Genomic DNA, 72,089 nt, shown 5'->3' with positions numbered 1-72,089 from the left:
GTTTTGTCAGTTTAGTGGCTAATTCGTACGAATTTGTACGAGTTCAGTCGAACGAAATTGTACGATTTTAAAAAAGAGGCGTGGCACCTAACCCCACCCCTAAACCCAACCATCATTGGGGGATGAGCAAATCATACTAAATTGTGCGAATTAGATCGTACGAATACATACGAATTAGCCACTAAATCAAAAAGTTACAAATTGCCGTGAGATTGTGTTGAGCAATCGGTTTCCTCAAACGGTTTGAGTTGCCTAACTTATTGGGTTTTACAGTACTCAGCTGGTTTGAGTTCTCTTCATTTATTGGGTTTCACTGTGCTCAAATTGCTTAGTTTACTCAAATGTATTGAGTTCACAGTACTCATTAGGATTAGTTTTTAAACTTAAATGGTTTGTTGCAATCGGTTTCCTCAAATGGTTTGAGTTACCTTAACTTTTTGGGTTTTACAGTGCACCATGATGTCAAATTTACATCAATATGACATCTAAAATTGGCATCAAAAACATGTCAAAAATCAATTATGGGACAGTAACCTATAATCAGTTTTTTAAGTGTTTATTGATGACACTGTTCGATGTCAATTTGATGTCCTTTTGACATTAGTGTAGCAATTGACATCAAATTGATTTGCAATTTTGACATTTTTTTGGCGGGGTCACCTTTAAGTAGAGATTGTTTACAGGAAATAAGGGGAGCAGAGAGAGAGGGAAAGGATCAGCATAGGAACACAAGGCGGGAATCAGACTCGGGTCACCGTGAGCACATGTGTCGACGCACTAACCACTACACTACTGGTGCTGACGACATTTTGTTTTTAATGTTTTGACATCAGGGTGCCTGCTGGGTAAGTTCCCAGGCGAGCATGTTTGTTTAAGTTGACTTTATTTACGGTTTTGGAGGAGTTTTGTACACTTAAATAAACTTTGACTTTGACTTGAAAGCACTAAGGTGCTTCAAACTTTACTTACTCCCAGGGCCGATTATCCAAGTTGATATTTAGCCGCACCATGTTTGTGTTTCATAACATCTCATTTTTACGAGGTGGAACGTTAGCCCAATGCTCAACCCCCAACCTGGAGGACCAGGAGACACACACATACACCACGAACAATTTAATTGCACCACGTGCAACTTAGCTAAGCCAATTCACCTATAGCGCATGTCTTTGGACTTGTGGGGGAAACCAGAGCACCAAGAGCAAACCCACGCCAACACAGGGAGAACAAGAAAACTCCACACAGCAACCTTCTTGCTGTGAGGTGACAGCGCTATCCACTGTGCCACCGTGGCGCCACCTTTTTGCTGGTCACTTACTAAAACAGTACTTAAACTGGCTTTAGAAGGTCGCTCCCAATCTGTTTATTTGACTTGACCATATTTATGGTCTTAGAAGGAGGTTGTGGCCTTGAAAACAAGCGTAACCTATATGAGTTTCAAAAGTTCACACTTAGCTGATGATTTATTATAAGCTTGTTTGGCATGCTGTCGCAGGAGAGAGCCCTGAGCTCAAGGTATCCTCGAGCCCAGGGCTCCCTCCTGTTCGAAGAGCGAGAGGGGAGATTGAGTTCAGGTAGATTACAAAAACTCCCTGGCTGAAGTGGCTAAGGTAAACTACTTTGAGAAGGAAGGGAGCTCGACAAAGTGGCCGTTTTGCTTAGTCTGTTACGTATGATACATATCTTTGGACGGTGGAAGGCAACTGGAGAACCGGAGAAACCCACGTGGACATGGGAAGAACCTACAAACTCCGCACAGAAACACCCACCGCCCCGGCGAGGTCCAGAGCCGGCTATGTTTTTGCTGTGGGGGGAGCAGTGCTTACCACTGGGCCGCCGTGCCACCCAATCTATGAAAAAAAAGGAGGAGAAGGGATAAATGTGGAATGAAGAGTGCGGTTATTTAGAGTAACTCAGGAATCATATGATTGAAGGAACATGATTAGCTAATGTGTGACCGACTGTGGTCAGATTTCAGAGGTTTACAAATTTAGCCCTGGCCCCCTCCCCCTGGACACCCTTACCTATAGGTTTCAAAACTCACCGGCCACTTTATTAGGTTCACCTGTCCAACTGCTTGTTTATGCAGATTTCTGATCAGCCAATCACACGGCAGCAGCTCAACACATTTAGGCATGTAGACATGGTCAAGATGATCTGCTGCAGGTCAAACTGAGCATCAGAATGGGGAAGAAAGGGGATTTAAGTGACTTTGAACGTGGCATGGTTGTTGGTGCCAGACGGTGCTGGTCTGAGTATTTCAGAAACTGCTGATCTACTGGGATTTTCACACACAACCATCTCTAGGGTTTACAGAGAATGGTCCGAAAAAGAGAAAATATCCAGTGAGCGGCAGTTCTGTGGGCGCAAATGCCTTGATGAATGATGAATGGATTGACGGCTTCATAAAGTGTTGGATTTTTACCAGTTTTGCAGGCGGCTTCAGGACACTTGGCAGGGTTTATTCACATGTTGCTGAACAGACACAAAGCCGGCTCTCTAAACACGCTTTGCAGTGGCATCAACATCTGGCCGCCCTGACAGATAGAGAGGAATAAGGTGTTAGTGCAACATCAGCACTAATGGAAATACAGGGAATGTCGTACCTGAAGGGCCTCAAACTGCTGTAGCTCTTCCTGTTTTTCTTCAGCAACCACATACTGAGGTTAAACATAAGGTGTGTGAATGTCTCTGTTGAAGCGGTTTCCACAAGAAATAATAATATAGATGTATAATATAATATAATATAATATAATATAATATAATATAATATAATATGATATAATATGATATAATATAATATAATATAATATAATATAATAATGATATGATATGATATGATATAATATATTATAATATAATATAATATAACATAATATAATATAATATAATATAATATAATATAACATGATATAATATAATATGATATGATATAATAATAATATAATAATATAATATAATATAATATAACATAATATAATATAATATAATATAATATAATATAACATGATATAATATGATATGATATAATAATAATATAATAATATAATATAATATAATATAACATAATATAATATAATATAATATAATATAATATAACATGATATAATATAATATGATATGATATAATATAATATAATATAACATAATATAATATAATATAATATAATATAATATAATATAATATAACATGATATAATATAATATGATATGATATAATAATAATATAATAATATAATATAATATAATATAACATAATATAATATAATATAATATAATATAATATAATATAATATAATATAACATGATATAATATAATATGATATGATATAATAATAATATAATAATATAATATAATATAATATAACATAATATAATATAATATAATATAATATAATATAACATGATATAATATAATATGATATGATATAATATAATATAATATAATATAACATAATATAATATAATATAATATAATATAATATAATATAATATAATATAATATAACATGATATAATATAATATGATATGATATAATAATAATATAATAATATAATATAATATAATATAATATGATATGATATGATATGATATAATATAATATAATATGATATAATATAATATAATATAATATAATATAATATAATATAATATAATATAATATAATATAACATGATATAATATAATATGATATGATATGATATAATAATAATATAATATAATAATATAATATGATATGATATGATATGATATAATATGATATATAATATAATGATATGATATGATATGATATAATATGATATGATATGATATGATATGATATAATATGATATGATATAATATAATATAATATAATATAATATAATATAATAATGATATGATATGATATGATATGATATGATATAATATGATATGATATGATATAATATAATATAATATAATATAATATAATATAATATAATATAATATAATATAATATAACATGATATAATATAATATGATATGATATGATATAATAATAATATAATATAATAATATAATATGATATGATATGATATGATATAATATGATATATAATATAATGATATGATATGATATGATATGATATAATATGATATGATATGATATGATATGATATGATATAATATGATATGATATAATATAATATAATATAATATAATAATGATATGATATGATATGATATAATATGATATGATATGATATAATATAATATAATATAATATAATATAATATAATATAATATAATATAATATAATATAATATAATATAACATGATATAATATAATATGATATGATATGATATAATAATAATATAATATAATAATATAATATGATATGATATGATATGATATAATATGATATATAATATAATGATATGATATGATATGATATAATATGATATGATATGATATGATATAATATGATATGATATAATATAATATAATATAATATAATATAATATAATATAATAATGATATGATATGATATGATATAATATAATATAATATAATATAATATAATATAATATAATATAATATAATATAATATAATATAATATAATACAATATAATATATCAGGGGCGTAGTGGACATTTTACAAAGTGGGGGGACAGCTGTATGAGATTATACGTCCATGTAATTATTAATCACCTGTTTCTAAATGGTCCCCCCCCCCCACACACACCAGTTGCTACGCCCCTGTATAATATAATACATCCCCTCAGAATTCTGAGTTTACTGTTCATCCTGCAATTGACCTATATATTTACATTTATAGCTATATTGATATTTTTTTTATAGAATTATAAGATTTTATTTCTAAATGCAGATTTTACATATCACAGTTCTGACTTTTTAATCTTCTGATTTCTGGCTTTATATCTACTACTTGCAATTTTTCTAGGAATTTAAATAGTTTTCATCTATTAAAAAAATTATTCTCTTTTTTTTCTATGATTTTTTAGTTAAAATTTCACAAACGCGCCTTTTTTGTTGGAATTCTGAGCTTACATTTAACATTTTTTTTCTTGGAATTTTTCAGATTTTTTTCACAATTCTAAGAGTTTATATCTTTAAAATGTATATATTTCAAAAATAAAATTACAAATTGCCACATCTGCTAAATTCCCTTTACTCTCTGTCTCTCTTGGAATTCTGAGCTTATATTTTTTGCTTGACTATTTACACTTACAAAGTGTTTTGTGTGACATGTATAGATATACGCTACCTGACAAAAGTCTTGTGGCCTAGCCAAGTTTTAGGAACAACAAATAATAACTTGAGTTCTAGTTGATCATTTGGTATCAGAAGTGTCTTATATGGCTTTCATCTCATAATTTTGACATCATTTTCTCCCTTTTTTTTCTCGTTTTGTTCTTAATAATGTTGAGTTTACAATTTTTTAATTCAAAGTTTACATTAAGGTTAAAGTAATTTAACATTTCCCCTTTTTTTCCTTCTGAATCTTGAATTTACATCTTCCGATTTAGATTTCCCCCCACTATTCTATATTCACTTTCTCCTAAATAGTTAGACTTGATATACTTTCACACGTTTCCTTTTTTTCTTGATCTTAGCGTTTCAACTTCTGAGTTTTCTTGTTTGGAATTTGCCTCTCTCTTTTTTTTCCAGCTATTCTGAGTTTACACATCAAAATTAGTCTTATTTTCACAATTTCCCCTCTTTCTTTCTTTAGTTTACATTTGGCAATTAGTGAATTCTGACTTTACATGCCGGAATTTTTCTTGTTTTCTGACTTTACATTGCACAATTTTTACTATTTTTGGCATCACGGTGGTACAGTGGCTTGCACGATCGCCTCACAGCAAGAAGATTGCTGGTTTAAGCCTCGGCTGGGTCAGTTGGCATTTTTGTGTGGAGTTTGCATGTTCTCTCCATGTTCGCGTGGGTTTCCTCCAACCGGCAGTCCAAAGACTCAAAAGTGAATTGGGTAGACTAAATTGTCCATAGTGAATGAGTGATTGGGTGTTTCCCAGTGATGGGTTGCAGCTGGAAGGGCATCCGCTGTGTAAAACATATGCTGGATAAGTTGGCGGTTCATTCCACTGTGGGGAGCCCAGATTAATAAAGAGACAGCCAAAAAGAAATTGAATAAATGAATGAAATTGGCCATAGTTTATGAGTGTGTGAATGCAGGAGTGTATGGGTGTTTCCCAGTACTGAGTTGCAGCTGGAAGGGCATCCGCTGCTTAAACTTATGCTGAATAAATTGGCGGTTCATTCCGCGGTGGCGACCCCCGACGTATAAAGGGACTAAGCCGAAGGAGAATGAATGAATGTGGCAATTTTATAGCCTGATGAAAGAAAGAAAAAGCTTGAGACCAATTGGGCAAAATAAAATTAGCCCAACTTTTTTTTGGCTAATTAGTTACACATGGGGGGAGGCAGCTTGAAAAAAAGAGCGGGTTGTGGGAGAGAAACTTGAAAAGGTGATGACATTCCCAACATCTTGCAGCAGTTTGTGGTGTGGGAAAACTTACTGCAAACAATTCAGCCCTGGACACGAACGCTGCGGCGAAATCCTCCAGCGCAGAATCCACGCAACTGCTGAAGAAGAAAGGCAGGATGAGCTCTAGGCTAATAAGCGCTGGGTGATTGATTGCTCTGATCCTAATATTTAGAGGGGGACGAGGCTTACGATAATTAGCTGCAAATTTGTGCGCCATCGGTCCGGCCCTTCCTGCCGTTGGCCTCAAATCCGCCGCAGATTTATTTAGATGGCTCTCGGTTTAAAGATGTAAATGTTTTATTAAAGCAGCTTTATCGTGTTTATGCCGGCATTACAAAAAAATGTGCGCAAGAGGGCAGATTTAGATTTTTTTTTGTGTGAGGAATCAAGAAATAAAAGACGGTGCCTAATTTGGAAGAAATAGGTGACACTGGATTTTTTTTTTGCTTGACTATTTACATTATTTGCAGGACTCCCAGAGTTCATCAAGAGTCTTTGGATTCATCTTCAATGCCTCCTCCTTCATCTTACCCCAGACGTGCTCAATAATATTCATCTCTGGTGACTGGGCTGGCCAATCCTGGAGCACCTAGGCCTTCTTTGCTATCAGGAGCTTTGATGTGGAGGCTGAAGTATGAGAAGGAGCGCTATCCTGCTGGAGAATTTGCCCTCTCCTGTGGTTTGTAATGTAATGGGCAGCACAAATGTCTTGATACCTCAGGCTGTTGATGTTGATCATCCACTCTGCAGATCTCTCGAACACCCCCATACTGAATCTAACCCCGAACCATGATTTTTTTTTTCACCAAACTTGACTAATTTCCATGAGAATCTTGGGTCCATGCTGGTTCCAATAGGTCTTCTGCAGTATTTGTGATGATTGGGATGCAGTTTAATTCATCGGAAAAATCTATCTTCTGCCACTTTTCTAAATGATTAACTAGAAGTCAAGTTATTATTTGTTATTCTTACAGATGGAATCGATGACAAGACTTTTGTCAGGTAGTGTGTATATATATTAGAGGTTGAACGACTTTAGATTTTTGATAGTCGACTTTTATGTTTTCAAAGTCGAGTCGACGTCGAGTAGTCGCTGTTGACGTCTTCAATTAAACACAAGACGCAAATGTTTTACAACACGCCACAATTTGTGATTTATTTGCAAGAAGAATATATTGACATGCTCTTTTACAGCTCATAAAACATTACCAATTACTGATTTTAGTGCAAAACAAATGCATGGTCAACACATTCATTTTGTTAATAATGCAGCATTAGCACCTGGGCTAATTTTACTGCTAAATTAATGCAGTCAACACATTGATCACTGCACGTTCTAGAAAGAATTTAACAGTAACAGATATTTTAGTGCAGAACTAAAGCATACGTCATCAGTGCACAGATTCATGTGAAGTTATTCATAACATGACGTATGAAAGACAAACGCTATAATGTTACGTTAAGCCATATACTGCCGGAGACTTGCTCGGATGCATATTTACCGCTATGATCGTGCATGCTAGAAAGCTGCTCAAAATCCTGTTCAAGTCGGGCATTTTCGCGGTTACTGACTCATCTTGGTCATTAGACGTCTCCTCGCTGCACATCTTCACCGCGTTTACCCGATGATGTTTACAGACGCTGTGAAATTTGTTACAGCTCCATGACTGCGCACTTCACAGTTTCTGCGTGCTTCAAGGTTTATTCACAAAATATGTCCGCGTCTACACTTTGCAAAGGGCAACAGCCAATCACATTACTTTTCAAGGGTTCCGTAAACGTGATTGGCTAGCATCTGCTCTAGGGTATTAGCATGAAGCGATATAACTTGGATCTGTTTGACGATTTAAAGTTCACTCAAAGTTCACGTGAATCTTTGACGCTGACATAAGAAAAATAACATTTAAAAAATTACTGTAAATAATCTGAGGGCAGTTTTATTCAGTGAGCTGTGTGTAAAGCTGCCATGTGTTTCAGGTCAAACCATGTGATCTGCGCAGCGCGACTAGTTGACGTCAATCAAAAAGCGTCACGGCAGAGCATTAAAGTCGACTAGTCGGTGCAACCTCTAATATATATAGATGATTACATTAAATATTTGTAATCACCAATAAAATTAAACAATATTCGTCTTTTACGTTTCATTTCTAAATGTTCGAATCAAACAAAATCAACATGTTTTCAGGTTCCCCAAGCTACTGCGCACTTAAAAGAAATGAAATCACGACACCAACCTCATTTATGGCCATCTTAATCATGATCATCCTCTGAATAATGCTTCGTCAGATCGCTCTGGTCTTCTGAAGTAATTCACAACTTTGTCTTGATGGCGAATCTCCTCCAGAAATGACAGCAACTCTTTGTTTACAAGTTTGTAGGCGTTTGAGTAGTGGCTGTCGTGATGTGCGTTTGACAGGATGGACTACCTTACGTTCATTTCATACAGATTAACTTTTTTTGAAGTGTATTTGGTTCATTTAAAAGCAGAGATATCAAGCTTCATGTGGTTATATTTCTTATGTCTGTGAAGCAAGTATTCGCTGAGATTCCAGTGTTGACCACCAAACTGTCGTAAAAGCACACGTCTGGTCCGAGCTTCTCCCGCTGAGAGACATTCGTCTATAGCGATCAATGATTGGCTCTTGTACTAGTAGGCGGGGCTTCATTCACCATATTGACGTTACACTTTTTCCTATTGAAAACTATACGAGTGACATGTCTTGTGTATTCTAAAGTCTGGAGTTTTTAGTTGGTTGAGGGCGTGGTCTATTTCAGTTCCTCAAAATAGCAGTGCGCCAACGGTGTGCCTTAACACACCTCCTTTCTAGACTGACACACCCATGAGTCCACAAAGTGGTGCAAATGGATTTGCTATTTAAACAATGTGGTGCAAAACAGGAAAATTACTGCTGCGCTGGTCTGAAAATAGCCACAAATCGTGCCATGCACATCTTGCACCATATTATGTCAGGGGTATAATAAGCCCATTGATTGCTCCAGTTGAACTCCAGTTTTTAATATGCTAGCCAAATGCTTTTTATCTTCTTTCACTACTGTTTTTCAAGTGCCTTGATGATTTGTTAGCAAACTCAAACAGCTTTTGAACAAGTGAAGGGTGAGCAAATGATGACAGAACGTTCAGTTTTTTGGGTGAACCTTCGCTTTAAATCTGGCTTGTTTGTTGTCTCTTTGGTGCCCGAGTGGAGCTCTGGGGCTCCAGTCAGATTTGCTGAGGTGTTTTTCACCGAATGCTGTCCTACCAAACGCAGAACTGGAGTTTAAAGTGGCCACTCGGGGATCCACGAGTCTGGAAACAAACAGACAGAGGCATTCTGTCCAGAAATCTGCAGAGTATTAATTTCATTAAGCAGCTCCACATGTGAAGGCAGTGAGAGCGAGGGGGAGCTGGTGGACTGCGCAGGATCACTTCAACACTGTTTTACAGAGACATTTCAGACAAAACATGCAGATTACATTAATGTTCATTGTTTCTTATGGAGGATAAATAGATAGGTATAAAATAAAGAGACTAAATCCACAAATTCCAGCATAAATAATGTAATAAATAAATATACAAAATCCACAAATCCTGTACAAAAATATATAGAAATAATTAATAGTGCGGGCAGATAAATAATAAATAATAATAAATAACACAAATGTTGGGGGAATAAGAAAATGAATGTTGATTTTTTTTTTAACGTTTTCAAACGTTTATTTACTTTTGTACTGTACTTTTGTTCCATATTTACTTTTCCTCAGCTCAACATGCTAATGAGAGGATGTCTATCAATCATCAGAAGGTGGTAAGAAAAAGAAAAAATCGAATAAGAAATTATTATTTATTTATTTATTTGCTTATTTGTTGTTTTTATTTATTTATTGTTTTATTTATTTATTTGCTTATTTGTTGTTTTTATTTATTTATTGTTTTATTTATTTATTTGCTTATTTGTTGTTTTTATTTATTTATTGTTTTATTTATTTATTTGCTTGCTTATTTATCTATTGTTTTATTTATTTGCTTATTTGTTGTTTTTATTTATTTATTGTTTTATTTCTTTATTTGCTTATTTGTTGTTTTTATTCATTTATTGTTTTATTTATTTATTTGCTTATTTGTTGTTTTATTTATTGATTGTTTTATTTATTTATTTGCTTATTTGTTGTTTTTATTTATTTATTGTTTTATTTATTTATTTGCTTGCTTATTTATCTATTGTTTTATTTATTTGCTTATTTGTTGTTTTTATTTATTTATTGTTTTATTTCTTTATTTGCTTATTTGTTGTTTTTATTCATTTATTGTTTTATTTATTTATTTGCTTATTTGTTGTTTTTATTTATTTATTGTTTTATTTATTTATTTGCTTATTTGTTGTTTTTATTTATTTATTGTTTTATTTATTTATTTGCTTGCTTATTTATCTATTGTTTTATTTATTTGCTTATTTGTTGTTTTTATTTATTTATTGTTTTATTTATTTATTTGCTTATTTGTTGTTTTTATTTATTTATTGTTTTATTTATTTATTTGCTTATTTTTTGTTTTTATTTATTTATTGTTTTATTTATTTATTTGCTTATTTGATGTTTTTATTTATTTATTGTTTTATTTATTTATTTGCTTATTTGTTGTTTTTATTTATTTATTGTTTATTTATTTATTTGCTTGCTTATTTATTTATTGTTTTATTTATTTGCTTATTTAATGTTTTTTTTATTTATTTGCTTATTTGTTTTTTATTTTTATATTTGCTTATTTATTTATTGTTTTATTTATTTGCTTATTTATTTATTGCTTTATTTATTTGCTTATTTATTTATTGTTTTATTTATTTATTGTTTTATTTGTTTATTTGCTAACTTATCTATTGTTTTATTTAGTTATTTGCTAATTGATTTGTTGTTTTATTTATTTATTTGTTTATTCATTTATTGTTATTTATTTATTTGCTCATTTATTTATTGTTTTATTTATTTATTTGCTTATTTATTTATTGTTTTATTTATTTATTTGCTTGTTTATTTATTATTTTATTTATTTGCTCATTTATTTATTGTTTTATTTATTTGCTCATTTATGTATTGTTTTTATTTATTTGCTTTTTATTTGTTTTATCTATTTATTGTTTTTATTTGTTTACTTGCTTATTTATTTATTGTTTTATTTATGCAGGAATTTGTAGACTAATCAACTAATTAATTGATTTGTCTCTTTATTTATTTAATTATTTATTTATTTATTTATTTATTTATTTATTTATTGTTTTTGTAAGTTTTGTCCTCAATAGATTTCTGGAGTCAACGTTAAAAAATGCATCTTTTAAAAATACTGTTTAAGGTGAAAATTAAAGATGTATGAATCCTTTGCGCAAGAAAGTTTTTCATATTTAGTTTTTTTTAAAAAGCCCTTTGTATATTTATACGTATTTATGTTTGTTTCATATCATCTTTAGTCGAATTCAGACTTAATTCCACTTAAATCACAGAATGTTACTGACTCTTGGAATTCTGAGTTTATATTTCAAAATTCTCCCTTTGTATGAATTCTGTTTACATCTTGCTATTTTTTTGCTCTACTTTCCATGTCTACATCTCGCAGTTAAACAACCCCTCTCCTCAAAATTCTTGGAATAAGCTTTTAAAAGTTACAGTTGTTTATCAAGTGAAAAAATGAGCATATACAGTTGAAGTCAGAATTATAAGCCCTCCTGATTTATTAGCCCCCTGTTTATTTTTTCCCCCAATTTCACTTTAACGGAGAGATTTTTTAAACACATTTCTAATCATACTAGTGTTAATAACTCATTTCTAATAACTGATTTATTTTATCTTTGCCATGATGACAGTAAATAATATTAGACTAGATATTTATGAAGACACTTCTCTACAGCTTAAAGTGACATTTAAAGGCTTAACTAGGTCAATTAGGTTAACTAGGCAGGCTAGTGTAATTAGGCAGGTTATTGTATAATGGTTTGTTCTGTAGACTATCGAAAAAAATATGCTTAAAGGGGCTAATAATATATATATGTATGTATATATATATATATAAAGTTAAATAGGAGTATGCTAACTAGTAGTTTAGGGAGTTTAAATAAAACTACTTTCATGAAACTAATTATTTAAATTGGTATAAAAATGTATTAGTATCAAAACTAATATTAAGTTAGTATTAAAAATTTAAAACATAACTGTGGACTTGTTGTGCACTTAAATATCGTTTTAAACACTAAACAGTGAGATAAGTTAGTCATACTGTAAGTGGTATTCAAGTAGTAGACAGAAAAATGACTACTTAAAGCATACTTAAATATACACTGTATATGTCAACATTACACTTCATAAAATGAACTTGAAGTATACTTATTTTTTGGTAAGCATGGGAATGTGTTATAATTATAAACCCAAAGGACCACACCACATCCGCAGTGACACTTTAAAAGTAGCCAAAAGTTGACATTTGGCCGCTTTCTGTTATTAATTACTCTTGATTCTTTATCTCTTTGCTTACCTCTCAAGATATCTCTGGATGTTTTCTAGAGGTCCAGGAATGTTCTGGCCTGTGTAAAGAGATAACCCTTGTTAAACTTGTCTTCACTGTAAGTGATGGTGCATGTGTGTTTAGTAGGAGCAAAAATAGTGTACATTTTTGGTTAAGTTGCACTTTATTTAACTTCCTTTACTATATTCCAAGCATAATCTTACCTTTATATCTGCATTTTATAGAACTGTATAAATACAAATGAATAAAATCAATTTGTTTGTTCATTCATTCATTTACTTTTCGACTTAGTCCCTTTATTAATCTGTGGTCGCCACAGCGGAATGAAAATTAACATTTATTGTTTATTAGGGAATGAAAAAAAAATCCTTCTTTAATAATTAATAAAGTTATTTATTTAATAAGGAAAAGATTGACGCAGCTTCTCCTAACGCAGCAAATTTCATTTTTACTGTTGATATTTGGCGCCAGCTAATCAGGGAGTGACGATTTTGTTCTCTTTGACTCGTTGGATGGAAATGCTGCTTTATTCGCACGTCTTTTATGCCATAATACAGCCTGATGTCACAAGAAAACTTACGTATTTTACGTTTTGTCAGTTTAGTGGCTAATTCGTACGAATTCGTACAAGTTCAGTCGTACGAAATTGTACGATTTTAAAAAGGAGGCGTGGCACCTAACCCCACCCCTAAACCCAACCGTCATCGGGTGATGAGCAAATCGTACTAATTGTACAAATTAGATCGTACGAATTCATATGAACTAACCACTAAATCAAAAAGTTACAAATTGCCGTGAGATTGTGTTGGATAATCCAGTTTTGCGCATAAATTTAATTAGCATCTTTGGATGGAAACATAGCTTTTGTCCCACTTAAAGCTCGACTTTTCCGTAGTTATATCGTGTACTAATAATAATGTGCATTTCTTTCTTAAGGCCGGTAATTTAAATAGTATTTGCCCATTTTTATTTCTTTATTTTTGTCTCAGGACTCTCAGGAAGAATGTGAAACATGACCTTGTAAAGTGCTGCATGATTCAGCTCAAAGCGAGGTTTCTGGATTATCAGTTGGTCTGATTTTATAATGCTGCTCTTGGATCTCCATCTCCGCCTGTTTCACATCTTCTCTACAGAAGGAAGTTGTTTCCATCATATGCTGAGGTCGAAGCTGTCGAAAACTATTTCAAGGCTATTTGAATTCGCATGGACTCACATTTCCAGCTATTTCCCCTTGGCTGTGCTTTCCCTCTTGACCAATTCTGGAGTCAAACTGACCTGAAAACCCGGCTATGAGCTAAGTCAGGCTTTGTTGGAAAACAAACGCAATAAAACAGTGTTCTTGTGCATTGATTAAGTGGCGTTTTCAGAGAATAACTCTTGGGATGAGGTATTTTTTCTTGCCTTGAGCTCAAGCAGGAAAATGAAGAGAGAATAAAGCAGAGATTAAGAGCGGGAAACGATAAACCTTGTCTGAGAAAAAATAAAACATTCTCTGAAAGTAATAATATAATATTCAATATATAAACAATATTTACTCGAGTTTTTTTCAGATAAAATTGGACTTTTTTAAAATTGTTAACATTTTCATGCATTTAAATACAGATTAGTTATTAATCATGACTCAAATGAATCATGTAAAAAATAAAAATTTGTATTTATGAGTGTATACTGTCTATATATTTATGCATATGTATATATTTTTTCTATATATTTTTGTACACAGTGATCCCTTGCTATAACGCGGTTCAGCTTTCGCGCTCTCACAGTTTTGAAGTCCATTTCTCATCGTGATTGGCTGTAGACCTTTGTCAATCTCCTCTGTGTCTCCTGTACAGTGCAGAATGAGCTCAGCTTGTCAAATTACCACAAATCTTTGATCGATAACAGTGTGAGTTCCAAAAAGGATGCAAAAGGGTTGTAACTGTCCGCAGCAAGACCATCGTAAAGGGGGTCGCACACAGGATGCGGCCCACGTTTAACAAGGGACACTGTATATAAATATCTTATATATAATTACAAAATAATATAATAATAATAATAATAATAATATATAGACACAATGTAAACAAACACATCCATATATATTAGCCCCCCTTTGAATTTTTTTTCTTTAAATATTTCCCAAATGATGTTTAACAGAGCAAGGAAATTTTCACAGTATGTCTGATAATATTTTTTCCTCTGGAGAAAGTCTTATTTGCTTTATTTCGACTAGAATAAAAGCAGCTTTTATTTCTTTTAAAAACATTTTAAGGACAATATTATTAGCCCCTTTAAACTATTTGTTTTTATCAATAGTCTGAAGAACAAACCATCGTTATACAATTACTTGCCTGATTACTTAGTTAACCTAATTAACCTAGTTGAGCCTTTAAATGTCACTTTAAGCTGTATAGAAGTGTCTTTAAAAATATTTAGTAAAATATTATTTACATGGCAAAGACGAAATAAATCAGTTATTAGAAATTAGTTATTGACATTTTTATGTTTAGAAATGTGTTGAAAAACACAGAAATTGGGGAAAAAATAAACAGGGGCAAATAATTCTGACTTCGACTGTGTGTGTGTGTATATATATATATATATATATATATATATATATATATATATATATATATATATATATATATATATATATATATATATATATATATATATATATGTAAATGTGTGTGTGTGTGTGTGTATATATATATATATATATATATATATATATATATATATATATATATATATATATATATAAACACACACACACATATATATATATATATATATATATATATATATATATATATATATATATATATATATATATATATATATATATACACACACACATACATATTTATATATATATATATATATATATATATATATATATATATATATATATATATATATATATATATATTATATATATATATATATATATATTATATATATATATATATATATATATATATATGTATATATAAATATATATATATATACATATGGATGTGTACATTGTGTTTATATATTTGTCTATATATTATTATATAAACACAAACTTTGATATTGTAAGTAATTTAACAGCACCATTTCAGAGAATAAGTATATATTGACAAAAATTCATAATTTATCAACCATTTGTTGTTTTCTTGCAATGAGATTTAAACTTAATGTATAAATAAATTAGATTATATTCTCTGAAAAAATATCTGAATTTATCTATGAGATAAATGTTTTATTGCAACCTCTGATTCTTAAATGTACAACACGGCTAACACATTGATTAAATCTGACATTGTTTAAACCAATATTTTAGGAGCAGCAAAAAAAAAAATCCTCAAAAGTGACTGCTTGGTAAAACAAGCCCTCGCGGTTTTCTCAGGGGGAGATTTAGGTGTTGAAAAATCATCTGGAAGATAATTGAGTGGTAAGCATAGCAGAATCATTAGCCGAGGGCTCTTGGGTCTTAAATTAAGACCAGTTTTGACACTCCGGATTGACTTGCGCTCAAAGTGTAGGAGGAATTCCAGTCGTAGGCTTGCAGGGATATCATTTGTGTTATTGAAACACTGCTCAAAGAATCCCCAGCACAACGTCTCCATTTAGACCACCGAAAAACAGCTGCATCCAAATGTTCTCCCTCAGTAACCCGAAGGGGTCCCGAGCCGGTGCCTCCGAAGCCCTCATGACCCCCCTTTGTCCGCTAGAAATGGATTCCAGCACCGGTAATGCTGAGCAGGAACAAATGGGCTCTAGACCACCCCTACAAGCCCAGAGCTCCAGTGCTTACACAAATAAACCAGCCGAGATTTAATGACGTGGGGATTTTTCTCTGCTTTTTCTACATCTCTTGCTTGTTCATTGAAAGATCAAACAAGTATTTTCGAGCTGATATATTCATCTCGCAGCTGTATATTGTCTTTTCTGCGTTAAATCTGAGGGGGTGAAACATACATGAATTAACTTTCGACATCTCGGAGATAGATTGGTTGAGTTTTACTTTCTGGAGTGTCAACAAATCATGCTAATGCTAATGTTGTGTAACTCCCTCTGTGAGGCTGTGGAAGTTATATTTCAGCGCAATGCTAGCCGGGGTTTGTTTGTCTTGAAGACACATGGTCAAGCTTTACTTTCTATTTTGTCATCAAATGATGCTAATGCTAATGTTTCGCAGAATGAGTTTTACTTTCTGGAGTGTCAGGAAATCATGCTAATGTTGTGTAACTCCCTCTGTGAGGCTGTGGAAGTTTTATTTCAGCGCAATGCTAGCCGGGGTTTGTTTGTCTTGAAGACACATGGTCAAGCTTTACTTTCTCTTTTTGTCACCAAATAATGCTAAAGCTAATGTTTCGCAGGTTGAGTTTTACTTTCTGGAATGTCAACAAATCATGCTAATGCTAATGTTGTGTAACTCCCTCTTTGAGGCTGTGGAAGTTATATTTCAGCACACCGCTAGCCGAGGTTTTGTCTTGAAGACAAATTGCAAGCTTTTCTATTTTGTCACCAAATGATGCTAAAGCTAATGTTTCTCAGCTAAAGATTGGTTTACTATCTAGTGTGTAAACAAATGCTAATGCTAATGTTGTGTAACTCCGTCTTTGAGGCCGTGGAAGGTATATTTCAGCACAATGCTAGCCGGGGTTTGTTTGTCTTGAAGACAAACGGTCAAGCTTTATTTTCTATTTTGTCACCAAATGATGCTAATGGTAATGTTTCGCAGGTTAAATTTTACTTTTTTATGTGTCAACAAATCATGTAATGCTAATGTTGTGTAACTCCCTCTTTGAGGCTGTGGAAGTTATATTTCAGCGCAATGCTAGCCGGGGTTTGTTTGTCTTGAAGACACATGGTCAAACTTTACTTTCTCTTTTTGTCACCAAATGATGCTAATGCTAATGTTTCACAGGTTGAGTTTTACTTCTGGTGTGTCAACAAATCATGCTAATGCTAATGTTGTGTAACTCCCTCTTTGAGGCTGTGGAAGTTATATTTCAGCACAATGCCAGCCAGGGTTTGTTTGTCTTGAAGACAAATGTCAAGCTTTACTTTCTATTTTGTCATTAAATGATGCTAATGCTAATGTTTCGCAGGTTGAGTTTTAATTTCTGGTGTGTCAACAAATCATGCTAATGCTAATGTTGTGTAACTCCTTCTGTGAGGCTGTGGAAGTTTTATTTCAGCACAATGCTAGTCGGGGTTTGTTTGTCTTGAAGACACATGGTCAAGCTTTACTTTCTATTTTGTCATCAAATGATGCTAATGCTAATGTTCGCAGGTTGAGCTTTACTTTCTGGTGTGTCAACAAATCATGCTAATGCTAATGTTGTGTAACTCCCTCTTTGAGGCTGTGGAAGTTATATTTCAGCACAATGCTAGCCGGGGTTTGTTTGTCTTGAAGACAAATGTCAAGCTTTACTTTCTATTTTGTCATTAAATGATGCTAATGCTAATGTTTCGCAGGTTGAGTTTTAATTTCTGGTGTGTCAACAAATCATGCTAATGCTAATGTTGTGCAAGTCTCTCTTTGAGGCTGTCAAAGTTTTATTTCAGCACATAGCCTTCGTATGTTTGTCTTGTGGACAATCGGTCAAGCCTTACTTTCTATTTTGTCTCCAAATTATGCTAATGCTAATGTTTCTTAGCGAAAGATTAGTTGAGTTTTACTTTATTAAATGTCAACAAATCATGCTAATGTTCTGTAATTCCCTATATGGAGCTGTGTTTTATTTCAGCACACACTATTTGGATTGTTTATACATTTTAGACATCATGTTAGTCACACAACACATTAAGTTAGCATTAATAAATTATATGTCAAAGCTAGTTTGAGAATCATCACCAAATCATGCCAATGCTAATGTTGTGTAACTCCGCCTTTGAGGCTGTGGATGTTTTATTTCAGCACATCGCTAGCCCGGGTTTAGTTGTCTAGAAGACCAACAGTCTAGCTTTACTTTTACCAAATGATGCTAATGCTAATGTTTCGCATTAGTTTTACTCTCTTTACTCATTGACTTTTACTCTCTGGTCTGTCAACAAATCATGCTAATGTTGTGTAACTCCATCTTTGAGGCTGTCGAAATGTTATATCAGCACAACGCTAGCTAGGATACAAATTTTAGAAATCATGTTACACAACACATTAAGTTAGCATTAATTAATAGTAGCTATCTGTCTGAGATGTGTTCATGGCATGCTTTGAAAAATACTTCATGTGTGTCTGTGGTTCATAAAATATCCTATTAGGGCTAATAATGTCCTATAATGATTCATACTGTACTGTGTGTTGTGTTTTGAATGACGGGAATTAAATCTTGATGTATTTTTTTTTTATTCATTTCTATTTTCAACAAATTATGCTAATGTTGTGTAACTCCCTCTGTGAGGCTGTCCCTACTGAAAAAAACAGCTTAAAACAGCCTAGGTTGGTTGGCTGGTTTTAGCTGGTCGACCAGCCTGGTTATTGAGGGGTTTTGGCCATTTCCAGGCTGGTTACCAGCCATTTCCAGCCTGGTCTTAACTGGTCAGGCTGGAAAATGACCAGCTAAATCCAGCTTAACCAGCCTAGCCAGGCTGGGAGCCCAGCCAAAACCAGCTATGTCCAGCTTAAACCAGGCTGGTCAAGCTGGTTTTAGCTGGATTTAGCTGGTCATTTTCCAGCCTGACCAGCTAAGACCAAACTGAAAATGGCTGGAAACCAGCCTGGAAATGGCCAAAACCCCTCTAAAACCAGGCTGGTCCACCAGCTAAACCAGCCAACCAGCCGAGGCTAGTTTAAGCTGGATTTTTCAGCAGTGGTGGCAGTTTTATTTCAACACATCGCTAGCCGGGGTTTGTTTGTTTAAAAGAATTGTTGTTGTACAATGATGCTAATGCTAATGTTTTGCTAATGCTAATATCTTGGTTGAGTTTTACTTTCTGTGATGTCAACAAATCATGCTAATGCTAATGTTGTGTAACTACCTCTGTGAGGCTGTGAAAGTTTCTTTCAGCACAACGCAAGCTAGGATTGTTTAAACATCTTAGTCATCATGTTAATCACACAACACATTAAGTTAGCATTAATTAATCGTAGCTATCTGGCAAAGCTAGTTTGAGATGTTATGGCATGCTTTGAAAAATTTTCATGTCTCCTGAGTGTCTGTGTTTCTTATTTTATCTAAAGTTTAAACAACGGGATTCTCGTTGTACTGTATATTTGAATTATTATTTGGCTATTATTTTTACTTTCAGCAAATCATGCTAATGCTAATGTTGTGTAACTTCCTCTGTGAGGCTGTGGAAGTTTTATTTCAGTACACCACTAACCGGGGTTTGTTTGTCTTGAAGACAATTAAACTGTCAAGCTTTACTTACTCTTTTGTCACCACATGATGCTAATACTAATGTTTTGCAGGTTGAGTTTTACTTTCTGGAGTGTCAACAAATCATGCTAATGCTAATGTTGTGTAAGTCTCTCAGAGATTGTGGAAGCTTTATTTCAGCACAACGCTAGCTAGGATTGTTTACACATTTTAGCAATCTGTTAGTCAACACATAATTTAGCATTAATTAATCGTAGCTATCTGTCAAAGCCAGTTTGAGATGTGTTTATGCCATGCTTTGAAAAGTATTTAATGTCTCCTGAGTGTCTGTGGTTCATTTAATATCCTATTAGGGCTAATAATATCCTAATAGGATTCCTACTGTACTGTATGTTGTATTTAGAAGGACAATGGGAATTAAATCTTGATGTATTTTTTTATTTATTTATATTTTGACACAAAATCATGCTAATGCTAATGTTGTGTAACTCCCTCTGTGAGGCTGTGGAAGTTTTCTTTCAGCACATCGCAAGTCTAATTTGTTTGCCTTGAAAGGAATGGTCAAGTTTTACTTTATATTTTGTTTCCAAATGATGCTAATGCTAATGTTGTGGGACTCCACTAGACGGTTTGTTTATGCATTTAATTCATCATGTTAATCATTGTAGTTCTCGGTCAATGCTAGTTTTCACAGCTGATGAAGACATATGCAGTTTGTAAAGTATATTGTATGATGTATTCCTGGTGGCTGTAAATTTGTCGTTTTTGGTCCTAAATCTAAAACACACAACTCAAACACACATAAATTAGCTCTCAACATCTCAGAGAAAAATGGCAAAGTTGAATGAAAAATCATGCTAATGCTAATGTTGAGTAACTCCCGCTGTGAGGCTGTAGAAGTTTTATTTCAGCACAGCGCTAGCTGGGTTTGTTTACACTTTGTTGTCATCACATCAGTCGCACAATACATTAAGTTAGCATTTTTCAATTTAGCTATCTGTCAAAGCTAGTTTAAGATGTTTTCATGGCAGGCTTTGAAAAGTATTTCCTGCCTCACGAGCGTCTTTGACTCAAAACAACATGCAAAGTTTGAATTGCTAGCATGCAAATTAACTTGAGAAGTTTTACTTTCTATTTTGTCTCCAAGTGATGCTAATGCTAATGTTGTGGGACTCCACTAGACGGTTTGTTTATGCATTTAATTCATCATGTTAATCACCGTAGCTCTCAATCGGTCAATGCTAGTTTTCACATCTAATGAAGACGTGTGCAGTATGTAAAGTATGCATTGTTGCATTCATATCAACTGTAATGCCATTTTCTGTCTTAAATCGGAAGAAGCAAACACACCTGAATTCGCTCTCAATATCTCAGAGAATGATGGTTGAATTTTTCTTTCTAGAAGATGTCTACAATTCATGCTAATGCTACGTTTAATTTAGCACAACTCTAGTCTGTTTGTTTACACATTCCAGCAATCATATCAGTCACAAAATACACTGGGTGCATCCCAAATTGCATACTTATGCACTATTCTACGCCATTTTGTAGCATAAACAGTGTAAGTAGTGCGTTCACACTGAAAACTCTAAAAATAAGTGCACTTTAATTACCCGGATGATGCACTCATTCAGCCAGTTAAATGAAGTGTGGAATGGTGGACACTTCGCACTCAACAACCGCTGCTTTGTTCATGTAGCGGAAGGGGCGGAGCTATCGGGCGCACATGTTGGATAACTTTATTTATTTTGGATTGTGAAAGCGAAATTCTCATATGAAAGTGATTATAGCGCCTCCCGATGGTGAATGCGGTAATACTCACGGCGGGTATTATTTGGTACTTTGTTCATTAATTTCACTGATTTGCCAACCGTCAAACGTCATCAGGGAAACGGGTTGAATTACCGTGAAGTACAAAAACATTAGTGTACCATTTTGATGACACTACATACACCTACTATGCTGTTGAGTGTGTAAGTGCATAATTACATAGTGCATGAGTGCATAGTGTATAGTGTGCTATTTGGGAGGCAGCTACTGATTTAGCATTGTTCAATGTAGCTATCTGTCTGAAATATTTTTGTGTCATTCTTTGAAACGTATTTCCTGGCCAGTGATCATCTACGACTCTCACTGTAAAGTTTTAATTGCTTCCATGCTAATTAACTTGGAGTTATTTTCTATTTTGTCTGTATATGATGCTAATGCTAGTTTTGGTTTCCATTTCACCGTGTCTCACAGCAAACTTCCACAAGACATTTAGGTTTGTTTATGCGTTTAACTCCTGTTAATTTTGCAACATGTAAAAATTAGCATTGCTAAATTGTAGCATAAACGTGCTCTGCTAAATCCCTGGCAGCTGTAAATAACCTTATAATACTCTTGAGGGTGAAAGGAAACAAGAATTAAGAATCGACAACTTGGAGAAGTATAATCAAGTTTTACTTTCTAGTTCATATTGACAAATCATGCTAATGACAAATCATGCTAATTTGTAGCTCCCTCATAAGGCTGTGGAAGTTTTATTATTAACACATTGCTATAGTGGTTTGTTTACATGTTAGCATTGCTAAATTGTAGCAAAAACCCGCTCTGCTAAATTCCTGGCAACTGTAATCTTATAATCGTCTTGAGGGTTAAAAAAAAAACATGGGCTGCGTCTGAAATCACATACTTCCACAGTATTCTAAAAACAGTATGCGAGTTGAGTAGTATGTCTGAATTCATAGAAGTATGAAAGAAGTACCCAGATGACCCACTACTTCCAGCAAGATTCTGAAGTGTGCATTCGATGGACGCTACGATATCCCATGATACACCGCGAGATAATTCATGAATGGGAGTGAAGCGACACAACTGACATGGCTAGGTCAAGTGATGATGACAAAATGGCAGATGTAGTACATCTGAGTTCCATTCATACTGCTCACATTCATACTGTATAGAACGTACATTTATAATGGTCGAGTAGTACATTTGAATTCAAATGAAGTACCTACTGAGTAGTAGGCCATTTCAGACGCAGCCATGAATTATCTCTTTACAACCTTGGAGAAGTATACTCAAGTTGTACCTTATAGTTCATGTCAACAAATCATGCTAATGACAAATAATGCTAATTGTAGCTCCCTCATAAGGCTGTGGAAGTTTTATTAATTAAAAACATTGCTAGTGGTTTGTTTTTAAGTCTCAGTATATAAAGATAGCATTGTTAAATTGTAGATATCTGCTCAATGAATAGCATTTACATTTTCATCTATGGCTAGTGCAACATGTAAAGTCTGAACAGCTTTATACAGTGTTTTGTACAGTTTTACTTTTGTGAGCAAATGATGCTAATGCTAATGCTGTGGAGCTTCCTGCATGTGTTGACATGACATCTCCACAGCCACATCTTTACTTTGATATCCACAAGATTTAAACATATATTAATGGTACACAATATTTTAGGGTTGCTAAATTTCAGCTGTTTGTCAACGCTAGTTTTCATGTGTAATACATAACGTTTGCATTGCTACACTCTTAGCAGCTGTAAATTATTTTTGTACTCTCAAGGGTGAAATCAATCATTAATTAACACTCAGCAGGAGAAAAATGGTTGCGTTTTTACTATCTAGTTCATGTCAACAAATTATGCTAATGCTAATTCTGTGTAACTGTGGCGCATGGCTGTGGAAATTGTATTTCAGCACATCACTAGTTTGTATGTCAACAAGCCATTTAAGTCTACTGTATATATTAAAGTCATCATGTTAATCGTGGAACAAGCACAGTTAGCATTGATAAACTGTAGCTATCCCTTAACGCTAGCTTGAGAGTGACACAACACCACATTTGTATTGCTGTCTTCTGGAATATTCTGTCTTTTCCACATTGAATTAAAGTATGAAACACATGAAATGAAGTCGTTCCACGTGGCTGTGGATGTTATATTTCAGCATGTAATTCATCATGTTAATCGTGCAACATAAAGTAGCATAGTCAATGCTACTGTAGTTTTTATGGCTCAAGTAGACATGTGCAACACATAAAGGTTACATTGCTACACTTCGGCCCCTGTAATGGTCTTTTCCGCATGCTGAAACACATTACTATCTCTCGCTGTCAGGTCATTGATCAAGTTTTACTTTGTTGACAAATGATGCTAATGCTAATGTTGCTAACCATATAGTATGAGGCTGAGGATGTTGTTTCCCTGCTGAAAAATCCAGCTTAAACCAGCCTAAGCTGGTTGGCTGGTTTTAGCTGGTTGACCAGTCTGATTTTAGAGGGGTTTTGGCCATTTTCCAGGCTGGTTTCCAGCCATTTCCAGCCTGGTCTTAGCTGGTCAGGCTGGAGATGACCAGCTAAATCCAGCCTGACCAGCCTGGTTTAAGCTGGACATAGCTGGTTTTGGCTGGGCTCCCAGCCTGGCTAGGCTGGTCAAGCTGGTTTGAGCTGGTCATCACCCAGCCTGACTAGCTTTAATTAGGTCCCTCACTCCTTTCAGCTCCTTTTTAGCGGCAGTTGGCATTAAAAGCAGTGTGGTATACGGTAAAAGTTAAGTTTATTATTTTGGACTCCTACCGAATTTGGCATCCTATCGCACAGCACCACAAGTTACTATTGCAACCGGTCTCTTTTTGCAACCGGGAACCCGTGTGACGTCATGTGTGACCAGGGGCGTAGCGGACATTTTAAAGGTGGGGGGACGGCTGTATGAAATCATATGTTCATATAATATTAATCACCTGTTTCTAATGGTCTGTCTCTAAAAGTGAGGGGGGCGGATCCCCACGCCCCCCACCCCCCCGGTTGCTACGCCCCTGTGTGTGACTTGGGTTGGTAATTCCTCTATACATCAATGCTAGCTCAAAAGGTTTTCATTGAATTGAAAAGTATTCCCATTTCATGATCTTCTAGAAGCTGCACAACATGTAAATTTGGATTAACTGCAGCTGTACATTATCTTTTCTTATTATTTAAAGACAAATCCTCAAATTTTGAGGATGATGAATGATGCTAATGCTAAAAATCTAACCCCCTCCATAAGTCTTTGTATGTTTTTATTTGTATTTTTTTTGGATACTCCCTGGATCAGCAAGTTTGTTGACATATTAAGTCATTACCTAATCCAGCCACATGTTAAATTAGCATTGCTAAAATGTAGCTATACATCAATGCTAGTCTACAACATGGTTGTAAATTAAACGTGCTGTTGTACACGACTTAAAGCATGCCCTGCAGCTGTAAAATAACATTTTTCTTGCTGTCTCAAAGACAAATGGTCAAATATTGCTTTCTTTATGTCGACGAATGATGCTAATGCTAATGTTGTGTAACCCCCTTCCCTGAACTGTGGACATTTTATTTCAGCACATGGCCAGTGTGCTAGAGTGGACGTCAACAAGACACTGGGGTTTGTTTACACATTTATATCATCGCGTTAGCCACACAACACGTAAAGTTTGCACTGCTAAATTGCAGCTATCCGTCAGCGCTAGTTTTCCAAGGCTGACGAGACGTCCACTGAAAGTATTTCCTCTCTCACGAGTGTCCTATGAGTTTCAAAGCATATTTTTCGCCTCAAAGAGAGCAGAGGGGATCATGTTCAGGATACATATTCTCTGGACTTTGTCAAATTCCTTCCTTCCTTCCTGCGATTCCTGTCTTTCGCTCAGATCCAGCTACGCTAGTTGTCTTCCAAGGAAAATGTGTACAGTCCTAACCAAAATATTAGCTTCAATAGCATTACGCCATTCATAGCAAACATTAAATTGTGGCCTTTTCACACGATAAATTCTGTCAGTATCTGACTTGAGCTGAAGACTTTAGCAGTGTTAATATATTCAACTGAGAATAGTTATCATTTCTCAGGGGATAGCGACTGGGCTCACACCGCATCTGCTAAGGGTAATGTGTTTTTCAAACATATTAAAGATCACTTAAGCTATTTCCTTCAAAAATCCTTCTGGGTTTAAAAATCCTTTTGGGCGACTTATCTTAAGTTCAGACGTGCTTATGATTTTGCATAACGTAATGCGCCAAAATGCATGTTTATGCTAGCTTGCAGTTAGGCTCAAGTCTAGTGGCAAATGAGTATTTAAATGGACAAAATGATTAATGTTCTGTGGCCACATGAGAGTTGGACAACCACGGTCTGAGAGCTGGGTCATGACTGATGCTGAAACATAGATTTAAAGGTTCAGTGAAATTAAAATAATGTTTTTTAGATGTTAGAGTCAGTATGCTAGTCTTAAATGATATGTATAAGCTAGTGTGGTAGAAAACAGTGACAATATTTGCGTTAAGAAGAGATAAAACCAATATAAACATGTAAAGTTTGTAGTGTGTCGCCTCCGCCTAAATTAATCAACATTTTTTTTCACATCGCCTTATCAAATCTTGACCAATCAAATGCTCTCTACTAATTGATATGCCCCGCCCCTTTTCATTTGCTTTTTAATTGATGAGCTTGAGCTCAACTGCTCTCACTGGCAGAGCTGTCATAAAAACAAAACTTTTTTTCAAAAGGGGAGAGCTACTCTATGCCCCGCCCCTCTTCATTTTTCTGTTGAGATTACGTCAAACATCAAATAAAAAAATGAACAATTTAAAGCACTTCACCAGACCTTTAATGTCTTAAAGGTGCAGTATGTAATATTTGACAAATGCTACAGTGACTACAATGTCAGAGTCCTTTGCAGCCAATCAGAAGTAAGGGGTGTGTCTAATGATAATAGCGGCCATACCAAAAAGGGGCCTGGTCCTGTTGAGTTGTGGGTGCATTTGCTAAACTTACACTGCAAGGAGGGAAGTTTTTTGAAGATTTTGTTTTCGCGAATCCACTAGAGGCTGCTGTGTACGCTTTTTCAGATTTCTAATTTCTCTTGCGTCAGAGTCGATATGTTAGTCTTAAAGAATATGTTTAAGCTAGTGTGCTAAAAAAAACTGTGACATGATTTGCGTTTAGATATAAAACTGTATGAACATGTAAAGCTTGTAGTCCCTTCCCGCCTAAATGAATGAACATTTATTCACATCACCTCATACTTCAGTTTCATTTAATCTTGACCAATCAAATGCTCTCTACTTTCTGATAAGCCCCGCCCCCCTTTTCATTTGCTTTTTATTGAAGAGCTCGAGCTCAACTGCTCTCACTGGCAGAGCTGTCATAAAAACAAAACGCTATTGGGATTTTTCAAAGGGGAGGAGCTACTCTATGCCCCGCCCCCTCTTTATATTTCTGTTGAGATTACGTCAAACATCAAATAAAAAAATGCACATTTCAAAGCACTTCACGAGACCTTCAATATCTTAAGAGATGCAGTATGTAATATTTGACAAATGCTACAGTAACTGCAATGTCAGAGTCCTTTGCAGCCAATCAGAAGTAAGGGGTGTGTCTAATAATAATAGCGGCCATACCAAAAATGGCTGTGGTTATGTTGAGTTGTGGGTGTGTTTGCTAAACTAACACTGCAAGTATAAACATGCCGATAATAAATATTGGAATTCTGGGATTATACTAAACTATTTTCAATAACGATTTTTGTTATTACATGTAACTCATTTATTTATTTATTTATTTAGTATTATGTGTTTGTTTATTATAAAATGTCACGTCTTCCAGTAAATTGATTCAATGTCCTTAATGAAAAATATACTTGTAATTTATATGTATGTATATGACAGTATATGCAGTTTTTTTTATTATTAAAATGCCATAATGCAAATTCTATTAGGCAATAGTACATTTTTATAGAATTGTTTTCAATTTAGATTTTTGGCATTATTTCTGAATATTGGTAATTAATCAGATTTCTGTTACTTTTAATAAATAACTTCTATTAATATTATTAGTTTTATTATTGATAACAATACTAATATAAACAAATACAAATAAATAAAACTACTTCTTCCACTACTACTACTTCTAATAATAATATTATTAATAAGAAGAATTTATTTTAGTTCGCATCAAAACGTCTAAAAACATTTATCGAACTTACTAAATGTCCTTCCCTATTATTGATGGTTGATTGAATCAACCCTGTAATTTTTAAGCAAATTCAAATGCATTCATTTTAAAGATGAATTGCAGCCATACGTACTTCTGGCTACATAATTCGCGATCTACAGAAATATATATAGGGCTACGTTTTCAGAATGAGCCTGTGTTGGATACAAAATATTGGATTTTTTAAAACATTACAAATTTGGCTCAAGCAACGTGAATCAAAATGCACTTTAAAATAATTGCACCGAATAATTACACTGTAAGATACACTTCATAGATATTAAATGATGATGAAAGTAAAATAATTAATAAAAATAAAGGTTTTTGGTTATGTTTCCCAATAGATATATAAAAGAGTCTTTAAATTTTTTTTAAATATATGTCAAAATCTACATATTGACATATATAATGTGTGTATATATATTAATATATATATACCTATATATATATTATATATATATATATATATATATATATAATATATATATATAATTACTATTCGGTCCACATAAACCCTGTCCCTTTCTTACAATTTACACTCAGCTTAAAATGATCAAAGTTCCTGCCCTATATATTTCTTTCTCCTTTTAATAACCCTTTTCATGCCAATGTAGGTCACGGTACAGAACAAAAGGTTTGACGCTAATTTTAATTGGCATGCTTTCAACCAAAACTGCGAATTTATTAAATGAATAATACTAGTAATTATATATTACTTTAAAAAATCCATCTAAATCAAAAGTAAAAAAAATATATAAATCTGCATATCTTATCTGGAAATTCCTAATTGACTGGAAAACAGGACAAAACACTGATTAAACAATTATTTCAGCATCACACCCTTTGCAATGGGACTGTGCGTAGACTCTAGCATGAGTGGCAGAACGTGTGTGTTGGACTTCTGAACATGTAGAAGGAAAACAGCAATGCTCCTAGTTCTGCACTGTGTGTTTCAATGGCCAGGGGTGAAGATCTGGCCCACAACAACAAGTGCAGGAGAAAATGCTAATGCAATCAAATATATTAAATACATGTGCATGCATTTACAGCAAGAAGAGAGAATGGCTTTGTTCTGATCCTCGGCTCACAGCCTCTTTTTTTTTCTTCTTCTTCTTTTCCAGATTCCCCTAAATGTTTGATGAGTAGTGTTTTTTTCTGTACAAGCCAAAATTCTCAAACGTGTCAGCCTGGGGCCAGTTTAAACATCACTACCATGGCATCCACTCAAAATATGTAAGAATATTTCTGAAAAAAAGACATTTCTGTCATTTACACATTGCAAGGGCAACTTTTCTGATGTTTTATTAAATGCAACTATAAAACTTTGGAACTGGTGCTTTAATTATGTGGCTAAAATAGTCTGAAATGTTGTTGGCTTTTTGTAGCATAAATTTAATTGCACAAAAATTAGCAAACTTACCACAATTAAGAGATACTAGGTAATTACAATACAAGTCAAAATGGCCAATCAGATTCTTAATCACTTTTTAAATGTAAAAAACAAGATGTCCAAAATGAACAAAAGGTGGTTTCCTATATTTCCTTAAATTCCTTCATGTTGTCCCAACACAAATCGATCAATCAAGTTTAATTAAGTTAACGTAATCATTTTTACGAATTGAAGTGGATTGAATATAAAATAATTTCAAGAGTTCACACTTAGATTTGTTTGACAACTGTTAGCAGGTTTGGCATGCTGTCCCGGGAGAGAACCCTGAGCTCGGAGATAGGTGAGCCCAGGGCTCCCGCCTGGTCCATAGAGCATGTGAGGGGAGTACGAGATCAGGTGGTTCTCGAGAGCTCCCCGTGGTAAAGGAAGAAAGGAGGAGAAGGGGTGGATGGGGGTTTCTTCAGAAAACGAAGATAAGAGAGTAGTTCTAGCTAGGCTACTTATAGTGAGTTGGGGTTAACCTGATTGGCTAACTAGTGAATGTAGATGAGTGGCCAGCTGCAGTCAGTCATATCACGTGCTCCTCTCGAAATCAGTTTGTGAAACTTCACTAAGTTGTCCAAAACAACTCAAGAATTGTGTTGTTTCAACTTATTTTAAATTAAGTAGTTTGAACAACAAGAAGCAAAAGTGATTTGAGTGTACACTGTAAAAAGTGATTAGTTAGCGAGTAAATCAATTGCCTTAGTTGACTTCACAAAAATAATGTAAGTAAACCCATTGTAACTTTGAACTGTTAAGTTGACTTCATTTTTATAATTATGCTAATTGTACTCATTTTTTTTTAAAGTCAACTAATCCCTTTTTACAGTGTCGGACTATTTATTACATATTTGGTGCTTCATTAAGTCTATAAAATCTACAATTATAGCCTGTATTGAATGTAGAAGACACAATGGAGTCTGGAAGAGCAGATTTATTTTAGTTACTGTCATTTTGCTAGATACAGAAAAGCTGGGAAAAAAAAACAAATATAATAAAGGTGTAGTGGAAAAAAGTGATCAGTTTATTTTATTTAAAAAAGTGAGTACTATTTGCATAATTATATTAAGTCAACTTAACTGTTCCAAGTTACAATGGGTTTACTTATATTATTTTTGTAAAGTCAACTTGTTGCTTTTTAAGCAATTGGTTTACTCGCTTTAAGTAACTAATCACAGTGTTTTTACAGTGTAAAAAATGTTGGGTTGCATACAATCCCTTCATGTTGTCCCAACACAAATCAGTAAAGTTAACTTAATTGTTTTACAAATGTATGTAGATTGAACATTAAATTGTCCCAAAAAACCCTGAAGAATTGTGTTGTTTCAACTCTCAAATTGTGAACTTTAAATTAAGTATACTTTAAAGAAACAGCAAAAGTCATTTTTTGAGTGTAATAAGACACCTACTGTACTTTGAAAGCGTCTTGAATCCATCTGTAAATGTTAAATACTCACTTTTTCCAATATAAAAGCAAGAATTACTCCTCAGAAATCAAAACAATTAATTGTCATTGCAACTGTATATACACATACCCCCCCGAAATTATTAGCCCCCTGTTTATTTATTTCCGCAACTTCTGTTTAACGGAGAGAAGATTATTTCAACACATTTCTAATCATAATAGTTTTAATAACTCATCTCTAATAACTGATTTATTTTCTCTTTGTCATGATGACAGTAAATTATATTCGACTAGATATTCTTCAAGACACTTCTATACAGCTTAAAGTCACATTTAAAAGCTTAACTAGGTTAATTAGGGTAACTAGGCAGGTTAGGGTAATTAGGCAGATTATTGTATAATGATGGTTTGTTCTGTAGACTGTTGAAAAAATATATAGCTTAAAGTGGCTAATAATATTGACATTAAAATGGTTCCTAAAAAATTAAAACTACTTTTAATTCAACCGAAATAAAACAAATAATAAGAAAAAATATTATCAGACATATTGTGAAAATTTCCTTGCTCTGTGAAACATAATTTGGGAAATACTAAAAAAAAAAAAAAAAAATTCAAATTTGTTTAATAATTCTGACTTCAACTCTCTCTCTCTCTCTCTCTCTCTCTCTCTCTCTCTATATATATATATATATATATATATTTTTTTATTTTTTTTTCTGCCTGTTTGACCTAATTTAAAATAAGCTAAAACAACACAATTCTTGATTTTTTTGGGACAACTTAATTGTTTTATGTTCAATCTATTAAAGTGTTACGTTAACTTAATTTGTGTTGGGACAACATGAATAAACTGAATAAAAGTCAGCATTTTTGCAGTGTATAATGAGAGGGACATATACAATATAAGTCAATGAAGCCAAATTATAAATGTGGGGGTTTATTCTGGCAGTTGGGGTCCATAGAGGTTTCACACAATAAACTCAGATTTTTTTTTTTACAAATTTAAGTGGATTGAACATAAAATAATTAAGTTGTCCCCCAGTGAGAGTGGTTGCCCTCAAGCGGATCAAATGAAAAGCAAACGAGAAGGGGCATGTCAGATACTAGAGATCATTTGGTTAGTCAAGATTTGATGAGAAACTGAAGTATGAGGTGACGTAAAAAAACCGTTGATTCATTTAGGAACATTAAAATTAAACTCGAGAATCGTGTTGTTTCAGCTCATTTTAAATAAGTAGTTTGAACAAACAGCAAACATCATTATTACATATTAATATTTATGTATTTTTAATCATAGTTTTTTGAACACCAAATTCAAAGAGTGCAAGTGAATGCTGAGTAAATGATTACTGAATTTTCAATTTTGGTTGAACTGTCCCTTTAAAGCAGCCACTATATTTTCATTAACTGCACCAAATCATTCACTCAGATCTGAATCTTTTAATGTTCAATCCACTTAAATTTGTAAAAAAACAAACAAAAACAATTAAGTTAACATAATCGATTTGTGTTAGGACAACATGAAGGGATTGTGTGAAACCCGGCATTTTTTACAGCGTTGTTGTCTACATCTGCTGGTTTCCTCTGACCGCTGAAATCCTCATAGCTGACATCTGTGACTGTGTGCTGACCTGAGAGCGCAGGCATGTAAGTGAAGTGAAATGTTTTGAGTACGTGTGAACATGTGGCAGAGACGCAAACGTGGCCCACACACACACACCGCTAGTCTACAGACATCAGAAAACGCACTGCTATTCTCGGACATACTCGATACGGTCGGCAGGTTCAAGTCTCCAGGCAGAACGATCTGCAGATTCACAGAAGCCACGCAATAAAAATACACACATTTGTCTTATTTGGGTCACATTTCTGACATTAATATTTGAGAATTACATTAACGCATTTAAATGATAGCTATAAGATCAAAGCATTAGTCGGGGTTTAACAGAATGTGAAGAAGGGGAATGATTGAACACGTCATGCTTTCTGCTTTCCATCAGTTGTGACCAACTATAAACGCAACCTTACCTAATGGAAACATATAGAGCAAAAAATAAATCAAATTTACTGTTGAATACATCCAAGGCTGACTACCGATACGTACCCAGGTCTACATTTCTGGGGAGTGCGAAATACGTAACTGGAGGTATGTCCGCTCGTACTTCTGTTTTTGCAAATCCACCAGATTCTGAGGTGTACGCTTTTTGATGATCTCAAATTTTCTCACGCGTCCTCTTCTCGCGTAAATTCACCAGAGGGCGCAATATACACTTCAGCCGACCAGGGGTGCGTTTCCCAAACAACGACATACCTCATGGCTGAACTATCATAGTACGATGCATCGTTTGGTAAATGAACGATGTAGTGACGAGTGTTTCCCAGCATTTCAAAGTCCTGTCGATCAGCTGGTTTGTCTATAATCTGACATACGAGTGATCTGCTGATGAATCATGGCTTTAAAACGCTCCAGTGTCTCTGTATCTGTTTACACTCAGTAAACACAGAGTTTGATGACCTTTCATAATAGTTTTAATAACTCATCTCTAATAACTGATTTATTTTCTCTTTGCCATGATGACTGTAAATAATATTTGACTAGATATTTTTCAAGACACTTCTATACTGTATATGGCTGGCAGCTAGCTTTCTGCAACTCTGACAGTACCTGGATGGGAGACCACATGGGAAAGCTGGGTTGCTGGCGGAATTGTGTGTTAGTGAGGCCTGCAGGGGGCACCCAACTTGCGGTCTGTGTCGGTACTAATACCCAGTATAGTGACATGGACGCTATATTGCTCAATAACCGCCGTCTTTCGGATGAGACGTTAAACTGAGGTCCTGACTTTCTGTGGTCGTTAAAAATCCCAGGATTTCCTTCGAAAAAGAGTATGGCATCCTGGCCAAATTTGTCCACTGGTCTCTGTCCATCATGGCCTCCAAACCCTCCCCATATCATAATTGGCTTCATCACTCTGTCTTCTCTCCACCAATCAGCTGGGTGGGGTGCGGTCTGGCACAATTTGGCTGCCATCGTGTCATCCAGGTGGATGCTGCACACTGGTGGTGGATGAGGATATTCCCCCCAATGTGTAAAGTTCTTTGAGTGACCAGAAAAGTGCTATAGGAATTTCATTATATATATATATATATATATATATATATATTAATATATATATATATATATAATCTTTAATAATTACCATACGACAGTTCTTTTCTGATGGGGAGATACATTAACAGTTAGAAGATTTACAGAAAATGGAGATTAAATAACTGTTAAAATAAATATATATTTTTACCCCCCCCCTCCCATCAGAGAATTGTCGTATGGTAATGATTCTCATTAAAAGTTACCAAAACAAACAGTTCAATTGTTCACTTTAACACTAACAATGTGCGAAAGCAAAATCAACATTGTCGATTTAGTTTCCATGCAGACTTCAAATAAAAATGAAACATGATGATTAACGCATTAGCTGATTTTAGAAAAGTACCAACTTCACATATTTTCAAACTTGAAGTGTTTTGTTTACATTATATTTGCGCATCTTTCGTGGCAGCGAACACTTTAAGTTATTTTATCAACTACAAAAATGTTAATAAAAGTCATTTGGTTAACTGTAAAGTTGAATTTTAAACATCAAAAATCAACAGAACAGAAATCAACATCCCATAATGCAATTCACGACCGTAAAAAACTGAAAAAAAATACAAATAAAAAAGTGAATAACAAAATACTGCACCGGTTAATTAATCGATTTTGAAGGCCTAAAGGTCATAATAAACTCCTCGCACACACAACCTGTTCAGTAGTTTTGTAGCTGAGGAAACTCTGGAGATGTGCTGAGATGTGCCAGGCTGTACAGTACCATCTGTCTCCACAAATTAACTGCTGCTCTTCACTGTCAAACAAGCAGAGAAACCCTGACGGACAGTGAACCCACACCGAAATCCACCACTTTTAACTCTTTTTTTTTTTTTTTCTCTCTTCCAGAATCTGACAGGAAGAACTGGAAGATCTCAGTCACAAGTCAATGCTCAGCGCAGAAAACAGGTGCAGGAGCTCAGCTTACAGACCTGCAGCTTCTGCTGTCTGAGACTCAAATACTCAATGCTTAATACAAAAAAAAACATCAAGTATTTAAGTCGATATTTTCACCTGGAGTTGGTTATTTCTGCTGTATTTTTAAATAAAAAGAATAGTTTTAATTAGTGATGGACAAAACTTAAATCACATTTTTTAACGTAATACACGTGTTATATTTCATCTGCAACAACAATGTGAACTTATATCAAGATATGTTTGGACATTAACTTCTAAACGCATAATTATCTAAAGACCTGAGGAGATTTCTCTACACGAATGACTCGCAGATTAATCTGCTGCTGCTTCTCCAAAATGGAAGGTAATTAAATATGAAAGAAATATGGATAATGTGTCGAGATGACTGACAGGGGACGTAACTAAGGAAAATAACGATCTGTTAATGAGGAAGTTGTATGTCCTAAAGCTTGCATACTCTTCTGTTACACACTCAAAAGTATATACTTTCCCTTCACATCACACATACTTTAGGGCGTTGTATAAGTATGCAAATTGGGACGGTTTTCGGGGTCGATTCGATTGCATTTTTAAGACCTTCGAAATGCAAATTTAAGACATTTAAGACTAATTATTATTCAATTAAATTCAATTCATCTTTATTTCTTAAGCGCATTTACAATGTAGATTGTGTCAAAGCAGCTTCACATAGAAGTTCAAGTAGACCGAAGCGGTGTCAGTCAAGTTTTCAGAGTTGAAGTTCAGTTTAGTTCAGTTCAGTGTGGTTTAATGTTCACTGCTGAAAGTCCAAACACTGAAGAGCAAATCCATCGATGTGCAGAAATTCCCAAATAAGCAAGCCAGTGGTGCAGTGGCGAGGAACAAACTTCACCAATTGATGAAAGTGAAGGAAAAAAAACCTTTAGACAAACCAGGCTTAGTTGAGCACGGCAATTTCTCCTCTGGCCAAACTTCCTGTGCAGAGCTGCAGTATAGGCGCCGGAGGCTGGAGAACGCTGGACGTCCATCGTGAAGAAGCTGCAGGTGTGAGTAGGTCACCGGCGGGTGTTCAGGCTGGCCAACAGGATCAATGCAGAAACTCGTCTCATGCTTTCCACTCCTCCACGACCACCACAGCATCTGCTCAGGATACGGCCTGGTCCAAGATTATGGAGACCTCAGGATAATGAAAAACAGACTAACATAAACGTAGATGCCGTTCAAATTATAATGTCTTTTGAGAAGTGTTCCTGGCTCCGGCTGCTCTAATTAATGCAGCCTAACAATCCTTTAGCTAATGCAAAGAGATGTGCCTTTAATCTAGTTTTAAACTGACAGAGTGTGTCTGCCTCCCAAACTTTTCTTTATTATCTATATACCGTATCTATATACTATTTGAGATTTTTTAAAAAGCCCCTATTATGGGCTTGTTTACAACTATTGATTCTGTGTTTAAAACTATTGATGTCAAATAAATGACTCGTCTTGTGTTGGGATGTTTTTCCTGCACGCATCAAATATGAACTGCCGGACCTGGTAAAATGTGAATGGTGCCTTTCCCTTCAAACACTAGCGGAGCATGGGATTGATCATGACACGAACATTATGATCACTGAGAGATGGAGATTCGGCTTTGGGAAATAAAGGGTTTAAAGCCTCACGCAAAGGATGGGAGCTGAGGTGGCTCGGGTATCTGTTCCAGGTGCCTCCTGGACACCTACCTAGGAAGGTGTTCCAGGCATGTCCCACCGGGAGGAGGAGGCCTCGGGGAAGACCCAGGACACTGGAGGGGGTATGTCTCTCGGCTGGCCTGGGAATGTCTTTGGGATCCTCCTGGAGAAGCTAGACCGAAGCTAGTCTGAAGTTCTCTCCTGAGACTGCTGCCCCCGTGACCTGGCCCAGGAAAAGCAGATGAAAATGGATGGATGGATAGAAAAGGATGGGTTTGGGAACAAATGCACGCTGAACAGTTCATATGGGAGTCAGGATAATTATGTAAAAATAAATGTATATTATGAAACAATGAAAGGGTTGACCTTGCATGCATATCAGTCTGTTGTTGGAGACCCCCAAAACCAAAATATGACCTTTTATAATGCAAAATAGGGGCTCTTTAAGGATCCGCGGACACCTTAAAAAGCTATTTCTAAAATCAACATAGGCTCATTCTGAAAACGTAGCCCTATATACATTTCTGGAGATCGTAAATTATGTAGCCAGAAGTACATATGGCTGCATTTTGTCTTTAAAACGAACGCTACAGTGCGGTATGACGCCGTTCCTTTTCGCGTTCACCAGCTGACTGCTTACCTCCGTATGGACAGCTTTCCTGCTGTTACCAGTTTGTCCAGTGGCTCGCCATGTACATCAGCAGACTTGAGACGCAGAGAGGAGATGACCACGACGACGGGGATCAAGTTTGATGAAGAACGATTTCAGAAAGCAGGTAAGACAAAAACAAAAAAGTCAAAACATAAAATAAACATGTAAATCACAGGGTGAGAATGGAATGTGGTAAAATCTGAAAACATGGTAAAATCAGGCGAGGGCAATGAGACTCATTTTTCACATTTTTTTAAACTCATTTTAAAGTCAGTAATAAACTTAAGCAATATTTGTTTTGATAGTCCACAGAACAACCATTGATATACAATCACTTGCCTAATTACCCTAACTTGCCTAATTAACCCTTTAAATGTCACTTAGAGCTGAATACTAGTATCTTGAGAAATATCTAGTAAAATATATGTCCTGTCATCATGTCAAAGATAAAGTAATCAGTTATTAGAAATTAATTATTAAAAATAAACTATTTTGCTAAAATTTTGGCAGAATAAGAAGTTTTAAATATGTCAAAATAAGAAAAAATAATAATAATATAATAATAATATTCAATTCAATTCATTTCACCTTTATTTGTATAGCGCTTATACAATGTAGATTGTGTCAAAGCAGCTTTACATAAAAGGTCACAGTAAATAGGAACAGTGTAGTTCAGTTTGTAGTGTTTAAGTTCAGTTCAGTTTAGCTCAGTTCAGTGTGGTTTAATAATCACTACTGAGAGTCCAAACACTGAAGAGCAAATCCAACGATGCGCAGCTCTACAGATCCTGAAACATGCAAGCCAGAGGCGACAGCGGAGAGGGAAAGAAACTTCACTAAATGGCGAAAGTGAAGAAATAAAACCTTGAGAGAAACCAGGCTCAGTTGGGCGCGACCATTTTAATTTCTCCGCTGGCCAAACGTCCTGTGCAGAGCTGCAGTCTCAGCGGCGGAGGCTGGAAGCTGGCCTCAGCGAAGACTCGTCTGTCTCTGGAGCGTCACAGGAATCAGTCTCATGTTCTCCACTCCTCCATGACCACCACAGACTCTCTCTCTCTCTATATATATAGTTGAAGTCAGAATTATTAGCCCCCGTTTATTTTCCCCCAATTTCTGTTTAACAGGGAAGCTTTTTTTTCAACATACAATTTCTTGTATCAGCACAATAATAGTTTTAATAACTCATTTCTAATCACTGATTTATTTTATCTTTGCCATGATGACCGTAAATAATATTTGACTGGATATTTTTCAAGACACTTCTATACAGCTTGAAGTGACATTTAAAGGCTTAACTGAAATCTAAAAATGTGGTAAAATCAGGGAGGGCTTTTCTTTTGTAGATTGCTTTTCATCAGTCGGTCAGTCGACAGCGGCCTTTGGTGGATTTACGTGAGAAGAGCAGGTGCGAATGGCACTCGCGAGAGAAATCTGAGATCTGAAAAAGCGTACACAGCGGCCTCTGGTGGATTCTCGAAAACAAAAACTGCAAAAAACGTATCTCCTAGGACATATTTGATACTCTCCAGAAATGTATATAGGGGTACGTTTTCAGCCTTGGTTATCTAAAATAGAATTTGTTGTGTCCGTCACAGATAGTTAACACAAAAACTCCTTTTAACATGGAAAATATACCTGTGGTCAGGACACGGTGTTAAAGTCAAAATTACAGCATATTATGTTGCAACGATGAGATTTAAAGTAGCTTCATTAAACCATAATCCCAAACATGCAGTTTGTAATTAACTGTGCAGGAACTCCACTAGCAATCCCTGAGTGAAAACTGTATCCACAAATGTGCAGCAGTTTGACAAATTAATTCCACTACCCATTTCGCGGTGATGAATCTGTGTTTCAGTTTCGCAGTCGAGAACCCGAACTCACAGGAAACTCAAAACACCTTGAGTCGAGCCCAAACGCATCAACCCTTCAAAGACTGGACAGCTTTTTTTATTATTATTTCTTTTCCCTCTGATCTCTGAGTTTCAGATTTCAATCACTGACATTACAGAGATTGCCCAAAACAAAACACGATCTTCTCTCTCATGCTGCCTGTGGCGGCCAAAGGTTAAGCCCATTTCAAACAAGCTGGTCTGAACTTTCACACACACACGCACACATATCCCCGATGCTAAATCCTCACTTGCCCTCGCAATCCCTGCACTTGCCCTTAAAGCACTAAAAACGCTGCTTTGTGGGGAAGCGTGCAACGTTTGCTCGGTAGGTGGTCACCGCAGTAATAAAGCCGAGAGGCTGAAAACTCCATAAAACCCTCCGCCAACAGAGAACGATCAGTGTTTGAGGAACTTACAAGGCCAAACTTATCTTCTGAAATCGTGTATAGGGTAATAATTCGCTCACAGCTGGTGTTTAGTAAATAAGTCAGCTTATGCTGAGTCAGGCGGTTTAAATGGATCTTTTTTTAAGCTTTTATTTACACTTAAAGTCAAAATGATTCGCCAATGAATGCTGTGAACTTTTCTTTTCTTTTTCAAATATTCCCAAATGTGTTTAACAGATTCAGGATTTTTCACAGTATTTTTTCTTCTGGAGATGTCTTTGTTTTATTTGACTAGAATTTAAAGTCATTTTAAAGTTTATTATAGCCCGCTTAAGCTAAATTTGTTTTGATTGTCTACAGAACAACCACTGATATACAATCAGTAATCAACAATCAATAATTACCCTTACTTAATAACTTGCCTAATTAACCCCCTTTAAATGTCACTTTAAGCTGAATCCTAAGAAGTTTCAAATATGTCAAAATAATTATAATAAAAAAATAAAAATAAATAAACATATATACACAAATAAATAATATATACACAGTTGAAGTCAAAATTATTAGCCCCCCTGTTTTTTACCCCCAATTTCTGTTTTAAAGATTCAAAGATTTCTTCAACACATTTTAAATCATAATAGTTTTAATAACTCATCTCTAATAACTGATTTATTTTCTCTTTGCCATGATGACAGTAAATAATATTAGACTAGATATTCTTCAAGACACTTCTATACAGCTCTTAAGTGACATTAAAGGCTTAACTAGGTTAATTAGGTTAACTAGGCAGGTTAGAGTATTAGGCAAGTTACTGTATATCTATGGTTTGTTCTGTAGACTATCGAAAAAATATAGCTTAAAGGGGCTAATAATATTGACCTTAAAATGGCTTTTAAAAAATTAAAAACTGCTTTTATTCTTGCCTAAATAAAACAAATAAGACTTTCTCCAGAAGAAGAAATTATCAGACATACTGTGAAAATTTCTGAATCTGTTAAACATCATTTGGGATATTATGTCGAGCTGATATATTCATCTCGCAGCTGTATATTGTCTTTTGCGTTAAATCTGAGGGGGTGAAACATACATGAATTAACTTTCGACATCTCGGAGATAGATTGGTTGAGTTTTACTTTCTGGAGTGTCAACAAATCATGCTAATGCTAATGTTGTGTAACTCCCTCTGTGAGGCTGTGGAAGTTATATTTCAGCGCAATGCTAGCCGGGGTTTGTTTGTCTTGAAGACACATGGTCAAGCTTTACTTTCTATTTTGTCATCAAATGATGCTAATGCTAATGTTTCGCAGAATGAGTTTTACTTTCTGGAGTGTCAGGAAATCATGCTAATGTTGTGTCTCCCTCTGTGAGGCTGTGGAAGTTTTTTTCAGCGCAATGCTAGCCGGGGTTTGTTTGTCTTGAAGACACATGGTCAAGCTTTACTTTCTCTTTTTGTCACCAAATAATGCTAAAGCTAATGTTTCGCAGGTTGAGTTTTACTTTCTGGAATGTCAACAAATCATGCTAATGCTAATGTTGTGTAACTCCCTCTTTGAGGCTGTGGAAGTTATATTTCAGCACACCGCTAGCCGAGGTTTTGTCTTGAAGACAAATTGCAAGCTTTTCTATTTTGTCACCAAATGATGCTAAAGCTAATGTTTCTCAGCTAAAGATTGGTTTACTATCTAGTGTGTAAACAATGCTAATGCTAATGTTGTGTAACTCCGTCTTTGAGGCCGTGGAAGGTATATTTCAGCACAATGCTAGCCGGGGTTTTTTGTCTTGAAGACAAACGGTCAAGCTTTATTTTCTATTTTGTCACCAAATGATGCTAATGGTAATGTTTCGCAGGTTAAATTTTACTTTTTTATGTGTCAACAAATCATGTAATGCTAATGTTGTGTAACTCCCTCTTTGAGGCTGTGGAAGTTATATTTCAGCGCAATGCTAGCCGGGGTTTGTTTGTCTTGAAGACACATGGTCAAACTTTACTTTCTCTTTTTGTCACCAAATGATGCTAATGCTAATGTTTCACAGGTTGAGTTTTACTTTCTGGTGTGTCAACAAATCATGCTAATGCTAATGTTGTGTAACTCCCTCTTTGAGGCTGTGGAAGTTATATTTCAGCACAATGCCAGCCAGGGTTTGTTTGTCTTGAAGACAAATGTCAAGCTTTACTTTCTATTTTGTCATTAAATGATGCTAATGCTAATGTTTCGCAGGTTGAGTTTTAATTTCTGGTGTGTCAACAACATGCTAATGCTAATGTTGTGTAACTCCTTCTGTGAGGCTGTGGAAGTTTTATTTCAGCACAATGCTAGTCGGGGTTTGTTTGTCTTGAAGACACATGGTCAAGCTTTACTTTCTATTTTGTCATCAAATGATGCTAATGCTAATGTTTCGCAGGTTGAGCTTTACTTTCTGGTGTGTCAACAAATCATGCTAATGCTAATGTTGTGTAACTCCCTCTTTGAGGCTGTGGAAGTTATATTTCAGCACAATGCTAGCCGGGGTTTGTTTGTCTTCAAGACAAATGTCAAGCTTTACTTTCTATTTTGTCATTAAATGATGCTAATGCTAATGTTTCGCAGGTTGAGTTTTAATTTCTGGTGTGTCAACAAATCATGCTAATGCTAATGTTGTGCAAGTCTCTCTTTGAGGCTGTCAAAGTTTTATTTCAGCACATAGCCTTCGTATGTTTGTCTTGTGGACAATCGGTCAAGCCTTACTTTCTATTTTGTCTCCAAATTATGCTAATGCTAATGTTTCTTAGCGAAAGATTAGTTGAGTTTTACTTTATTAAATGTCAACAAATCATGCTAATGTTCTGTAATTCCCTATATGGAGCTGTGTTTTATTTCAGCACACACTATTTGGATTGTTTATACATTTTAGTCATCATGTTAGTCACACAACACATTAAGTTAGCATTAATAAATTATATGTCAAAGCTAGTTTGAGAATCATCACCAAATCATGCCAATGCTAATGTTGTGTAACTCCGCCTTTGAGGCTGTGGATGTTTTATTTCAGCACATCGCTAGCCCGGGTTTAGTTGTCTAGAAGACCAACAGTCTAGCTTTACTTTTACCAAATGATGCTAATGCTAATGTTTCGCATTAGTTTTACTCTCTTTACTCATTGACTTTTACTCTCTGGTCTGTCAACAAATCATGCTAATGTTGTGTAACTCCATCTTTGAGGCTGTCGAAATGTTATATCAGCACAACGCTAGCTAGGATACAAATTTTAGAAATCATGTTACACAACACATTAAGTTAGCATTAATTAATAGTAGCTATCTGTCTGAGATGTGTTCATGGCATGCTTTGAAAAATACTTCATGTGTGTCTGTGGTTCATAAAATATCCTATTAGGGCTAATAATGTCCTATAATGATTCATACTGTACTGTGTGTTGTGTTTTGAATGACGGGAATTAAATCTTGATGTATTTTTTTTTTATTCATTTCTATTTTCAACAAATTATGCTAATGTTGTGTAACTCCCTCTGTGAGGCTGTCCCTACTGAAAAAACAGCTTAAAACAGCCTAGGTTGGTTGGCTGGTTTTAGCTGGTCGACCAGCCTGGTTATTGAGGGGTTTTGGCCATTTCCAGGCTGGTTACCAGCCATTTCCAGCCTGGTCTTAACTGGTCAGGCTGGAAAATGACCAGCTAAATCCAGCTTAACCAGCCTAGCCAGGCTGGGAGCCCAGCCAAAACCAGCTATGTCCAGCTTAAACCAGGCTGGTCAAGCTGGTTTTAGCTGGATTTAGCTGGTCATTTTCCAGCCTGACCAGCTAAGACCAAACTGAAAATGGCTGGAAACCAGCCTGGAAATGGCCAAAACCCCTCTAAAACCAGGCTGGTCCACCAGCTAAAACCAGCCAACCAGCCGAGGCTAGTTTAAGCTGGATTTTTCAGCAGTGGTGGCAGTTTTATTTCAACACATCGCTAGCCGGGGTTTGTTTGTTTAAAAGAATTGTTGTTGTACAATGATGCTAATGCTAATGTTTTGCTAATGCTAATATCTTGGTTGAGTTTTACTTTCTGTGATGTCAACAAATCATGCTAATGCTAATGTTGTGTAACTACCTCTGTGAGGCTGTGAAAGTTTTCTTTCAGCACAACGCAAGCTAGGATTGTTTAAACATCTTAGTCATCATGTTAATCACACAACACATTAAGTTAGCATTAATTAATCGTAGCTATCTGGCAAAGCTAGTTTGAGATGTTTATGGCATGCTTTGAAAAATTTTTCATGTCTCCTGAGTGTCTGTGTTTCTTATTTTATCTAAAGTTTAAACAACGGGATTCTCGTTGTACTGTATATTTGAATTATTATTTGGCTATTATTTTTACTTTCAGCAAATCATGCTAATGCTAATGTTGTGTAACTTCCTCTGTGAGGCTGTGGAAGTTTTATTTCAGTACACCACTAACCGGGGTTTGTTTGTCTTGAAGACAATTAAACTGTCAAGCTTTACTTACTCTTTTGTCACCACATGATGCTAATACTAATGTTTTGCAGGTTGAGTTTTACTTTCTGGAGTGTCAACAAATCATGCTAATGCTAATGTTGTGTAAGTCTCTCAGAGATTGTGGAAGCTTTATTTCAGCACAACGCTAGCTAGGATTGTTTACACATTTTAGCAATCTGTTAGTCAACACATAATTTAGCATTAATTAATCGTAGCTATCTGTCAAAGCCAGTTTGAGATGTGTTTATGCCATGCTTTGAAAAGTATTTAATGTCTCCTGAGTGTCTGTGGTTCATTTAATATCCTATTAGGGCTAATAATATCCTAATAGGATTCCTACTGTACTGTATGTTGTATTTAGAAGGACAATGGGAATTAAATCTTGATGTATTTTTTTATTTATTTATATTTTGACACAAAATCATGCTAATGCTAATGTTGTGTAACTCCCTCTGTGAGGCTGTGGAAGTTTTCTTTCAGCACATCGCAAGTCTAATTTGTTTGCCTTGAAAGGAATGGTCAAGTTTTACTTTATATTTTGTTTCCAAATGATGCTAATGCTAATGTTGTGGGACTCCACTAGACTGGTTGGTATGCATTTAATTCATATGTTATCATTGTAGTTTCTCGGTCAATGCTAGTTTTCACAGCTGATGAAGACATATGCAGTTTTGTAAAGTATATTGTATGATGTATTCCTGGGGGCTGTAATTTGTCGTTTTTGGTCCTAAATCTAAAACACACAACGCAACACACATCATAAATTCAGCTCTCAACATCTCAGAGAAAAATGCAAAGTTGAATGAAAAATCATGCTAAGGCTAATGTTGAGTAACTCCCGCTGTGAGGCTGTAGAAGTTTTATTCAGCACAGCGCTAGCTGGGTTTGTTACACTTTGTGTCATCACATCAGTCGCACAATACATTAGTTAGCATTTTTCAATTTAGCTATCTGTCAAGCTAGTTTAAGATGTTTCATGGCAGGCTTTGAAAATAGTTCCTGCCTCACGAGCGTCTTTGACTCAAAACACATGCAAAGTTTGAATTGCTAGCATGCAAATTAACTTGAGAAGTTTTACTTTCTATTTTGTCTCCAAGTGATGCTATGCTAATGTTGTGGGACTCCACTAGACGGTTTTGTTTATGCATTTAATTCATCATGTTAATCACCGTAGCTCTCAATCGGTCAATGCTAGTTTTCACATCTAATGAAGACGTGGTGCAGTATGTAAAGTTATGCATTGTTGCATTCATATCAACTGTAATGCCATTTTTCTGTCTTAAATCGGAAGAAGCAAACACACCTGAATTCGCTCTCAATATCTCAGAGAATGATGGTTGAATTTTTTCTTTCTAGAAGATGTCTACAATTCATGCTAATGCTACGTTTAATTTAGCACAACTCTAGTCTGTTTGTTTACACATTCCAGCAATCATATCAGTCACAAAAATACACTGGGTGCATCCCAAATTGCATACTTATGCACTATTCTACGCCATTTTTTGTAGCATAAAACAGTGTAAGTAGTGCGTTCACACTGAAAACTCTAAAAATAAGTGCACTTTAATTACCCGGATGATGCACTCATTCAGCCAGTTAAATGAAGTGTTGGAATGGTGGACACTTCGCACTCAACAACCGCTGCTTTGTTCATGTAGCGGAAGGGGCGGAGCTATCGGGCGCACATGTTGGATAACTTTATTTATTTTGGATTGTGAAAGCGAAATTCTCATATGAAAGTGATTATAGCGCCTCCCGATGGTGAATGCGGTAATACTCACGGCGGGTATTATTTGGTACTTTGTTCATTAATTTCACTGATTTGCCAACCGTCAAACGTCATCAGGGAAACGGGTTGAATTACCGTGAAGTACAAAAACAGTAGTGTACCATTTTGATGACACTACATACACCTACTATGCTGTTGAGTGTGTAAGTGCATAATTACATAGTGCATGAGTGCATAGTGTATAGTGTGCTATTTGGGAGGCAGCTACTGATTTAGCATTGTTCAATGTAGCTATCTGTTCTGAAATATTTTTGTGTCATTCTTTGAAACGTATTTCCTGGCCAGTGATCATCTACGACTCTCACTGTAAAGTTTAATTGCTTCCATGCTAATTAACTTGGAGTTATTTCTATTTTGGTCTGTATATGATGCTAATGCTAGTTTTGGTTTCCATTTCACCGTGTCTCACAGCAAACTTCCACAAGACATTTAGGTTTGTTTATGCGTTTAACTCCTGTTAATTTTGCAACATGTAAAAATTAGCATTGCTAAATTGTAGCATAAACGTGCTCTTGCTAAATCCCTGGCAGCTGTAAATAACCTTATAATACTCTTGAGGGTGAAAGGAAAACAAGAATTAAGAATCGACAACTTGGAGAAGTATAATCAAGTTTTACTTTCTAGTTCATATTGACAAATCATGCTAATGACAAATCATGCTAATTTGTAGCTCCCTCATAAGGCTGTGGAAGTTTATTATTAAACACATTGCTATAGTGGTTTGTTTACATGTTAGCATTGCTAAATTGTAGCAAAAACCCGCTCTGCTAAATTCCTGGCAACTGTAATCTATAATCGTCTTGAGGGTTAAAAAAAAACATGGGCTGCGTTCTGAAATCACATACTTCCACAGTATTCTAAAAACAGTATGCGAGTTGAGTAGTATGTCTGAATTCATAGAAGTATGAAAGAAGTACCCAGATGACCCACTACTTCCAGCAAGATTCTGAAGTGTGCATTCGATGGACGCTACGATATCCCATGATTACACGCGCGAGATAATTCATGAATGGGAGTGAAGCGACACAACTGACATGGCTAGGTCAATTGATGATGACAAAATGGCAGATGTAGTACAATCTGAGTTCCATTCATACTGCTCACATTCATACTGTATAGAACGTACATTTATAATGGTCGAGTAGTACATTTGAATTCAAATGAAGTACCTACTGAGTAGTAGGCCATTTCAGACGCAGCCATGAATTATCTCTTTACAACCTTGGAGAAGTATACTCAAGTTGTACCTTATAGTTCATGTCAACAAATCATGCTAATGACAAATAATGCTAATTTGTAGCTCCCTCATAAGGCTGTGGAAGTTTTATTAATTAAAAACATTGCTAGTGGTTTGTTTTTAAGTCTCAGTATATAAAGATAGCATTGTTAAATTGTAGATATCTGCTCAATGAATAGCATTTACATTTTCATCTATGGCTAGTGCAACATGTAAAGTCTGAACAGCTTTATACAGTGTTTTGTACAGTTTTACTTTTGTGAGCAAATGATGCTAATGCTAATGCTGTGGAGCTTCCTGCATGTGTTGACATGACATCTCCACAGCCACATCTTTACTTTGATATCCACAAGATTTAAACATATATTAATGGTACACAATATTTTAGGGTTGCTAAATTTCAGCTGTTTGTCAACGCTAGTTTTCATGTGTAATACATAACGTTTGCATTGCTACACTCTTAGCAGCTGTAAATTATTTTTGTACTCTCAAGGGTGAAATCAATCATTAATTAACACTCAGCAGGAGAAAAATGGTTGCGTTTTACTATCTAGTTCATGTCAACAAATTATGCTAATGCTAATTCTGTGTAACTGTGCGCATGGCTGTGGAAATTGTATTTCAGCACATCACTAGTTTGTATGTCAACAAGCCATTTAAGTCTACTGTATATATTAAAGTCATCATGTTAATCGTGGAACAAGCACAGTTAGCATTGATAAACTGTAGCTATCCCTTAACGCTAGCTTGAGAGTGACACAACACCACATTTGTATTGCTGTCTTCTGGAATATTCTGTCTTTTCCACATTGAATTAAAGTATGAAACACATGAAATGAAGTCGTTCCACGTGGCTGTGGATGTTATATTTCAGCATGTAATTCATCATGTTAATCGTGCAACATAAAGTTAGCATAGTCAATGCTACTGTAGTTTTTATGGCTCAAGTAGACATGTGCAACACATAAAGGTTACATTGCTACACTTCTGGCCCCTGTAAATGGTCTTTTCCGCATGCTGAAACACATTACTATCTCTCGCTGTCAGGTCATTGATCAAGTTTTACTTTGTTGACAAATGATGCTAATGCTAATGTTGCTAACCATATAGTATGAGGCTGAGGATGTTGTTTTCCCTGCTGAAAAATCCAGCTTAAACCAGCCTAAGCTGGTTGGCTGGTTTTAGCTGGTTGACCAGTCTGATTTTAGAGGGGTTTTGGCCATTTCCAGGCTGGTTTCCAGCCATTTCCAGCCTGGTCTTAGCTGGTCAGGCTGGGAGATGACCAGCTAAATCCAGCCTGACCAGCCTGGTTTAAGCTGGACATAGCTGGTTTTGGCTGGGCTCCCAGCCTGGCTAGGCTGGTCAAGCTGGTTTGAGCTGGTCATCACCCAGCCTGACTAGCTTTAATTAGGTCCTCACTCCTTTCAGCTCCTTTTTAGCGGCAGTTGGCATTAAAAGCAGTGTGGTATACGGTAAAAGTTAAGTTTATTATTTTTGGACTCCTACCGAATTTGGCATCCTATCGCACAGCACCACAAGTTACTATTGCAACCGGTCTCTTTTTGCAACCGGGAACCCGTGTGACGTCATGTGTGACCAGGGGCGTAGCGGACATTTTAAAGGTGGGGGGACGGCTGTATGAAATCATATGTTCATATAATTATTAATCACCTGTTTCTAAATGGTCTGTCTCTAAAAGTGAGGGGGGCGGATCCCCCCGCCCCCCACCCCCCCGGTTGCTACGCCCCTGTGTGTGACTTGGGTTGGTAATTCCTCTATACATCAATGCTAGCTCAAAAGGTTTTCATTGAATTGAAAAGTATTCCCATTTCATGATCTTCTAGAAGCTGCACAACATGTAAATTTGGATTAACTGCAGCTGTACATTATCTTTTCTTATTATTTAAAGACAAATCCTCAAATTTTTGATGATGATGAATGATGCTAATGCTAAAAATCTAACCCCCTCCATAAGTCTTTGTATGTTTTTATTTGTATTTTTTTTGGATACTCCCTGGATCAGCAAGTTTGTTGACATATTTAAGTCATTACCTAATCCAGCCACATGTTAAATTAGCATTGCTAAAATGTAGCTATACATCAATGCTAGTCTACAACATGGTTGTAAATTAAACGTGCTGTTGTACACGACTTAAAGCATGCCCTGCAGCTGTAAAATAACATTTTTCTTGCTGTCTCAAAGACAAATGGTCAAATATTGCTTTCTTTATGTCGACGAATGATGCTAATGCTAATGTTGTGTAACCCCCTTCCCTGAACTGTGGACATTTTATTTCAGCACATGGCCAGTGTGCTAGAGTGGACGTCAACAAGACACTGGGGTTTGTTTACACATTTATATCATCGCGTTAGCCACACAACACGTAAAGTTTGCACTGCTAAATTGCAGCTATCCGTCAGCGCTAGTTTTCCAAGGCTGAACGAGACGTCCACTGAAAAGTATTTCCTCTCTCACGAGTGTCTATGAGTTTCAAGCATATTTTCGCCTCAAAGAGAGCAGAGGGATCATGTTCAGGATAACATATTCTCTGGACTTTGTCAAATTCCTTCCTTCCTTCCTGCGATTCCTGTCTTTCGCTCAGATCCAGCTACGCTAGTTTGTCTTCCAAGGAAAATGTGTACAGTCCTAACCAAAATATTAGCTTCAATAGCATTACGCATTCATAGCAAACATTAAATTGTGGCCTTTTCACACGATAAATTCTGTCAGTATCTGACTTGAGCTGAAGACTTTAGCAGTGTTAATATATTCAACTGAGAATAGTTATCATTTCTCAGGGGATAGCGACTGGGCTCACACCGCATCTGCTAAGGTAATGTGTTTTTCAAACATATTAAAGATCACTTAAGCTATTTCCTTCAAAAATCCTTCTGGGTTTAAAAATCCTTTTGGGCGACTTATCTTAAGTTCAGACGTGCTTATGATTTTGCATAACGTAATGCGCCAAAATGCATGTTTATGCTAGCTGCAGTTAGGCTCAAGTCTAGTGGCAAATGAGTAATTTAAATGGACAAAATGATTAATGTTCTGTGGCCACATGAGAGTTGGACAACCACGGTCTGAGAGCTGGTCATGACTGATGCTGAAACATAGATTTAAAGGTTCAGTGAAATTAAAATAATGTTTTTTAGATGTTAGAGTCAGTATGCTAGTCTTAAATGATATGTATAAGCTAGTGTGGTAGAAAACAGTGACAATATTTGCGTTAAGAAGAGATAAAACCAATATAAACATGTAAAGTTTGTAGTGTGTCGCCTCCGCCTAAATTAATCAACATTTTTTTTCACATCGCCTTATCAAATCTTGACCAATCAAATGCTCTCTATTATCTAATATGCCCCGCCCCCTTCTCATTTGCTTTTCATTTGGTGAGCTGGAGCTCAACTGCTCTCACTAGCAGAGCTGTCATCAAAACAAAACTATTGGGTGTTTTTTTTTAATGGGAGGAGCTACTATATGCCCCCCCCCCTCTTCGTTTTCCTGTTGAGATTGTCAAACATCGAAAAAAAAAAAAAAAAAAAAGGAGTTCTTTGCAGCCAATCAGAAGTAAGGGGTGTGTCTAATAATAATAGCGGCCATACCAAAAAGGGGCCTGGTCCTGTTGAGTTGTGGGTGCATTTGCTAAACTTACACTGCAAGGAGGGAAGTTTTTTGAAGATTTTGTTTTTGCAAATCCACCAGAGGCTGCTGTGTACGCTTTTTCAGATTTCAAATTTCTCTTGCGTTAGAGTCGATATGTTAGTCTTAAAGAATATGTTTAAGCTAGTGTGCTAAAAAAAAACTGTGACATGATTTGCGTTTAGAAGATATAAAACTGATATGAACATGTAAAGCTTGTAGTCACTTCTGCCTAAATGAATGAACATTTATTTCACATCACCTCATACTTCAGTTTCTCATCTTATCTAATATGCCCCGCCCCCTTCTCATTTGCTTTTCATTTGATGAGCTCGAGCTCAACTGCTCTCACTAGCAGAGCTGTCATCAAAACAAAACTATTGGGTGTTTTTTTTTTAATGGGAGGAGCTACTATATGCCCCCCCCCCCTCTTCGTTTTCCTGTTGAGATTGTCAAACATCGAAAAAAAAAAAAAAAAAAAAAGGAGTTCTTTGCAGCCAATCAGAAGTAAGGGGTGTGTCTAATGATAATAGCGGCCATACCAAAAAGGGGCCTGGTCCTGTTGAGTTGTGGGTGCATTTGCTAAACTTACACTGCAAGGAGGGAAGTTTTTTGAAGATTTTGTTTTTGCAAATCCATCAGAGGCTGCTGTGTACGCTTTTTCAGATTTCTAATTTCTCTCGCGTCAGAGTCGATATGTTAGTCTTAAAGAATATGTTTAAGCTAGTGTGCTAAAAAAAACTGTGACATGATTTGCGTTTAGATATAAAACTGATATGAACATGTAAAGCTTGTAGTCCCTTCCGCCTAAATGAATGAACATTTATTTCACATCACCTCATACTTCAGTTTCTCATCTTATCTTGACCAATCAAATGCTCTCTACTTTCTGATAAGCCCCGCCCCCTTTTCATTTGCTTTTTATTTGAAGAGCTCGAGCTCAACTGCTCTCACTGGCAGAGCTGTCATAAAAACAAAACGCTATTGGGATTTTTTCAAAAGGGGAGGAGCTACTCTATGCCCCGCCCCCTCTTCATATTTCTGTTGAGATTACGTCAAACATCAAATAAAAAAATGCACATTCCAAAGCACTTCACGAGACCTTTAATGTCTTAAAGGTGCAGTATGAAATATTTGACAAACGCTACAGTGACTACAATGTCAGAGTTCTTTGCAGCCAATCAGAAGTAAGGGGTGTGTCTAATAATAATAGCGGCCATACCAAAAATGGCTGTGGTTATGTTGAGTTGTGGGTGTGTTTGCTAAACTAACACTGCAAGTATAAACAAGCCGATAATAAATATTGAAATTCTGGGATTATACTAAACTATTTTCAATAACGATTTTTGTTATTACATGTAACTCATTTATTTATTTAGTATTATGTGTTTGTTTATTATAAAATGTCATGTCTTCCAGTAAATTGATTCAATGTCCTTAATGAAAAATATACTTGTATTTTATTATGTTTGTATATGACCTTGCAGTTTTTTTTATTATTAAAATGCCATAATGCAAATTCTATTAGGCAATAGTACATTTTTATTTAACTGTTTTCAATTAATATTTTTGGCATTATATCTGAATATTAGTAATCAATCAGATTTCTGTTACTTTTAATAAATAACTTCTATTAATATTATTAGTGTTATTATTGATAACAATACTAAAATAAACCAATACAAATGAATAAAACGACTACTTCCACTACTACTACTTCTAACAATAATATTAATAATAAGATGAATTTATTTTAATTGGCATCTTATTATATGTCCTTCCTTATTATTGATTGGTTGATTGAATTGACCCTGTAATTTTTAAGCAAATTGCCATTGTACAGATACAAACAACTCTGCTTCATTCTAAAAACGTACCCCTGTATACATTCCTGGAGAGCGCCAAATACGTCCCAGGAGGTACTTTTTTGCCGTTTTTGTTTTCACGAATCCACGATGCTGTTCTCGCGTAAATCCCCCAATGTCGACTGACTGACTGATCGACTGGCCCACTCTCCTCCTTCCCTAAACCCAACCTATAGTGTTTTCAAGAGCAATCCAGAAAAAGAAAAGCCCTCACGGCTGCCTGATTTTTACCACATTTTCAGATTTTACCACATTCTAGTATTTACTTGTTTTGTTTTTATTTTTTAGGCTTTGTTTTTGTTTTACCTGCTTTCCGGAACCGTTCTTCGCCAAACTTTAATCTTGTTGTCACGATTAACTCCGCTCCACATCACAAGTCTGTCGACGTATGCGGTGAGCCACTGGACAAACGTTAACAGCAGGAAAGCTGTCCATATAGAGGTAAGCGGTCAGCTGGTAAGCACAAAAATGAACAATGTCACACCACACTGTAACAATTTGTGATCTCCAGAAATATATATAGGGCTATGTTTTCAGAATGAGCCTGTGTTGGATACAAAATATTGGATTTTTTAAAACATTAAAAATTTGGCTCAAGCAACGTGAATCAAAATGCACTTTAAAATAATTGCACCGAATAATTACACTGTAAGATACACTTCATAGATATTAATGATGATGAAAATAAAATAATTATATTAAAAATAAACATTTTTGGTTATGTTTTCCAATAAATATATAAAAGAGTCTTTAAAAAAAAATCTACAAATTGACATATATAATGTGTGTATATATGTATGTATATATATATATATATATATATATATATATATATATATATATATATATATATATATATATATATATATATACACATACACATATACAAATATCTATATACACACACACACACACACACACACACATATATATATATATATATATATATATATATTTATATATATGTGTGTGTGTGTGTGTGATATATATATATATATATATATATATATATATATATATATATATATATATATATATATATATATATATATATATATATATAATTACTATTCGGTCCACATAAACCCTGTCCCTTTCTTACAATTTACAGTCAGCTTGAAATGATCAAAGTTCCTGCCCTATATATTTCTTTCTCCTTTTAATAACCCATTTCATGCCAATGTAGGTCATGGTACAGAACAAAAGGTTTGACGCTAATTCTTAATTGGCATGCTTTCAACCAAAACTGCGAATTTATTAAATGAAAGATACTAGTAATTATATATTACTCAAAAAATCCATCTAAATCAAAGTAAAAAATATATAAATCTGCATATCTTATGTGGAAATTGTGTGTGTGTGTGTGTGTGTGTGTGTGTGTTGGACTTCTGAACACGTAGAAGGGAAACAGCAATGCTCCGAGTTCTGCACTGTGTGTTTCAATGGCCAGGGGTGAAGATCTGGCCCACGACAACAAGTGCAGGAGAAAATGCTAATGCAATCAAATATATTAAATACATGTGCATGCATTTACAGCAAGAAGAGAGAATGGCTTTGTTCTGATCCTCGGCTCACAGCCTCTTTTTTTTTCTTCTTCTTCTTTTCCAGATTCCCCTAAATGTTTGATGAGTAGTGTTTTTTTCTGTACAAGCCAAAATTCTCAAACGTATCAGCCTGGGGCCAGTTTAAACATCACTACCATGGCATCCACTCAAAATATGTAAGAATATTTCTGGAAAAAAAAGACATTTCTGTCATTTACACATTGCAAGGGCAACTTTCTGATGCTTTTTAAAATGCAACTATAAAACTTTGGAACTGGTGCTTTAATTATGTGGCTAAAATAGTCTGAAATGTTGTTATCTTTTTGTAGCATAAATTTAATTGCACAAAAATTAGCAAACTTACCACAATTAAGAGATACGAGGTAATTACAATACAAGTCAAAATGGCCAATCAGATTCTTAATGACTTTTTAAATGTAAAAAACAAGATGTCCAAAATGAACAAAAGGTGGTTTCCTACATTTCCTTCAATTCCGTCATGTTGTCCCAACACAAATGGATTTATCAAGTTTAATTAAGTTAACTTAATCATTTTTATGAATTGAAGTGGATTGAATATAAAATAATTTCAAGAGTTCACACTTAGATATTGTTTGACAACTGTTAGCAGGTTTGGCATGCTGTCCCGGGAGAGAACCCTGAGCTCGGAGATAGGTGAGCCCAGGGCTCCCGCCTGGTCCATATGAGGGGAGTACGAGATCAGCTGGTTCTCGAGAGCTCCCCGTGGTAAAGGAAGAAAGGAGGAGAAGGGGCGGATGCGGGTTTCTTCAGAAAACGAAGATAAGAGAGTAGTTCTAGCTAGGCTACTTATAGTGAGTTGGGGTTAACCTGATTGGCTAACTAGTGAATGTAGATGAGTGGCCATCTGCAGTCAGTCATATCACATGCTCCTCTCGAAATTAGTTTGTGAAACTTCACTAAGTTGTCCAAAACAACTCAAGAATTGTGTTGTTTCAACTTATTTTAATTTAAGTAGTTTGAACAACAAGAAGCAAAAGTGATTTGAGTGTACACCGTAAAAAGTCATTAGTTAGCGAGTAAATCAATTGCCTTAGTTGACTTCACAAAAATAATGTAAGTAAACCCATTGTAACTTTGAACTGTTAAGTTGACTTCATTTTTATAATTATGCTAATTGTACTCACTTTTTTTTTAAAGTCAACTAATCCCTTTTTACAGTGTCGGACTATTATTACATATTTGATGCTTCATTAAGTCTATAAAATCTACAATTATAGCCTGTATTGAATGTAGAAGACACAATGGAGTCTGGAAGAGCAGATATGTTTTAGTTACTGTCATTTTGCTAGATACAGAAAAGCTGGGAAAAAAAAACTAATATAATAAAGGTGTAGTGGAAAAAAGTGATTATTTTATTTTAAAAAGTGAGTACTATTTGCATAATTATATTAAGTCAACTTAACTGTTCCAAGTTACAATGGGTTTACTTATATTAATTTTGTAAAGTCAACTTGTTGCTTTTTAAGCAATTGGTTTACTCGCTTTAAGTAACTAATCACAGTGTTTTTACTGTGTAAAAAATGTTGGCCCAACTAAAATCAGTAAAGTTAACTTAATTGTTTATACAAATGTATGTAGATTGAACATTAAATTGTCCCAAAAAAACCCCTGAAGAATTGTGTTGTTTCAACTCTCAAATTTTGAACTTTTAAATTAAGTATACTTTAAAGAAACAGCAAAAGTCATTTTTTGAGTGTAATAAGACACGTACTGTACTTTGAAAGCGACTTGAATCCATCTGTAAATGTTAAAATACTCACTTTTTCCAATATAAAAGCAAGAATTACTCCTCAGAAATCAAAACAATTAATTGTCATTGCAACTGTATATACACAGTTGAAGTCAGAATTATTGTCCCCCACCCCTGAATTATTAGCCCCCCTGTTTATTTATTTCCGCAATTTCTGTTTAACGGAGAGAAGATTTTTTCAACACATTTCTAAACATGATAGTTTTAATAACTCATCTCTAATAACTGATTTATTTTCTCTTTGTCATGATGACAGTAAATAATATTAGACTAGATATTCTTCAAGACACTTCTATACAGCTTAAAGTGACATTTAAAGGCTTAACTAGATTAATTAGGTTAACTAGGCAGGTTAGGGTAATTAGGCAGATTATTGTATTATGATGGTTTGTTCTGTAGACTGTTGAAAAAATACATAGCTTAAAGTGGCTGATAATACTTACCTTAAAATGGTTCATAAAAAAATCAAAACTACTTTTAATTCCAGCCGAAATAAAAGAAATAAGACTTTCTCCAGAAGAAAAAATATTATCAGACATACTGTGAAAATTTAATTGCTCTGTTCAACATAATTTGGGAAATATTTAAAAAAGAAAAAAAAATCTAATTTGTTTAATAATTCTGACTTCTCTCTCTCTCTCTCTCTCTCTCTCTCTCTCTCTCTCTCTCTCTGTCTCTCTCTCTCTCTCTCTCTCTCTCTCTCTCTCTCTCTCTCTCTCTCTCTCTATATATATATATATATTGATTTTTTTTTCTGCCTGTTGACCTAATTTAAAATGAGCTAAAACAACACAATTCTTGATTTTTTTTGGGACAACTTAATTGTTTTATGTTCAATCTATTAAAGTTGTTACGTTAACTTAATTTGTGTTGGGACAACTTGAATAAACTGAATAAAAAACTTTTTTTTTTTACAGTGTATAATGAGAGGGACATTTACAATAGAAGTGAATGAAGCCAAATTATAAATGTGGGGGTTTATTCTGGCAGTTGGGGTCCATAGAGGTTTCACACAATAAACTCAGATTTTTTTTTTTTACAAATTTAAGTGGATTGAACATAAAATAATTAAGTTGTCCCCCAGTGAGAGTGGTTGCCCTCAAGCGGATCAAATGAAAAGCAAACGAGAAGGGGCATGTCAGATACTAGAGAGCATTTGGTCAGTCAAGATTTGATGAGAAACTAAAGTATGAGGTGACGTAAATAAAACCGTTGATTCATTTAGGAACATTAAAATTAAACTCGAGAATCGTGTTGTTTCAGCTCATTTTAAATAAGTAGTTTGAACAAACAGCAAACATCATTATTACATATTAATATTTATGTATTTTTAATCATAGTTTTTTGAACACCAAATTCAAAGAGTGCAAGTGAATGCTGAGTAAATGATTACTGAATTTTCAATTTTGGTTGAACTGTCCCTTTAAAGCAGCCACTAATATTTTCATTAACTGCACCAAATCATTCACTCAGATCTGAATCTTTTTATGTTCAATCCACTTAAATTTGTAAAAAAACAAACAAAAAACAACTAAGTTAACATAATCGATTTGTGTTAGGACAACATGAAGGGATTGTGTGAAACCCGGCATTTTTTACACTGTTGTTGTCTACATCTGCTGGTTTCCTCTGACCGCTGAAATCCTCATAGCTGACATCTGTGACTGTGCGCTGACCTGAGAGCGCAGGCATGTAAGTGAAGTGAAATGTGTTTGAGTACGTGTGAACATGTGGCAGAGACGCAAACGTGGCCCACACACACACACCGCTAGTCTACAGACATCAGAAAACGCACTGCTATTCTCGGACATACTCGATACGGTCGGCAGGTTCAAGTCTCCAGGCAGAACGATCTGCAGATTCACAGAAGCCACCCAATAAAAATACACACATTTGTCTTATTTGGGTCCCATTTCTGACATTAATATTTGAGAATTACATTAACGCATTTAAATGATAGCTATAAGATCAAAGCATTAGTCTGGGTTTAACAGAATGTGAAGAAAGGGAATGGTTGAACACGTCATGCTTTCTGCTTTCCATCAGTTGTGACCAACTTCAAACGCAACCCCTACATATCAACGAAAACATATAGAGCAAAAAATAATTCTAGTTTACCGTTGAATACATCCCAGGCTGATTACCGATGTGTACCCAGGTCTACATTTCTGGGGAGTGCGAAATACGTAACTGGAGGTATGTCTGCTCGTACTTCTTGTTTTTGCAAATCCACCAGATTCTGAGGTGTACGCTTTTTGATGATCTCGATGGTCCTCTTCTCGCGTAAATTCACCAGAGGGCGCAATATACACTTCAGCCGACCAGGGGTGCGTTTCCCAAACAACGACATACCTCATGGCTGAACTATCATAGTACGATGCATCGTTTGGTAAATGAACAATGTAGTGACGAGTGTTTCCCAGCATTTCAAAGTCACGTCGATCAGCTGGTTCGTCTATAATCTGACATACGAGTGATCTGCTGATGAATCATGGCTTTAAAACGCTCCAGTGTCTCTGTATCTGTTTACACTCAGTAAACACAGAGTTTGGTGAACTGATGACCTTTCATAATAGTTTTAATAACTCATCTCTAATAACTGATTCATTTTCTCTTTGCCATGATGACTGTAAATAATATTTGACTAGATATTTTTCAAGACACTTCTATACTGTATATGGCTGGCAGCTAGCTTTCTGCAACTCTGACAGTACCTGGATGGGAGACCACATGGGAAAGCTGGGTTGCTGGCGGAATTGGTGTTAGTGAGGCCTGCAGGGTTGATTTTAGAAAAGTACCAACTTCACATATTTTCAAACTTGAAGTGTTTTGTTTACATTATATTTGCGCATCTTTTGTGGTAGCGAACACTTTCAGTTATTCTATCAAACTACAAAAATGTCAATAAAAGTCACTTTGGTTAACTGTAAAGTTGAATTTTAAACATCAAAAATCGACTGAACAGAAATCAACATCCCATAATGCAATTCACGACCGTAAAAAACTGAAAAAAATACAAATAAAAAAAGTGAATCACAAAATACTGCACCGGTTAATTAATCGATTTTTGAAGGCCTAAAGGTCATAATAAACTTCTTGCACACACAACCTGTTCAGTAGTTTTGTAGCTGAGGAAACTCCGGAGATGTGCTGAGATGTGCCAGGCTGTACAGTACCATCTGTCTCCACAAATTAACTGCAGCTCTTCACTGTCAAACAAGCAGAGAAACCCTGACGGACAGTGAACCCACACCGAAATCCACCACTTTTAACTCTTTTTTTTTTTCTCTCTTCCAGAATCTGACAGGAAGAACTGGAAGATCTCAGTCACAAGTCAATGCTCAGCGCAGAACAACAGGTGCAGGAGCTCAGCTTACAGACCTGCAGCTTCTGCTGTCTGAGACTCAAATACTCAAATACTTGATGTTTTTTTTTGTATTAAGCATTAAGTCGATTTTCACCTGGAGTTGGTTATTTCTGCTGTATTTTTAAATAAAAAGAATAGTTTTAATTACCCTGCTGAAAAATCCAGCTTTGGCTGGTTTTAGCTGGTTGACCAGCCTGGTTTTAGAGGGGTTTTGGCCATTTCCAGGCTGGTTTCCAGCCATTTCCAGCCTGGTCTTAGCTGGTCAGGCTGGAAAATGACCAGCTAAATCCAGCTAAAACCAGCTTGACCAGCCTGGGTAAGCTGGACATAGCTGGTTTTGGCTGAGCTTCCAGCCTGGCAAGGTGGTCAAGCTGGTTTTAGCTGGTCATTTTCCAGCCTGAAAGTGGCCAAAACCCCTCTAAAACCAAGCCTAGGCTAGTTTAAGCTGTTTTTTTCAGTAGGGTAGTGATGGACATAACTTAAATCACATTTTTTTAAATTTAATACACTTGTTATATTTCATCTGCAACAACAATGTGAACTTATATCAAGATATGTTTGGACATTAACCTCTAAACGCATAATTATCTAAAGACCCGAGGAGATTTCTCTACACGAATGACTCGCAGATTAATCTGCTGCTGCTTCTCCAATATGGAAGGTAATTAAATATGAAAGAAATATGGATGATGTGTCGAGATGACTGACAGGGGACGTAACTAAGGAACATGAAGATCTGTTAATGAGGAAGTAGTATGTCCTAAAGCTTGCATACTCTTCTGTTACACACTCAAAAGTATATACTTTCCCTTCACATCACACATACTTTTAGGGCGTTGTATAAGTATGCAAATTGGGACCGGTTTTCGGGGTCGATTCGATTGCATTTTTAAGACCTTCGAAATGCAAATTTAAGACATTTAAGACTAATTATTATTCAATTAAATTCAATTCATCTTTATTTCTTAAGCGCATTTACAATGTAGATTGTGTCAAAGCAGCTTCACATAGAAGTTCGAGTAGACCGAAGCGGTGTCAGTCAAGTTTTCAGAGTTGAAGTTCAGTTTAGCTCAGTTCAGTGTGGTTTAATGTTCACTGCTGAAAGTCCAAACACTGAAGAGCAAATCCATCGATGTGCAGAAATTCCCAAATAAGCAAGCCAGTGGTGACAGTGGCGAGGAACAAACTTCACCAATTGATGAAAGTGAAGGAAAAAAAACCTTTAGACAAACCAGGCTTAGTTGAGCACGGCAATTTCTCCTCTGGCCAAACTTCCTGTGCAGAGCTGCAGTATAGGCGCCGGAGGCTGGAGAACGCTGGACGTCCATCGTGAAGAAGCTGCAGGTGTGAGTAGGTCACCGGCGGGTGTTCAGGCTGGCCAACAGGATCAATGCAGAAACTCGTCTCATGCTTTCCACTCCTCCACGACCACCACAGCATCTGCTCAGGATACGGCCTGGTCCAAGATTATGGAGACCTCAGGATAATGAAAAACAGACTAACATAAACGTAGATGCCGTTCAAATTATAATGTCTTTTGAGAAGTGTTCCTGGCTCCGGCTGCTCTAATTAATGCAGCCTAACAATCCTTTAGCTAATGCAAAGAGATGTGCCTTTAATCTAGTTTTAAACTGACAGAGTGTGTCTGCCTCCCAAACTTTTCTTTATTATCTATATACCGTATCTATATACTATTGAGATTTTTTAAAAAGCCCCTATTATGGGCTTGTTTACAACTATTGATTCTGTGTTTAAAACTATTGATGTCAAATAAATGACTCGTCTTGTGTTGGGATGTTTTTCCTGCACGCATCAAATATGAACTGCCGGACCTGGTAAAATGTGAATGGTGCCTTTCCCTTCAAACACTAGCGGAGCATGGGATTGATCATGACACGAACATTATGATCACTGAGAGATGGAGATTCGGCTTTGGGAAATAAAGGGTTTAAAGCCTCACGCAAAGGATGGGAGCTGAGGTGGCTCGGGTATCTGTTCCAGGTGCCTCCTGGACACCTACCTAGGAAGGTGTTCCAGGCATGTCCCACCGGGAGGAGGAGGCCTCGGGGAAGACCCAGGACACTGGAGGGGGTATGTCTCTCGGCTGGCCTGGGAATGTCTTTGGGATCCTCCTGGAGAAGCTAGGACCGAAGCTAGTCTGAAGTTCTCTCCTGAGACTGCTGCCCCCGTGACCTGGCCCAGGAAAAGCAGATGAAAATGGATGGATGGATAGAAAAGGATGGGTTTGGGAACAAATGCACGCTGAACAGTTCATATGGGAGTCAGGATAATTATGTAAAAATAAATGTATATTATGAAACAATGAAAGGGTTGACCTTGCATGCATATCAGTCTGTTGTTGGAGACCCCCAAAACCAAAATATGACCTTTTATAATGCAAAATAGGGGCTCTTTAAGGATCCGCGGACACCTTAAAAAGCTATTTCTAAAATCAACATAGGCTCATTCTGAAAACGTAGCCCTATATACATTTCTGGAGATCGTAAATTATGTAGCCAGAAGTACATATGGCTGCATTTTGTCTTTAAAACGAACGCTACAGTGCGGTATGACGCCGTTCCTTTTCGCGTTCACCAGCTGACTGCTTACCTCCGTATGGACAGCTTCCTGCTGTTACCAGTTTGTCCAGTGGCTCGCCATGTACATCAGCAGACTTGAGACGCAGAGAGGAGATGACCACGACGACGGGGATCAAGTTTGATGAAGAACGATTTCAGAAAGCAGGTAAGACAAAAACAAAAAAGTCAAAACATAAAATAAACATGTAAATCACAGGGTGAGAATGTGGTAAAATCTGAAAACATGGTAAAATCAGGCGAGGGCAATGAGACTCATTTTTCACATTTTTTTAAACTCATTTTAAAGTCAGTAATAAACTTAAGCAATATTTGTTTTGATAGTCCACAGAACAACCATTGATATACAATCACTTGCCTAATTACCCTAACTTGCCTAATTAACCCTTTAAATGTCACTTAGAGCTGAATACTAGTATCTTGAGAAATATCTAGTAAAATATTATGTCCTGTCATCATGTCAAAGATAAAAGTAATCAGTTATTAGAAATTAATTATTAAAAATAAACTATTTTGCTAAAATTTTGGCAGAATAAGAAGTTTTAAATATGTCAAAATAAGAAAAAATAATAATAATATAATAATATATATTCAATTCAATTCATTTCACCTTTATTTGTATAGCGCTTATACAATGTAGATTGTGTCAAAGCAGCTTTACATAAAAGGTCACAGTAAATAGGAACAGTGTAGTTCAGTTTGTAGTGTTTAAGTTCAGTTCAGTTTAGCTCAGTTCAGTGTGGTTTAATAATCACTACTGAGAGTCCAAACACTGAAGAGCAAATCCAACGATGCGCAGCTCTACAGATCCTGAAACATGCAAGCCAGAGGCGACAGCGGAGAGGGAAAGAAACTTCACTAAATGGCGAAAGTGAAGAAATAAAACCTTGAGAGAAACCAGGCTCAGTTGGGCACGACCATTTTAATTTCTCCGCTGGCCAAACGTCCTGTGCAGAGCTGCAGTCTCAGCGGCGGAGGCTGGAAGCTGGCCTCAGCGAAGACTCGTCTGTCTCTGGAGCGTCACAGGAATCAGTCTCATGTTCTCCACTCCTCCATGACCACCACAGACTCTCTCTCTCTCTATATATATAGTTGAAGTCAGAATTATTAGCCCCCGTTTATTTTTCCCCCAATTTCTGTTTAACAGGAAGCTTTTTTTCAACATACAATTTCTTGTATCAGCACAATAATAGTTTTAATAACTCATTTCTAATCACTGATTTATTTTATCTTTGCCATGATGACCGTAAATAATATTTGACTGGATATTTTTCAAGACACTTCTATACAGCTTGAAGTGACATTTAAAGGCTTAACTGAAATCTAAAAATGTGGTAAAATCAGGCGAGGGCTTTTCTTTTTGTAGATTGCTTTTCATCAGTCGGTCAGTCGACAGCGGCCTTTGGTGGATTTACGTGAGAAGAGCAGGTGCGAATGGCACTCGCGAGAGAAATCTGAGATCTGAAAAAGCGTACACAGCGGCCTCTGGTGGATTCTCGAAAACAAAAACTGCAAAAAACGTATCTCCTAGGACATATTTGATACTCTCCAGAAATGTATATAGGGGTACGTTTTCAGCCTTGGTTATCTAAAATAGAATTTGTGTGTGTCGCCGTCACAGATAGTTAACACAAAAACTCCTTTTAACATGGAAAATATACCTGTGTTGTCAGGACACGGTGTTAAAGTCAAAATTACAGCATATTATGTTGCAACGATGAGATTTAAAGTAGCTTCATTAAACCATAATCCCAAAACATGCAGTTTGTAATTAACTGTGCAGGAACTCCACTAGCGATCCCTGAGTGAAAACTGTATCCACAAATGTGCAGCAGTTTGACAAATTAATTCCACTACCCATTTCGCGGTGATGAATCTGTGTTTCAGTTTCGCAGTCGAGAACCCGAACTCACAGGAAACTCAAAACACCTTGAGTCGAGCCCAAACGCATCAACCCTTCAAAGACCGGACAGCTTTTTTTATTATTATTTCTTTTCCCTCTGATCTCTGAGTTTCAGATTTCAATCACTGACATTACAGAGATTGCCCAAAACAAAACACGATCTTCTCTCTCACGCTGCCTGTGGCGGCCAAAGGTTAAGCCCATTTCAAACAAGCTGGTCTGAACTTTCACACACACACGCACACATATCCCCGATGCTAAATCCTCACTTGCCCTCGCAATCCCTGCACTTGCCCTTAAAGCACTAAAAACGCTGCTTTGTGGGGAAGCGTGCAACGTTTGCTCGGTAGGTGGTCACCGCAGTAATAAAGCCGAGAGAGGCTGAAAACTCCATAAAACCCTCCGCCAACAGAGAACGATCAGTGTTTAAGGAACTTACAAGACCAAACTTATCTTCTGAAATCGTGTATAGGGTAATAATTCGCTCACAGCTGGTGTTTAGTAAATAAGTCAGCTTATGCTGAGTCAGGCGGTTTAAACTGGATCTTTTTTTAAGCTTTTATTTACACTTAAAGTCAAAATGATTCGCCAATGAATGCTGTGAACTTTTCTTTTCTTTTTCAAATATTTCCCAAATGATGTTTAACAGATTCAGAGATTTTTCACAGTATTTTTTCTTCTGGAGATGTCTTTGTTTTATTTTGACTAGAATTTTAAAGTCATTTTAAAGTCAATATTATTAGCCCGCTTAAGCTAAATTTGTTTTGATTGTCTACAGAACAAACCACTGATATACAATCAGTATATCAAACAATCAATAATTACCCTTACTTAATAACTTGCCTAATTAACCCCCTTTAAATGTCACTTTAAGCTGAATCCTAAGAAGTTTCAAATATGTCAAAATAATTATAATAAAAAAAATAAAAATAAATAAACATATATACACAAATAAATAAATATATATACACAGTTGAAGTCAAAATTATTAGCCCCCCTGTTTTTTACCCCCAATTTCTGTTTTAAAGATTCAAAGATTTCTTCAACACATTTTAAATCATAATAGTTTTAATAACTCATCTCTAATAACTGATTTATTTTCTCTTTGCCATGATGACAGTAAATAATATTTGACTAGATATTCTTCAAGACACTTCTATACAGCTTAAAGTGACATTTAAAGGCTTAACTAGGTTAATTAGGTTAACTAGGCAGGTTAGAGTAATTAGGCAAGTTACTGTATATCTATGGTTTGTTCTGTAGACTATCGAAAAATATATAGCTTAAAGGGGCTAATAATATTGACCTTAAAATGGCTTTAAAAAATTAAAAACTGCTTTTATTCTTGCCTAAATAAAACAAATAAGACTTTCTCCAGAAGAAGAAATATTATCAGACATACTGTGAAAATTTCCTGAATCTGTTAAACATCATTTGGGATATTATGAAAAGAAAAGAAATTCAAAGGGGGGCTAATAATTCTGACTTCAACTATATATATATATATATATATATATATATATATATATATATATATATATATATATATATATGTATAAAATACATGTGAAGTCAAATTTTAAAGACATATTTAATAATTAATTTGTTTTTACACATTTCCGACATATTATTCTTCCAAAATTTACAAGTTGCTAGAGAGTTTTGTAACTATCTGGCAACGTGTCAATTTTGGAAGAATAATATGTAGCTAATAATAAGAATAAAACGTTTCAAATGTGTCAACAAAAAAAAAAAATCATTAGATATGAAGTTAAAATGTAAAAACTTGAAGTCGCAATTGTTACTTCATATCTAATAATTGAATATTTGACACATTTCCAACATTATTTTTCCAAAATTACCTCACAGTTGCAAAACTCTTGGGAACTTGGGAATTTTGTCAGAATAAGAAGTTTAAAATATGTCAAAAAAAGATTGAATATGAAGTCAAAATTTAAAGACATGTTGAATAATTATTTTTTTGTGTCACATTTCTGACATATTATTCTTCCAAAGTTCACAAGTTACCAGATAGCTTTTCAACTCTCTGGAAACTTGTGAATTTTGGACAAATAATAAGTTGCTAATAATAAGTTTAACATGTGCCAAAAATATAATTATTAAATATGAAGTCAAACTTTAAAAGACATAAAGTCTTAATTGTGAGAAGGTGTGAAAATATTTTTCAGCTATGCCCTGAAATTTGAGAGAACTCAAAATCAACAGAGAATGACCTGTGTTTATACAACTTATATAGCCAAAGCTCATCTTCTGAACAACTGCAGAGTAATAATTTGTCAGAAAATAAGTCCACTTATGGAAATATATAAGATTAAACTACAGAAGGGTGTCAGCAAGAACTACAGCAAGAAGGTTTCTGGTTCGAGTCTCGGCTGGGTCAGTTGGCATTTCTGTGCGGAAGTTTGCATGTTCTCCCTGTGTTGGCGTGGGTTTCCTCCGGGTGCTCCGGTTTCCCCCACAAGTCCAAAGACATTGGATGAATTGGGTAAGCTAAATTGTCCGTAGTGTATGATTGTGAATGAGTGTGTATGGGTGTTTCCCAGTGATGGGTTGCAGCTGGAAAGGCATCCGCTGCGTAAAACATATGCTGGATAAGTTGGTGGTTCATTCCGCGGTGGAGACCCCAGATTAATAAAGGGACTAAGCTGAAAATAAAATAAATATATGAATGAATAAACGACAGAATCCTTAGAGTAAATATAAATAAAACAAGCATTTAAAATAAAGTTTTAAAAACACAATTTTAAATGTAGAAGCCACAATAGCACACACTAAAAAGCATAAGGTATTTGGCAACTTGAGACTTTTGGCAGAATAAAAGTTTTAAAAAAATGTTAATTATTAAGGTCAAAATTTTAAGACATCAAGTCATCATTTCAATGTTATATCTAATCATTTTTGCCACATTTCCAATATATTATTCTTCCAAAATTCCCAAGTTTGTTGGAGAATTGTTGGAGAAATAAAATCACAATTTTGGTATTATTTTGGTTGTCTTTAGCACTTATTTACTGTTTGTATAAATATATTTTAATCACAAATAAATGTCAAACCCCACCATCCCCTGGACTAACATCAGGGGTTTGTAACAGCCAGATGTATTAGCAAGTTGGGAATTTTCGCAGAATAAAAAGTTTCAAATGTCTAAGAAATCTAATGATTAGATATGAAGTTAAAATCTCGGGGTGAAGCAGTGGCGCAGTAGGTAGTGCTGTCGCCTCACAGCAAGAAGGTCGCTGGTTCGAGCCTCGGCTGGGTCAGTTGGCGTGTGGAGTTTGCATTCGCGTGGGTTTCCTCCGGGTGCTCCGCTTTCCCTCACAGTCCAAAGACATGCGGTACAGGTGAATTGGGTAGGCTAAATTGTCCATAGTGAGTGTGTGTGTATGGATGTTTCCCAGTGATGGGTTGCAGCTGGAAGGGCATCTGCTGCGTAAAACATATGCTGCATAAATTGGCGGTTCATTCTGCTGTGGCAACCCCAGATTATTAAAGGGACTAAACCGAAAAGAAAATGAATGAATGAATAAAGTTACAATTTCAAGACATAAACTCGTAATTGTGACTTCATTTTTAATAATTTAATGTTTGTGACACATTTCTAAAATATTATTCTTTCAAGTTGACAGATACTTTTCTCAGTCAAGACAATTTATCGCATTTTCCATTTGGTGTCTCAAACAACTCAAAGAACGAATGTAAAAAAAAAAAAGGGAACAGATTTTTTATTTCCCCTTGTGAAATTTAAAGCCAAGTCTGGGAGCGGAGTGATGCAGAATGAATTCGACACTCTGAAATGGTGTTGGAAAAAAAACACAAGACCTTCTCCTGCTGGATCTCACTAAGACCAAACATCCTGTTATGGCTACATCACCTTGTATAATTCAGTTAACCCAAAGCAGATCTCTCTCGCAATCATTTTAAGCACTTGACCGAATCTCTGACATCCTTTAAAGGTCTTATAAATCAGAGTGAGTGTTTTGTGGCGTTTAAATCATAGAAGATACACAACATAGGCTCATTTTAAAACTTAGCCCTGTATATATTTCTGGAGATTGCGAATTATGATGCCAGAGGTACGTATGGCTGCATTTCGTCTTTAAAACGTTTGCTATGGGTGGTATGACGCCGTTTCTTTTCATGGTAACCAGCTGACCGCTTACCTCCGTATTTTCAGCTTTCCCACTGTTACTAGTTTGTCCAGTAGCTCGCCATGTACGTCAGCAGACTTGAGACGCAGAGAGGAGTTGACCACGACAACGGGGTTCGAGTCTGGTGAAGAACGATTCCAGAAAGCACAAAAGCCAAAAAATGAAATAAACAAGTAAATAACAGGGTAAAATTGTGGTCAAATCTGAAAACGAGGTAAAAATCAGGCGAGGGCTTTCCTTTATCTGAGTGACCAAGGCTGCATCTGAAATCGCCTACTACTCAGTAGGTACTGCATTTGAATTTAAATGTACTACTCAACCGCTAGAAAAGTGTGTTCTATACAGTATGAATGTGAGTAGTATGAATGGAGCTCGGATGTACTACATCCACCATTTTGTCATGATCAGATGACCTACTTGCGTCAGTTAGATTCACTCCTATTCATGAATTCTCTAGCGGGGCAACATTGGATGCGCACTTCAGAATCTCACCGGAAGTAGTAGGTCACCCGGGTACTTCATAGATACTGTTTTTCGAATTCTATGAATTCAGACATACTACTCGGCTCGCATACTGATTCGAGCGTGCTATATGGAAGTATGCAATTTCAGACGCAGCTCAAGTTGATTCGTTTTTCCAGCGCCATTTTGGATTAGTCAAAATACCCCTCAAAATGCCATTTTGGATGGTCAAAACACCCCTCAAGCTGCCTTTTCAAATGCAAAAAACTGAAAAAATGGAATCTGATGTGAATTTTTGGAGGCAGTGTGACAATCAGTGGCCACCCCCTCTCCACCAATGGTATTTGGTTTACGCAATCATAACTCATCTCTTCCTTAATACCAGCGCCACCACGCACCGCTCTCCCGGTCTTTACTTTGAGCGATCATAAGCAACACCATCGCACCATACCCCCAACCCTCCTCCAGTCTTCACTTTGGGGGGCCTCACCTTGATTCTTGTGGGTGGGCCCACACATTTTGTGCTATGCCACTGGTGACAATACAAATGACACAACGTGAGGTTGAATTGATTTTTATGATGCGCAAAAATAATGGATACAAATTTTGGATTCAGTGTGCAGTAAGCTTAAATCTGATCTCTGAAATATAGTCACACTTAGAAGTAGTGATGTAAACTTGTGGGTTATTTCCACAAGTACATTTTTTATGGTGCAGGTAAACCGGCTTTCCCTTATGAGTAAAACTGGTTTAAGAAACAATCCTAATTTTATTTCTTGCTTTGGGGACCTATAATGCAAATATCACTTTTATTAATGGTTTAAACACAGTGTGTGACTATAACTAGCCTCTAAAGGTAAAAATTAATTAATAAAAATGTCTTATAATCACACTTGATGAAAACAGTCAGCAGGAACACTTTGATTGACATTCTCCCTTTGTACGTGTCATCAGAGGGGGAAAGCCCCGCCCACTAGTGACCATCTCTCTCTCAGTAGCATAATGCCACGGTCACACTGGGCTTTGTGTGTGCGAAATTCTGTCGTACTGCGCTGCGAAAAGGGGCGGGATTAAACAAGCTTATTAGATATTTTAAAAAGCGAGCGATTGCTCCATGTTTTAAATTTCTGTCCAGAGATGTCATGTTTTGATCCATGATTGGTCTCACGCAGTCAAGTGATGCAATTTTGCAGGTTAGAGTTCACCAAGCTTGAACTTTGCACTGCAGCGACATGCGAAACTTGACGCATGACCCCGCGTTTCCGGTCTGACGCATTCGCGTGTGTATGAATGGAAGTCTATGGGAAGAAAAGTCAAGTGTGACTGCAGCTTTAACAGCCTTGAGTGAGAAGCAGCCGTGCGCTGTTAGAGTTTTGAACTCTATGACGTTATGCTGACACACAGGCATTTCTAGCTCCACCCTCTTTTGAAAAGCGCACAATCTTATTTGAATTTAAAGCGACAGTCACCAAAACGGTACAATTTGGATTAAAGCTTAAAACGAGCAATTTCAAAGAGTTGTAAAACCTTATCTGTGTGGTATTTTAAGCTGAAACTTTACACACACACACACACACACTCTACGGACATCAAAGACTTTTTTACATCTTGTAAAAAGGGGCATAATAGGACCCCTTTAAGGTTTATAAACCCTACTAAAAAACAGCTTAAACCAGCATAAGGTGGTTGGCTGGTTCTAGCTGGTTGACCAGCCTGGCTTTAAAGGGGTTTTGGCCACTTCCAGGCTGGTTTCCAGCCATTTCCAGCCTGGTCTTAGCTGGTCAGGCTGGAAAATGACCAACTAAAACCAGCTTGACCAGCCTGGCTAAGTTGGTCAAGCTGGTTTTAGCTGGTCATCTCCCAGGCTGATCAGCTAAGACTAGGCTGGAAATGACTGGAAAGAGCATGGAAGTGGCCAAACCCCTCTAAAACCAGACTAGTTGACCAGCTAAAACTAGCCAACCAGCCAAGGCTGGTTTAGGCTATTTTTTTCAGTAGGGGAGTCTGGTGGATTCGCGAAAACAAAAACTGCAAGAAAACATATCTCCTGGGATGTATTACGTGCTATCCAGAAATGTATATAGGGGTACGTGTCAATAATGAGCCTGGGTTGTTTTTTTTATCAACTTTTTGCTTTTATAAAATAGTGTGTAAAGTTTTGACAAATTAGTAATAAAAAGTAGGCTACTGTTCACTTATGTCTAAATAAAGGTACACATACAAGTTTCAGAAATGTGGCACATTGTGATCACGGTACACTTTTTGATAGAAAAATTCACATTATTATTTCAGCTTAATGAATTTACAACTGAGCTAATGCGAGACCACTAAAAAGGCTGCTAATTCTCTAAGATCTCTAGCGTTGTTAGTTGCCAGTAAACCCTTTGGTGACGAAATCCTTGCCTAAATGCTTTTTTAAGCAGCATCATAGACATGATAACAGCTTTTATGCTATGATTAGATATTTTGGTGTGCCTAATAGCAATCCCCAACGCTACACTGGCATGATAGCAGCAAACGAACGCCAGGTATAATTAGACTCAAGATTACAAAGCTAACAGATCTCATTTTTAAATAAAACCACAGAGGTACAAGTTGGCGCTAATGTAGAGAATAAAGCAGTTCTTGTACAATAATGGACCAACAGGGACCGAGCGCAATTAGAATTGTACAACTTTTATGAATAATCATTAAGCGGTAACCTACTTACAAACAAATACCTTTGTTTTTTCCACACGGCCTCGTGAGGGATCGCAAGCTCTGCTGAAATTATATCACAACAAACTTCTTTTAATATATGTTGCAGCATGGATCTGTTTATTGACCAAACATGCTTCTTAGCTTTAAAATATTATCCAATTTCAATGAATTAGACTAGGGTTTTACTTTTTTGATTACTGACTTTTTAAGTAATTCAGGCTCAGCTTGTGCTCTCACAGTTGTTTTGTGAGACTCTATAGCAAAATGCTAAGTAATAGCATAGCATAATCATCTAAATTAGTCCATTTTGAGGTAATTGAACATTCGATTAGCATAAATTACTTCTCAGTTCACTCTGGATAATTAAAACAATGTTTTTTTTTGCTTCAGTTAATGTCTTTTTTCTCTTTCTCATTAACGGTGTGTGGGCGACATTTCCAACAGAGCTTGACAAACATATACAGTATGATAATATGATTATAAATTTGTTGTCTCATTCTTTTCTCGCCCTTATGTTAAAATAAAAGTTCATTGGCACCATTAAGTACATTAAAGGGCACCTATGGTAAAAAATCTACTTTTCAAGCTGTTTGGACAGCCATATGTGCATGTATGGTGTATATAACTGTCATATTGGGGTGATATAAGCACACCCAGTGCTTTTTTTTCAATTTAACAACATAAAAAACGGTGGACCAATTGGAGCGGTTTTCAAACCGACCGCTACCTGACGTAGGAGAGCGGTCCCCCCGCCCACCAATATTTATTGACAG

General features: G+C 35.6%; 1 long non-coding RNA gene across 1 annotated transcript; it reads left to right on the top strand.

The window, feature by feature from the left end:
- Positions 1 to 53,018: 53,018 nt before the first annotated feature.
- LOC130215724 (uncharacterized) lies at positions 53,019 to 59,594 on the top strand. Its single transcript, XR_008835735.1, has 3 exons — positions 53,019 to 53,223; positions 54,391 to 54,502; positions 59,416 to 59,594. It is a non-coding gene; the product is annotated as an uncharacterized LOC130215724 (long non-coding RNA).
- Positions 59,595 to 72,089: the final 12,495 nt, after the last annotated feature.

Source organism: Danio aesculapii, chromosome 22 (genome assembly GCF_903798145.1).
Source record: "Danio aesculapii chromosome 22, fDanAes4.1, whole genome shotgun sequence".
NCBI classification, from domain to species: Eukaryota; Metazoa; Chordata; class Actinopteri; order Cypriniformes; family Danionidae; genus Danio; species Danio aesculapii.
Note: the sequence above shows the minus strand (reverse complement) of the source record. Positions and strands in the feature narration are given on the sequence as shown.